This window comes from Pongo pygmaeus, chromosome 7 (genome assembly GCF_028885625.2).
Source record: "Pongo pygmaeus isolate AG05252 chromosome 7, NHGRI_mPonPyg2-v2.0_pri, whole genome shotgun sequence".
NCBI classification, from domain to species: domain Eukaryota; kingdom Metazoa; phylum Chordata; class Mammalia; order Primates; family Hominidae; genus Pongo; species Pongo pygmaeus.
In genome coordinates this window covers 7236057-7307592 of record NC_072380.2, presented here as the reverse complement: position 1 = coordinate 7307592, position 71536 = coordinate 7236057, and the positions used below count along the sequence as shown (strand labels likewise).

The window sequence follows — 71536 nt, the reverse complement described above, 5'->3', positions numbered from 1 at the left end:
GAACTTTCCACGAAATTGTGGAACTTCATTAGGGTTAAGATGGTAAATAAATGGAGAATGTAAGATCTCTGAGTGGAGAAGTAAGTGAAAATGAAAGTGTATAAAATTCTAGAAAAAAATATAATAATAAGGAACAACTCCTGCTTAAAATATGTCTGGGGGAGACAGACTTTGAAACAAAGTGTTTAAATATAACCGGACCCAGGTTTTAACCACTGAATGGGCAGCGGAGTAAAAGAGCATTGTAGAGCCATGTAATTAATTCTTCTGAGAAGAGGTGAGGAGTTTTGGTACCTTCAGTTCTTAGGAGAGTGCCTAGAGAGTACTTTATAAAAATGCATTTGGAATAGATGGATAAAAAAGTTTTTGTTGAGAAACCACAAAAATCATTGAGAATCTTATTTTGAAATGTTCATTTTAGAAAATACCCCAATATTTTTTTTTTGTATTTTTATTTTCTTTTAGTGTGGCTCTAGTGACACTACTTGCCTATGAATTTTGGGGCAAGTTCCTTCTTATTCCTGGAGCTTAACTTCCTCATCTGGAAAATAACAACCCTGGATTAGATGATCTCTAAGATCCCTCCAACTCTGAGATGCTAAGCATTTAAGTCCAGTACTTACTCCTGGGGAAACTAAGCACTGATGAATGAGTTCTCAGCAGAAAGCTACCTTCAATACTAAATAAAAGCCAAATTATCTACTTCCAAAAGCAATTTTCTTTTTTACCCTCCTGCTAATAACAGGAAGTAAACTATTCAAAATGTAGAATTATCTGCCTTAATTTGGGGTGGACACAAATCTAACATCCTGGCCAGGAAAATAATTTAAAAGAAGAGTAGTGAGATTTTCCTTAATGAATTTTAAAATGGTAGCTATAGTACAAAAGTTAAACAGTGAGGAATAAGCAGAATAAATAGACATATTACTTACAATGAGAAAAAAAGAAATATAACTATGTATGTGAGAGTTTAGCATTTTAAATAATGGAAAAATTTTGGATATTTTAATCACTAGTATAAGGAAACCAAGCATTTGGCAGACAAAAACAAAACTTGATTCCTAACTTATTGCTTGCATCAAAAGACACTAATAATAGCAAAAGTTTAAATGTAAAAATAACTTGTCAATTAAAATATCTTTATAATCTTGATATAGGGCAGATAAGAATGTCAAATATCCACAAAAGACTGATGACTTAGACAACATAAAACTTTGCAAACTTCTTTATAAAACATACACACACACAAATTAGCATTGCAAATGAAACTGAGAAAAGGAAATTTGCAATTTATAGGTCAGAAAGAGGTTGATATCACTTGTTCTTATATCAGTAGGAAATTACAAATCCATAAGAAAAAGGAAGATGACAAAAGTAGACAGAGAAATGCATAGACACGGCAGGCCTAATAGGCTCATGTGCAAATTGCACACTGCCGCCCATCTCTTTCTCTCCTTTCCCTGACCTGCTTGAGAAGGCAAAACAGACTGCTCTCAAAAACTCTCTGGTAGCTAGGCACGGTGGCTCACGCCTGTAATCTCAGCATTTTGGGAGGCTGAGGTGGGCGGATTGCCTGAGCTCAGGAGTTCACGACCAGCCTGGGCAACATGGTGAAACCCCATCTGTACTAAAATACAAAAAATTAGCCCAGTGTGGCAGCGTGCGCCCATAGTCCCAGATACTCTTGAGGCCGAAGCAGGAGAATTACTTGAACCCGGGAGACGGAGGTTACAGTGAGTTGAGATCATGCCGCTGCACTTCTGCCTGGATGACAGAGTGAGACTCCATCTCAAAAGAAAGAAAAAAAAAACTCTCTGATGTGAAGCAGCCAGATTATCACTATGTGTTTTGGAGATACATAAAAACATGAATAAATGACAAAGCCAGCCAACCATCTTCAAGGTACTTTCTCACAGCTTAGGTCGGTCAACCAAAATGCCTGGCACTGGCTTTCCCTGAAAGCCTTCCAGCATGAACATGGTCCAGAGAGCTCAGATTTCTATTTGCTGTCAGATCTCAGGCAAGTCACCTCAGCTCCCTGAACTTGTTTCCTCCTCTGTACAAGGGGAAAAACATCTGTTACTGGTGTTTTTCAATGATTACAGGAAATAAGAGATATGATCATGCTTTATAACATCTCCAGGTGTTTCATGTGGAATATGGTGCAGGTGACTGGAAAGGCATAGAAGAAGAACAAGCTGGTAAATGCATGCGCCAGCTCGGCCTACAGAGGCCTAAAAATGGCCTTAACAATAATTTTAAGATGTATATTAATCTTCTCAATTCAGATTTTCAGTAACAGTCTTAAGGAGGTGTTCATCTGTTCTCCTTGAGGCAGGTGAAGTTTACAAGCCTGATTATGAGGAAAGAAATAGAAAAAAAATGCAGAACAGATGTAGGAGTTCAAAAAGATAAACCTTATGAGACTATTTAAAAATATATAGCACTGTGTATCAATAGAACAATCACTTAAAATTATGAAGAATTATTTAATTGTGCAAGAAAAAGTTGAATTCATTTGTAATGGCATCTGTTACGGGGGTGTACACCATGTGATATTGTTCCCAATATTGTAGGGTGATGTTACTCCTAGTATCACAGGGTGTGTACACCTTTTGATATTATTTGTAATCTTATAGAGAGATATTACTTTAAATATCACAGTGGGTGTACACACATGGGGTACACCCACTGGGATATTATTTGTAATATATTCAAGGGATATCTCTCCTAATATCACAGTGGGTGTACCCCATATGTGTACACCCTGTGATATTATTTGTAATATCCATGGTAAACATTACTTCTAGTAACCCACAGAGGGTACACCCAGGGATAGTTTTCATAATATCATAGGGCACCATGTGTTTAGCACCATGTGTGTACAGCCCTTGTGATGTTATTTGTAATGTTCTCTAGGGATGCTAATCCTCATATTCCATATGCTGTTAACCATGTGTGGACACCTTTGTGGTATTCTTCCTAACATACTAGAAGGATGTAACTCCTAATATCACATGGGGTATATGCCATGTTTGTACACATTCTGTGATATTATTCATAACATCGTAGGGAGATGCTACTCCTAATTTTACAAGGTGCATACATTATGTGTTTTCTCCCCCCTCTGATGTTATTCATAATATTCTAGGGGGGTGTTACTCCTAATGTCACAGGGATGTACACCCTGTGATATTATTCATAGCGTACTAGAGGGATATTAGTACTAATGTCACAATGCATGTACACCTTCTGGTATTATTCATAATATCCTAATGTCACAGGCGGTGTGTTCCATGTGATATTCTTCCTAATATCCTAGACGGATATTGCTCCTTATGTCACAGGGTGTGTACACCTTGTCACATCATTCATAATATCCTAAAACTACGTTATTCCTCAGGTCACAGGGGGTGCTCAGCCTGTGATATTATTCGTCATAGTTTGGGGGATGTTACTCCTAAAGTCACACGGGGTATACACAGGGTACACACAGTCATATGAGTTGTAATATTCTATAGAAATGTTCCTCGTCAACCACAGGGGCTGTACCTCCTGTGATATTATTCATAATATCCTAGGGGGATATTGCTACTATTGTTATGGGGGTGTACACCCTGTGATATGACTCATCATATCCTAGCGGGATGTTACTACTAATGTCACAATGCGTGTACACCCTGTGATATTATTTGTAATATCCTAAAGAGATGTGACTACTAAGGTCACAATGCATGTACACCCTCTGATATTATTCTGTATATCCTCGGGGGATGTTACTCCTAATGTCACACGGGGTGTACTCCCTGTCATATTATTCATCATATCCAAGGGGGATGTTATTTTTAATGTCACCGGGGATGTGTATCATGCCTATTCAATGCCTGTGATACTATTCTTAATATCCTAGGGGCATGCTCTTCCGCATGTCACATGGGATGTACACCATGTGTGTACACCTGCTGTGATATTATTCGTAATATCCTAGGGGAATGTTACTCCTGATGACACAGGCGGTGTACACCATGTGTGTACACCGCCGTTATTATTCATAATATCCTAGGGAGATGTTTCTTTTAATGTCACAAAGAGTGTACAAAATGTCACAGAAGGTGTACACCTTGTGACGTTACCTGTAATACCCTAGAAGGATGTTACTCCTAATATGTCACAGGGGTGTACACCCTTTGATATTATTTGTAATCTCATAGAGAGATATTACTTCAAAGATCACAGTGGATGTACACACATAGTGTACACCCCGTGATATGATTCGTAATATCCTAGGGAGATACAACTCCTGATATCACAGTGCATGTACCCCTTGTGTGTACACCCTTGATATTAGTCGTAATATCCAGGGTAACTCTTACTCCTCGTATCACACAGTGTGCCCACCCTGTGATATTTTTCATCATACTTTAGGGAGATATTGCTTGTAATATCACAGTGGGTGTACCCCATGTGTGTATACTCTGTGGCAGTATATTTTATAACCTAGGGAGGTATCACTCCTAATATCACAGTGGGTGTTCACCCTGTGATATCATTCTTATTTGACCTTGCAGCCTTTTTTAACCCACAGTACAGAAGGAATGGAACAGATAAGGAGATATTGAGATTAGACTGTGCTGCCGTGCGGCCGCCGCAGGACACTTTTAATAGCCCTGTTTCTCAGGCTGTAGATGAAGGGTTTCAGCATGGGGGTGACCACCGTATACATCACTGAGGCCACTGCAGCCTTTCTCGGGGAAGATGACACATCTGAGACCCTTGTGGCACACAGGCAGGCCCTCATAAAACAATGAGTACTGAAAGTTCCAGCCTTCTTGGTGGGTTCTCAGCACCCTGTCGTGAGCCACACCCTGCCCCAGGGAAATCAGGGTCACCCTGTTGCTACCCCTAGGCCAGTGCCCCTTCTGAAGTGCCCCATGCTGACACCCCTATACTTAGATCTCTTCAGCCTCCTCATGAAAACCTTCTTGTCCATCACCCCAGCATTCCCCGAACTGTGCTAAATAAGCAGCTGACCACATGTCAAATCAATTTTCAGAGTTTGCCTTTGGTTTAATATTCATGGCTTACCCAAAAGATCTTGTCACTATAGCTAGATGAAAAAAATGACAAGGCTCAGGAGAAGCAGAGCCACAAGATGGAAGATACCTGGGTCCCAGGTTCGTGAGGAGAGGAGCTGCCTGCTCCACAGACTGTCACATGAGTGGGAATGAAACTTTGCAGCGTTTAGACCACTACCTTTATTCACTCTGTCACATGGTCTATCTCCGCTAAACAGGACTTGACCTCCGCCAGCCCATTTACATCAAGACTTGTATGTGCAGTGCAGTGGCCTGAGCCTCCAATCCATGCCCCACCTATCCAACCGGCCTTGCCATATTCTTACTCTGAGAGTGGTATTCTGGGGACAGAAGCTCAGTGGATACAATTAACTAATGCCAGATCCTTCAGGCGCTTTGCACTTTGAAGTCTATCCGTCCTAGCACATTCCAAGTACAAAGAAGACACTTCAGCAGTACAACCTGCCGTACACTCAGTTCAATTCCTTCTTCAAAAACCTAGGCCCGGCCAGGCGTGGTGGCTCACACCTGTAATCCCAGCACTTTGGGAGGCTGAGGCAGGTGGATCACCTGAGCTCAGGAGTTCGAGAGCAGCCTGGCCAACATGGTGAAATCCCATCTCTACTAAAAATATGACAATTAGTCAGGCACGGTGGTGCATGCCTGTAATCCCAGCTACTTGGGAGGCTGAGGCAGGAGAATCACTTGAACCCGGGAGGTGGAGGTTGCAGTGAACCGAGATTGCACCATTGCACTCCAGCCTGGGCAACAAGAGAAAGACTCCATCTCAATAAAAAAGGAGGAAGGCAAGAGAGTCAGAGTCAGAGAGTCAGAAAAAGGAGTTGTGACAACAGAACCAGTAGTTGGAACGATGAAGCCATGAGTCCAAGAATGTAGGCAGTCTTTAGAAACGGGAAAAGGCAAGGAAAAAGATTTTGCCTTGAAACCTCCAAAAGGAATGCAGCCATGCAGAAATCTTCATTGCAAACATCTGACAACTAGAACTGTAAGAGAATAAATGTGTGCTGTTTTAAGCCGCTGAGTTTGTGGCAATTTGTTACAGAAGCAATAGGAATACTAATACAGTTTGTATAGATGACTGTGGCAACAGTGTGGTGAAGATGAGAGAAACAGAGCTGTGCCGGGTGCAGTGGCTCACGCCTGTAATCCCAACACTTTGGGAGGCTGAGGTGGGCAGATCACAAGGTCAGGAGATCGAGACCATACTGGCTAACATGGTGAAACCCCATCTCTACTAAAAATACAAAAAATTAGCTGGGCTTGGTGGCGGACGCCGGGAGGCTGCGGCAGGAGAAGGTGTGAACCTGGGAGGTGGAGTTGCAGTGAGCTGAGATCACACCACTGCACTCCAGCCTAGGCGAAAGAGCAAGACTCCATCTCAAAAAAAAAAAAAAGAGAGAGAGAAACATAGCTGTAAGAAGTGATGTTCAGGGAGAGATTTTTAAATAATTGTGATTGAGTTAAAGTTGAAAGAGGCTTGTGTATATATGTATGTGTATAGATAAATACGTATGCAGATGACCCTTAGATCATAAGTATTTGATTTCTTTCCTTTTTTTTCTTCCCCAAGATGGAGTCTCCCTTTGTCACCCAGGCTGGAGTGCTGTGGCACGATTTCAGTTGACTGCAACCTCCACCTTCCTGGTTCAAGCAGTTCTCCTGCCTCAGCCTCCGGAGTAGCTGGGATTACAGGTGCCCGCACCATGCCCGGCTAATTTTTGTTTTTGGCCAGCTGGTCTGGAACTCCTGACCTCAAGTAATCCACCCACCTCAGCCTCCCAAAGTGCTGGGATTACAGGTGTGAGCCACTGTGCCCGGCTCATATGTATTAGATTTCTTACTGTGGGTTATGGTCCGACAAGTTTGAAGGGGGATATTGTCGAGAGACTGCTCAAAATGATGAACCGTGGGCTCCAAGCTAATTGTAAGAAAGGAAATGAGCACAGAAGAGGGGAGGGGCCCAAGGGATCAGAGATCCTGATGAGGACCAGCAAGGTCAGAGTGAGGGAATCACACAGCGGCTGGAAAGGCAGGAGGCTGTGCCCACAAGTTGTTTGAAAAGTGATTTCAAGGTGGATTTGCAGGTTATGGAAACGTCCAGGAGTGGCCATGGAAGGAGCTAGAAGTGGTTGGTGGAGAAGGTTGCTGGAAACAAGGATGCCAGGACTGAGAGTGAAGATGCCCTGTGGACCAGGCGTCTCCCAGGATGAAGGTAGGAAGTGGGGTGGAGCAGGAGCCAGCTGCCAAGGTTGTCGTTAAACAAAAGGCAGATGACAGATGAGCTGCTCCCAATCTCATGCCCCTTCTGGCATACTTCTTTCCCAGTAGGCAAGCTCATGCATTCCAGTGTGCTGGGCAGAGTCATGCCACTGAACTTCCCACACCTTGGTTTCTTGGCTGGTTGAAGAGAGATCCTTTTTAAAGAACAACTACTAATGCAGCTGTTTATTAATGATTCCCTCCGGGTCAAATTAGCCATCATGTTGGATCAGTCAAAACTGCTTTATTTCTTAATCATTTCAGCTAGAGCTTGTACAGTCTAACTCTATTTGTGGGCAAGTATTTGCTATCCTGGAAGATGGCAGTTGTGCACACTCTGTTAAGAAATCAGTCCTGGAATCCAGTAGAGCCTGGAGATGCTCTGTTGATCCTTGTTAAACTGGTGAGGAGAGGAAATGGGAGGATGTAGGTTTTTTTTTTTTTCCTATCACCCAGTCTGGAGTGCAATGGCACGATCTCGGCTCACTGCAACCTCTGCCTCCCAGGTTCAAGCAATTCTCCTGCCTCAGCCTGCTGAGTGGCTGGGACTACAGGAGCATGCCACCATGCCTGGCTATTTTTTTATTTTTAGTGGAGACGGGGTTTCACCATATTGGCCAGGCTGGTCTCGAACTCCTGACCTCAGGTGATCCTTCTGCCTCAGCCTCCCAACATGCTCGGATTACAGGCATGAGCCACCATGACCAGCTGGGTGTAGACTCTTTTTTCTCAGCTTCACATCACTCAGGGATCTTGGTACACCTCATGTGTAACTCCAAGATACTCTTCCCTGTTGAATCCTCCCACTGTGTATCAGCAGAAACTCTTACAGCTACTGCCATGGCTAAAACCTTCCTCAAAGGAGTATCCTAAAAGGCTTGGGTGGAGCAAATATTAGAAAAGCTTAGACTAAAGTTCTTAGGTTTTCATTTTTTGAATACAGATGAGGAGTTCACGACATGAATCCCTAAGTGTGGAGGGAGCTCTCCTCTGTCTTCTGAAAGACACAGGGAAATCCTTCTTGGGATTGTCATCCTCATCACATTTACAATGAAAATCCATTAATATTCAAATAATCCAGTGACTATAGAAAGACCAGTGTGAGAGGAAAATAAATCTTGGGGCCCCATACTTACCAAGCCAAAGTGAACTGTCAAGCTGGGAACTGGGTCACGCAAACCTGCCTCCCATTTGGTTCCTAACTAAGATGGCTACAAAGATAAAAAGCTACATACATCGCTCACCTTTTGCCCACAAGGAGATTCCTTGCAGGCCCCAAGATCTTTACTTGAAAACAGTTCTGTTGAATTTCACCCTGGCAATATCACTTGATAGCTTATCCACAGATGTGGGACAGGACAGGACAGAACTCAAAGTCATCCTTCTGCTCACCTGAGGGCAATCAGAAATGTATATCTGATTTCTGATTGCTTCCTCTGCCCTATTGTTTACATTATCTTATGTAAAATTGCAGATTCCCTTAGCCAGACGAAGTGACAGCATGAATGACTATTTCCTCTTCTCACCCTCATATGAAACTTGTATATTCCTCCAATATCCATCCTTTCCCCTTTAAATATTGAAGCCCTTAAAATTATCTTTGGAGAAAGGCATAGACCTGTCTCCCTGGTGGGTATCCTTAACTTTGGCAAAATGATTACAACTTGCCGCGGTCACCATAATGTTTGTTTACCCTGAGAAGGGGGACTGTCCAACTCCACCTATAAATGCCAAGTGGAGTGCTCCAGATGATGCAGCTGACATGCTTTGTATGCAAGCCACATGGGACTGGCTTTATGGTGACTGGGATATCCACCCACTACATTGCCTGTTACCCAGGTCATGGGAAATGCTGTGATTAAGGGGCCCCATTTGCATGGACACCTCAAGCAATCTCACTGCTGTAAAATCAAGCTATGGTCGGAGAAGCCTTATTGAATTTGCTATCTCAGCTTCAGCTCATGGGTCTTATAAATGCTAATAAAAACATTAGGGCAATTAATAAAATAATGCAGAAAAGCAGAGGATAGATTCAAAGGACTCATCCCATGAAGGTGGATGTATTTAAGCAGTTATTAAGAAACAAAGAGATTAAAGAAAACATTAATAAAGCTAAAACTAAGAGGAAAAAGGGAAGCACCATGGGACTCATCGCAGGAGGCTGAAAATCTTTAGTGGTGCTTAAGAAATGAGACGAATAGAATGGAAATTGATGGGGTGAAAACAAAGGTCTTAATGCAACACTATTGAAGATTGGGTGGACCAAAAAGAGCCCTTGCTGGCTGCCATCATTAAGGAGTTCCAAATGGGTTTGCTGTATTCACCTTAGTTTGGAGAAATTTTAAAGGTCATTAAGCAGAGATTACAATGCGAAAGCTGATCAGCAATCACCTGGGCCAAGGTTGAGGCAGGTTATTTGAGATAAAGATTGACAAAAGGGCAAAGGTTCCTTGGCTCAACCCTCTGCTGGTGACTCAAAGCCTTTTGCACTGGCTGGTGGAGAAGAGAAGCTCCTGGATCTAGAACTTAAAAATGTAAGGGTTGGTAGAATTATGAAAGTTGGTATATTTGAACATGCTTCATATGAAATGGTTACATCTCTTTTACCTGATTGTATTAGGGAATGGACTTTGTATCTGACTTGTCCTTCAAGCAATATTAATGGGACATGAGATGGGAACCAGTAAGATTGCCCCCAGCCCACAAAGTGCAGAGTGGAAGCTGCTGAGCTGGGAGGGACATATTCTCCATTCGATAACCCCTCTATGGAGCCTCTAATGCAGCGTATGGCAAAAGCCTGTCACCGTCTCCCAGTGACAACTCCCAGCCCATAAAATGATCTTGACACCTGAAATACCCATGCTGTCTCAGGTGACGTCATAGAAACACTCTAATGAGGCTGGGCGCAGTGGCTCACACCTGTAATCCCAGCACTTTGGGAGACCGAGGTGGGTGGATCACCTGAGATGAGGAGTTCGAGACCAGCCTGGCCAACATGGTGAAACTCCGTCTCTACTAAAAGTACAAAAAATTAGCCAGGCATGATGGTGGATGCCTGTAATCCCAGCTACTTGGGAGGCTGAGGGAGGAGAATAGCTTGAACCTGGGAGGCAGAGGTTGCAGTGAGCCAAGATGGCACCATTGCACTGCAGCCTGGGCGACAAGAGCAAGACTCCATCTCAGAAAAAAAAAAAGAAATATAATAAAATGGAAATGGTTTATACAGCATCATGCTATGTGGGGAATGCAGGGAGGAGATATTCCCAAGGAGGGAGCCTCTTTTCTCCTACGACTGACTCTGGAACAGTGAGGAGCTGCTGGATTCTATCAACAGTTCGACAATGCCCTATATAACCAGCTCTCAACTCACTCACCCCCAGCTGTTTGGTCTATGGATGACAATTTCAAGGTGAACGAACAACATCCTGTTTGGAGGGCTGCTACTCTGGCTAAAGACAGTAAAAATCAGTCAGCTCAGTGAGTTGAATTTCATGCTGTTTTCCTAGCCACTGATTTATACTAGAATGATGTCAATAACTGATTTTCAAAGAATCATGGTATGTGTCCCAAAGTGCTCTACAGGAGTGTGGTATTGTGAAATATATATTTGATCAGTTGAACAGTGGTAGAAGCCCCGTGTTTGGGTTTTTACTGACTCCTGGGCAGCGACCAGTGTCTTGGCTGTACACTCAAGCAAGAGGGCAATAGCCACCTGGCTTACTAATGGGATATCCATATGGGGCACAGCCCTGTGGAGATGTGAAAAATGCCTTGAAGTAGAACAGGTTCACGGCCATCAGAAAAACTCCCTTCCAGGCTCAGGAGGTGGCTGGAGTCACCAAGTGGGTTTTTTCTGTGTGCTCCCGTGAGGTGGTCGCCTGGGTCCATGAAATGAGTGAACAAGGTGGTTCTGCAGCAGTGCAGAGGTGGGCTGAATCTAGCCATGACCCTCAGGCTCATAATGCCAATAACTATTCTGTCGCTGGCTGCGGTGGCTCAAGCCTGTAGTTCCAGCACTTTGGGAGGCCAAGGTGGGTGGATCACCTGAGGTTGGGAGTCCGAGACCAGCCTGACCAACATGGAGAAACCCCATCTCTACTAAAAATACAGAATTACCGGGGCATGGTGGTGCATGCCTATAATCCCAACTGAGGCAGAAGAATTGCTTGTACCCAGGAGGTGGAGGTTGCTGTGAGCCGAGATGATGCCATTGGACCCCGGCCTGGGCAACAAGAGTGGAACAATGTCTCAAAAAAAAAAAAAAAAAGAACTGTTCTGTCTGCCAGTAAGAGAATAGAGACTGCCCATGGCTGTGAGGCACATTCCCTGGTGGGAAAGCTCTTAGCATAACTGGCAAGTGAGATGGATGCTGGCAGCCGTGGGGGGCTACATCTAGGTCTTGACAGGAATAGACGCTGTCTCTGGACTGGGCTTTGTTTGCATGGTAGAAGATGCAAACACTCAGAGTGCCCTTAAAAAAAAAGGAAAAAGGCCAGGCATGATGGCTCATGCCTGTAATCCCAACACTTTGGGAGGCTGAGGTGGGCAGATCACCTGAGGTCAGGAGTTCAAGACCAGCCTGGCAAACATGGTGACAACCCGTCACTACAAAAATACAAAAAAATTAGCCAATCCCAGCTACTCGGGAGGCTGAGGCGGAAGAATCACCTGAACCCAGGAGGCGGAGGTTACAGTGAGCAGAGATCGTGCCATTGCCCTCCAGCCTGGGAGACAGAGGGAGACTCTGTCTCAAAAAAGAAAAAAAAAAAGAAAAGAAAAGGGGGAAAAAAAAAACAGAACAGGAGATACTGCATGAATCTTGATGGCCAACGTCATTGCTTCAGAAAAAGGAGCACTCTGTACAGCCCATAATGTCCAACAATGGGCAGAGAGGCATCCTCTTCAGAGTCATAATTTGGCACAGAAGTGGAACAGGCAATTCAAATCCTGGTTGTCTAAAACGGGGGAGGTGAGAGCAGAAGGGCTGGTGATAGAGTTTGGATCTGTATCTCCACGCAATTGTGTGTTGAATTGTAATCCCCAGAGTTGGAGCTGGGGCCTGGTGGGAGGCAATTGGATCATGGGGGCAGGTTTCCAATGGATGGTTTAGCACCATTCTCTTTGGTATTGTACTCATGATAGTGAGTGAGTTCTCATGACATCTGGTCATTTAAAAGTGTGTGGGGCCGGGCGTGGTGGCTCATGCCTGTAATCCCAGCACTTTGAAAGGCTGAGTTGGGTGGATCATCTGAGGTCAGGAGTTCAAGACCAGCCTGGCCAACATGGCAAAACCCTGTGTCTAGTAAAAATACGAAAAGTAGCCAGCATGGTGGTGGGCGCCTGTAATCCCAGGTACTTGGGAGGCTGAGGCAGGAGAATCACTTGAGCTCAGGAGGCAGAGGATGCAGTGAGCCAAGATCATGCCATTGCACTCCAGCTTGGGTGACAGAGCAAGACTCTGTCTCAAAAAAAAAAAAAGTGCACAGCACCTCCCCCAGTCATTGTCTGTGGCTACTGCTCCTGCCATGTAAGAGGACTGCTCCTCATTCATCTTCTGCCATGATTGAAAGCTTCCTGAGGCCTCACCAGAAGCAGAAGCTGCTATGCTTCCCGTACAGTCTGCAGAAGAGTGAGACAATTCAACCTCTTTCCTTATAAATTACCCAATCCCATTGCTTCTCAGCCTTTTCGCTAAGATCAAGTATAAATTACCAGTCTCAGATATTTCTTTATAGGAATGCAAGAATGAACTAATATAGCTGACTTGCATGCTTTGTGAGTGTGCACTCATACTTAGCATTAGTGGTCTAACAGAGCGGCCTTCTAGATTTTTCTCCATTTTTTGGTTGATCTGGGGAAGGGGGGATGGGGAGGATGCTGACATGACCATGCAATTTTTTTTTTTTTTTCCCGAGATGGAGTCTTGCTCCGTCACCCAGGCTGGAGTGCAGTGGCGCAATCTCAGTTCACTGCAACCTCTGTCTCCCAGGTGTTCAAGCAATTCTCCTGTCTCAGACTCCTGAGTAGCTGGGATTACAGGCACTTGCCATCAGGCCCAGCTAATTTTTGTATTTTTAGTAGAGGTGGGGTTTCACCATGTTGGCCAGGTTGGTCTCAAACTCCTGACCTCATGATCCTCCCGCCTCAGCCTCCCAAAGTGCTGGGATTACAGGTGTGAACCACTGCACCCAGCCCAATGAACAGTTCTTGAATGAATGACACAATGAAGAAGACTACCAGAACAAGAGCAGATCAAAGGTGAATAAGTGAGTAGTAGCTTCTGATTAATCCTCATCAGCAACCAACATAACCCAGGGCTTGTAGATTTCTCTATGTAATATGCTACACACTCATCTGTGGAAAGAGAGAGAGAGAGAAGCCCATCAGTCAACCAATTTTAAAAAGTTACTCTTAATGTGCTGTGTTTGTCTTGTATTACAATCTTTAGATTATACTACTATTTTATTTCAAACAGGACTGGTAGAAACTTCTTCATGCCTTTTCAACCTAAGGCCTTCAATATGGTGAAATCCAATCTCTACTAAAAATACAAAAAATTAGCCGGGTGTGGTGGTGGGCGCCTGTAGTCCCAGCTACTTGGGAGGCTGAGGCAGGAGAATGGCATGAACCTGAGAGGCGCAGCTTGCAGTAAGCCGAAATTGCACCACTGCACTCCGGCCTGGGCGACAGAGCGAGACTCCGTCTCAAAAAAAAAAAAAAAAAAATTAACACTTTGTTCTTTGACCAAGTACCAACCTTAGAAAGTTATGCAGCAAACACTATCTGACTTAGATTAATTGAAAAGTAACTGGATCAATCCCCCTTTACCCCAAGCATCTAAACGGAACAATTTTCTTTTCTTTTGTTGGGGATGCAGCATAATCCTCAAACTGCAGAGCCACTTGGTGATGAAGCCAGGATCACAGTGCATTTGATAACTTAATGCAACTTTTTACTAGCACTTAAAACTCAGATATGAAATCTATACTTGATCTTTTCTGCTTGGAATTGGCCAGATTAGTGGTTCTGCCCCAGCATACAACAAAAGGCTCTCAGAAACACTCAGGGTCGCTAACCAATCAGAAGGACCAACGGAGCTCGACAAACAGACAGGAGGGTGGAAGGGCACCGCCTTCCACCCCACCCGCTTAGACAGCCTTTCAACTCTGCCCACTTTGAGGATGTGTAGGATGATCAAGGTAAGCATGATACCTATCTTAACTTCAAGGTAGAAAGTAAGGCTTGAGGGCACTTATTTGGTGCCTTATTCAGTTAATTGGAAGATTATATGGTAATTTCACTGCTCATAATAATTAAACCTTTTTTTTCACTTTAAGGATGATAATGACATTTGGAGAGTAGCACCATAAACCTCAAAAATCTATTTTGAAGATGACTGGATTTAGGAGCAGGACAGGTTTGCTGTACACTTGACCTAACATGCTTTGTTCCCCAAAGCAGCAAAAAAGCCCGAGCCTGGAAGTTTCCAAAACTTGAAACAGATGTAAGTGGCAAATCCAAAAAGCCGTGCCTAGAGAACAGCTCAGTTGACTGGCTGTATCTATTCCAGCCTCCCCATTGGCTCGGTGGAGGATTTCGGACAGGTGTCTCAGTTTCCCCTTCTTTGGTTTCACCTTAGAGTGAGGGGAAGTCACAGCATTTCTTCCTTTGTATTTCACAGAAGCACAGGAGGCTGGATTGACAGTCAGCAAATGTGAAGAAATACAGGCGCCCACACGGCAATTATGCTGGCCTGGCCTCAAGCTTCATATTCATGCTTAATTGATTCCCTGGCACACTCGCCAGTGACCTGGCTCCACTTCACCGAATGGCCCCAAGAGCCCACAGTTTCTTAATTCTCCTGTAGACCCTTTATTCACTCCCCCTCATCCTTCCTTTGTTGACGGTGGTCGCTTCTGACTGCCCCAATCTTTTTTTTTTTTTTTTTTTTTTTTGAGATGTAGTCTTGCTCTGTTGCCCAGGCTGGAGTGCTATGGTGAGATCTCAGCTCACTGCAACCTCCGCCTCCCCAGTTCAAGCAATTCTCCTGCCACGGCCTCCTGAGTAGCTGGGATTACAGGCATGTGCCACCGCGCCTGGCTAATTTTTTTGTATTTTTAGTAGAGATGGAGTTTCACCATGTTGGCCAGGCTGGTCTCTAACTCCCGACCTCAGATGATCCACCTGCCTTGGCCTTCCAAAGTGCTGGGATTACAGGCATGAGCTACCGAGCCTGGCCTCAATTTTATGCTTACTATTTTTAATCTGTTGCCTCATTTTATAGCCACAGCTCAGGTGACAGCTGAGGGATTACATTCATCTGTCTCTGAGCCTCTGAGACTTCTATTTTCTTCACCACCCTCCAGGAATCCTTTTTTCTAGCTCTTGGTTGCTGGCCATCTCCTGGATGGTTAAGTTGAAAATCTGACCTCCAGTTCATTGGTGCATCTACAATCAATCCTCATTACCTGCAGATTCTGTAGCTGCAAATTCGTCTACTTGATAATGTTTACTTATAGCCCCTAAATCAATCCCAGCGGGGCTTTTCTGGATGTGCGCCGGGTGGAGAAGAGATTGAATGGATGATATGCACAGTCCCAGCAGAGCTCCATCGAGGAACCTCTGACTTTTGGTTTCCGCTCTTATACCATAAATGAATGTCATTTTCTTGGTCGTTTTGGGGTATTTTTTGAGACAGAGTCTCACTCTGTCACCCAAGCTGGAGTGCAGTGGTGTGATTGCAACCTCTGCCTCTCAGGTTCAAGTGATTCTCCTGCCTCAGCCTCCCAAGTAGCTGGGACTACAGGCATGTGCCACCACACACAGCTAATTTTTGTTTTTTAGTAGAGATGGGGTTTTGCCATATTGGCCACGCTGGTCTCAAACTCCTGACCTCAGATGATCCACCTGCTCTGGCCTCTCAAAGTGCTGGGATTACAGGTGTGAGCCACCATGCCCAGCCTGGGTTCTCTTAAATGTAATGGAAAGAGGAGAATTGTAATGGCAGAGAGAGAGAACTAGGACCCTGCATGAATGAATCAAGTTGACTTGTAGAGAAACTGTATTTATAGGAAAGTTAAAGCTCTGAGTTTGGAGGCCAAGCAGGGCGGAGGTGAGCAAAGCCGTGGGAAGGAAAGCAGGGCTTCAAAAAACAGCTGCTACTTCTTGATAGATGCAGGGAGGAAACAGGAAAGACCGGGGGCCATGCGGTGTTATTTGTAGCACTTGAATAGCTTGGCTCTTAGAGCCCCAAGGCCTCCAGCTAGTGATCCACAGATGCCATTAGAGGGCAAAAGTACTCGCTGCTCCCTCATTTGTCACCAAGAAGACCCGGTATGGCCCTGGCCTTAAGGACAAGTTAGTCAATTGCTTATTGTACATCACGAGATGAACGCTGAGAGAGAGGAAACGCAGGGTGTGTAGGGAGAGGGCAAAAACGGCTACATCTGACCCACCCCAGAGATGAGGAAGGCTTCCAGGTGGGAGGTGACACCAGGAGGTAACCAGGTGGAAATCACCCTCAAGTAGCAGAGACAGGTGTGCAAAGGCTCAGAGGGAGCTTCTCCAGGATCAGCAGAGCTCGATTGTAGGGTGTGAGGCTGTCATAGAGGCTGGAGAAATAAGCAGTGCCTTGCTAAGGAGTCTGAATTTTAACCTGAAGGGACATGGGAGCTACTGCAGGCTGGTAAGCAGGTGGGTGATGCTGGTTGGATTGCAATGCAGAGAAACCCTGGGTTGGCCTGCGTCTGATAGACTGGAGAGCCCCTTGAAGAAATCAGGTTACGGGCAGTCCTCCGGAGTAGAAATGAGGAAGGTGCCAACTGAGACCACAGCAGTGGGTAAGAGTGTGAGAGGGATGGAAATTGAGATGAATTCATGGGTGTTTGGCCTGTGCAGTCACACAAGACCCCATACTGAGAGGGACCCCGAGCTTGGCTTAATGCTCTGCTGTCACTGTCTTAAAATTCCTCCTCATTTTATGTTTGAATCTATGTTTTGTTTTGAGAAAAAATCTCGCTCTGTCACCCAGGCTGGAGTGCACTGGCACCATCTTTGCTCACTGCGACCTCCACCTCCCAGGCTCAAGTGATTCTCCTGCCTCAGCCTACCAAGTAGCTGGAACTACAGCCACCTGCCACCACACCTGGCTAATTTTTGTATTTTTAGTAGAGAGTGGGATTCACCATATTGGCCAGGCTGATCTTGAACTCCTGGCCTCAAGTGATCTGCCCACCTCAGCCTCCCAAAGTGCTGGGATTACAGGCATGAGCCACTGCACCCAGTCTGAACCTATGTTTTATCAGTGAAATCCAACGGGGCAATAGAACATGTGTGTGGGCAGACAAGACACCAACAATATGAGTTACCCCCGTCCCTTGCCACCGCACTCCCCATGGCGTGTCTGCCATGCCCTGAGCATAGTATCTTGGGGGGTCTGCAGTGCATGGGAGCCCAGCAAGTCTCCAAGTGAGCATAAGGGAAGCCTACTATGTCCACAACGGAGTCTGCGAGAGATGCTGACAGCACCAAGAGGTTACACTTTCTCTTATTATAGAATCAGAATTGAAAACCAAGTCAATGGCATTCTAAGAAACAGGAACAAACAAGGAACTCTCTCCCAGCCTTTTCTATTCATCTGATTCCCTGTAGTAGCCAGCCACTTCCACTGGAAATGATGACATAGGAGAGGCAAAGAGAGCAGAGTCATAGTTATTTTTCCTTTCAATTCTTCCTTACATATCAGTAAGCCAAAGGTAGAGAGTGGTGGTAGATTGTATAGGTGTGAAAAAGTGAAATAAAAACAGCTGATTGGCAGGGTGTGGTGGTTCCTGTCTGTAATCCCAGCATTTTGGGGGGCCAAGGTGGGTGGATCACAAGATCAGGAGTTCGAGACCAGCCTGGCCAACATGGTGAAACCCCGTCTCTATTAAAAATACAAAAATTAGGCGGGTGTGGTGGCAGGCTCCTGTAATCCCAGCTACTCAGGAGGCTAAGGCAGGAGAATGGCCTGAACCTGGGAGGCAGAGGTTGCAGTGAGCTGAGATCTCACCACTGCACTCCAGCCTGGGCAAGAGAGCAAGACTCTGTGTCAGGGAAAAAAACAAAACAAACAAACAAACAAAAACAGCTGAATTAGTTTCCTGCAATGTCTCACTGTTTCTGTGAGGCAAAAAATCCCACATGCAAAGTACAAATTATGTCATTTCTGTGATTCCACATTTGAGTCCAATGTTCCTATTTAAATCTGGCATTGCACAATGTAAAGAGGAACGGTATAATCCATACTAGTAACTTAAAATGATAATTGTTTTTTTACTTAGAAGGACATTAAATAACAAATGAAAGCATCATGAGAAATTGAAACACAGAGACCACAGAAGAAAGAAAATGCTTTTTATGTTAATACTTCAGCAGTGTTTTCCTCTGATTTTTGAATAAGGGGGCCCATGTTTTCATCTTGCACTGGGCCTTGCAAATTCTGCAGCTGGTCCTGACTGTCAAGAAAGGGATTTAGCCATAAAATCAGCAAGGGTTGGTCGTGGGGATGTGGGGTACAGGAAGATAGAGGATTTAGGCATGGCTGCAGGGTTTTAAGCTGGTGGTACTATTTGCAGGGAAATCTAGGAAATCCAGCATTGAAGGACAGGCTTTGTGAATCTGTTGTGGATGGGCTGAGCCTGCAGTGGCCATGGGGCATCCTGCCTGAGAGGAGGGCGAGCAGCAATTCATCAGCACAGGTGGTGACTGAGGCTCAGGAGGGGCTACTGAGGCAGGAACTTTGGGCAGGGATGCTGGGGAATGCAGACATTTAGGAGATGGGACAACAACTGGGTATGGTGGCTCACACCTGTAATCCCAGCTACTCAGGCTGAGACAGTAGGATAGCTCAAGGCCAGGAGTTCAAGATCAGCCTGAACAACATAGCGAGACCCCATTTCCACCACCCACAAAAAAATTAATAAAAAGTAAAAACACAAAGAAGAGATGGGACAGCAAAGAAGGCCTCATAAAGGAGATGGAGAGGAAGGGGACAGGAGGAAAGGGGAGAGGGAAGGTGACAGCCAGAAGCAGGCATGAGAGGTTCCCTAGAGTGGGGTTTTATTATCTCAAGTGACCATGAGCAAATTACTGAACCTCTCTGTGCTGCAGACATCATGGATAAAAAGAAGATAAAATGAAGACAATAACAACAGCACTTATGGGTGGGGCTGTTGTAGTGAAGATTAAATGAAGAGTTTATATGGGAAGAGCTCAGAATGCTGCTGTATTAAATGCCTCAGGCTGCTATAACAAGGTACCACAAGCTGAATGGCTTAGAACTACAGAAATGCATCGGCTCACACCTGCAGGCCAGCAGGCTGAGATGAAGGCATTGTCAGGGCCACGCTCCCTCTGAGGATGCTAGGGGAAGGATCTCCCTCCCAGCTTCCACCAACTCCTTAGCTTGTGGCAGCTGAAGTCCAGTCTTCACGTGGCCTTCTCCCTGTGTGCATCTGTGTCCAAATTTTCCCCTTTCCATATATCTATATCTATATCTATATCTATGTCTACATCTACACACACAAATACACATATATGTAGTGTGTGTATATATATATATAGATATATATAATTTTATTTATTTATTTATTTAGAGACAGAATCCTGCTCTGTCACCCAGGCTGGAGTGCAGTGGTGCAATCTTGGCTCACTGCCACTTCCGCCTCCCGGGTTCAAGCAATTATCCTGCCACAGCCTCCTGAGTAGCTGGGATTACAGGTGGCCACCACTGTGCCCAGCTAATGTTATTGTACTTTTAGTAGAGACAGATTTCACCATGTTGGCCAGGGTGGTCTTGAACTCCTGACCTCAAGTGATCCACTCACCTCGGCCTCCCAAACTGCTAAGATTACAGGCGTGAGCCACCGTGCCTGGCCTATTTTATTATTTTTTAATAGAGATGGGGGTCTTGCTATGTTGGCCAGGTTGGTCTTGAAACTTGGCCTCAAGTGATCCTCCTGCCTCAGCCTCCCAAAGTGCTAGGATTACAGGCATGAGTCACTTTGCCCGGCCTATTTTATTAATTATCTTTTTAATAGAGACAGGAGTCTCCCTATGTTGGTCAGGTTGTTCTTGAACCTTGGCCTCAAGTGATCCTCTTGCCTCAGCCTCCCAAAGTGCTAGGATTACAGGCATGAGCCACTGCACCTGGCCAATTTCCCCTTTCCATAAGGACACCCATTATACTGGATAAAGCCCACTCTATCAACCTGATTTTAACTTGACTACCTTTGTAATGAGTATCTCCAAATATGTCACATTTTGAGGTACTGGGGGTCAGGACTCCAAGAAGTCTTTTGTGGGAGAGGGGATGCAATTCAACCCACAACAGTGCCCTGCTCTGTGAAATGTTCACCTTTACGAATAAGACGACCTCCACGAGTTGTTTTCTTCAAAGGTATGAGGAAGAGACTAGTGAGGGACAACCTGAGGGTGGGGAACCTAAATTTGTTGTGGCCACAATCTCCACAACAACCCGATGTTTCTCCCACAGCACTTAGCAGCCCAGGTGAAGGTAAATACAAGAAGGAGAGGGAACAAAGATGAGGGAGTGACATATCCTGATAACGTGCCAAAGACAACCACAGGCAGAAATACTGATGGCAGCGAGGCAGACGGGGAACACTGCTCATTGCTCTGCCTGCCTCACTTTTGTTCAGGGGCCACCAGGAGGCCTGAGGTCCCAGGTGGACAGAAATCACCACAATCAGCTCTTGGCCCCAACCAACATACGCACAGGAGGCAAACCAACTTTTGATCATTTATTAAAACAAATAAGATGTTAATCTGTGGGTAAAAAGGCCTTGTTTGCCAGCAGCTCAGGGGATGCCTTCAAGCTGACAGGCGCTAGTGCACTTTGAAGTAGGAAGCATCAAATGGGTTCTGGAGATAAGCAAAAGATAAACAACGGGAGTTACCAGAAGTGTCAAGCCAGGCATGACCTTAACAGAAATTATTCCTGGAGCTAATGTGGAAGTCATTAATCCCAAGAGAAAAGACAGAGGTGGGAGTGGTGGCTCATGCCTGTCATCTCAACACTTTGGGAGGCCGAGCCGGGAGGATCCTTTGAAGCCAAGAGTCCAAGATCAGCCTGGGCAACAAAGTGAGACCTCGTCTCTACAATAACTAAACTAAATATAATAAATTAGCCAGGTGCAGTGGTGCACACCTGTAGTCCCAGCTACTCAGGAGGCTAAGGCAGGAGGATTGCTTAAGCCCAGGAGGTCAAGGCTGCAGTGACCTATGATCACATCACTGTGCTCCAGCCTGGGCAACAGAGCAAGGCCCTGTCTCTAAAAATAAGAGAAGAGAAGACAGATGAAGCAAAGTGGGCCAAAACTTAGAAAAACGGAATTGCTCCGTTTTAGATGAAGGATTGCGAAACAAAATTTTCAAGAGCAGCAATGAAAGACCTGTCTACCACAGTGTATCCCTCAGCAAAACCACAAGTGGGCAGACTCTGACTCTCCCACACCCCTCTGGCTAACCCCAAACCCCTTCTAGATAGAATGTTCTCCTTCCTCTTCATCCTAATGCCAGGAGGAACTTTGGTGGTGCGTTCCCGACACCTGCCCCCTTTGCCAAAGCTCCAGGTTCTAGAGCCTTACTTTCTTTCTTCTCCTCTGCTTTAAGGCTTGCTTACCCTGAGTTCAAGACCCTTACAGCATTGTTAGATAAATGGCTACGTAAGATGATCGGTTAATCAGAGCGAGTATGGCTGATGATGGCTTCTGCAATATAATGCAATGAACCTGTGCCCACCTTCACTGAACGATCAACATTCACTTTGGTGTAATGGGGTAAACCATGAGCATGTCCCTCCTGATGCGATGCACAGAGAACATGACACCATTGCTGTGATAGTCCCACCCCAAATGCATAAGAATATCACCACAAAGAAACATCAGCCAAATCCAAAGTAAGGGACAGTCTACCAAATAACCGTCTTGCGTTCTTCAAGAATGCCAATACCATGAAAGATAAAGAAAAACTGAGGAGCTGTTCCACGCTAAAAGGGACCTACAGAGACACAACTGAAAATAATGCATGAACTGGGATGATCGTTTGCTCCAATGTACATTATTTTGTTAACTGGCGAAATCTGAATGAGGTCCACATATTAGAAAACCGTATTGTAGCAGGGTTAGTTTCCTGATTTTGATCATTGCCTTGGTTATATAAGAGAAAGTCCTTGTTATTAAGGAATACACAGGAATATTTAGGGGTAAAGGATAACTCATCTGCCACTTAGAAAATAATAAAGCAAATGGGGTAAAATGGTAGTGCTGGGGAATCTCAGCAAAGGGTATAAAGAATGTCTTTGTACTATTCTTGCAAAGCTTCTGTGTCTGGAAAAATAATAATAAATATTACATATTTAATAACTAAATGAATGAAAAAGTGTGCAATGTTTCCTCAGGTGTCGATCTTGGCAATGCAATAGGATAATCTCAGAAGCTCTGCATGAATATCAGCCTCCAGGCCCCAACCCAGAGATTCATAGTCAGTTAGCTGGAGGTGAAACTCCAGACATCAGCATGTGTGAAACACACCCCAAGGTCACTCTAGTGTGAATCCAGAATAATAAGCAGCCAGCTTAGCCTTTAGTGTCATTGGGTTGACAGGAAAATTCTAGGCTGGGGACTTTCTGAGCCTCCATGTCTGCTTGTTTTGAGATCTGATCTTGGGGGCAGCATGGTGACTCAAAACAGGAGCACAGTTGTGGATCCAGTCTTGGTCCTTCCACTAATAAGATGGGAGACGTTGGGTCAGATCCCTTGCCTGTGCCAAGCCTGGGTTTTCTCAGCTGTGGAATGAGGTTAACCAGGAAGTGCCTCAGAGGGCAGTATGCATTCAAGGAAGAAGATGCCCAGCTCAGTAACTGATATGGTGTGGCTGTGTCCCCACCCAAATCTCTAATTGTAGTTCCCATAATCACCACATGCTGTGGGAAGGACCTAGTGGGAGGTAACTAAATCATGGGGTGGGTCTTTTCCCTGCTGTTCCCATGACATTGAATAAGTCTCACAATATCTAATTCTTTTTTTCTGTTTTTGAGACTAAGTCTCACTCTGTTGCCCAGGCTGGAGTGCAGTGGCGTGATCTCAGATCACTGCAACCTCTGCCTCCTGGATTTAAGCAATTTTCGTGCCTCAGCCTCCTGAGAATCTGGGACAACAGGCATGAGCCATCACACCTGGCTAATTTTTGTATTTTTATTAGAGATGGGGTTTCAACATGTTGGCCAGGCTGGTCTCAAACTCCTGATCTCAGGTGATCCACCCACCTTGGCTTCTCAAAGTGCTGTGATTAGAGATGTGAGTCACTGTGCCCTTCCTGATCTAATGGTTTTATAAAGGGGAGCTCCCCTGCACAACTCTCTTGCCTGCTGCCATGTAAGATGTGACTTTGCTCCTCCTCCACCTTCTGTCATAATCATGAGGCCTCCCCAGTCATGTAGATCTGTGAATCCATTAAACCTCTTTTTCTTTACAAATTACCCAGTCTCAGGTATGTCTTTATTAGCAGAGTGAGAATGGACAAATACAGTAACCCTTACATCCCCAGACCCCAAAATGGAGTTGCCACAGGATGGCAGTCTGAAATCCTTGTGATGTCCAGCTGGCAGAAAAGAATTTGGATGAGTAGGGCTGGCCAACTTCTGGTACCGCTGGTGGGTCCTGTCATTGTGTGGGTGACTCCTTGCACCCCTGGCCCTTCATAGGACTAAATTCTGGGAGAGTTCTTGGGAAAGGGGTTAGAGAAGGCAAGAGGACACCAATCTTCTTCCAGGCAGTAGGAAGGCAAGCTGGAGAGGCCAAGCTCCCAAGCAAACTGAGGCACCTCCACTGGCCCCTTTGTGAGGCACGCTTGACCTGGGTTTTATGGAAAGAAAGTGCCCTCACCAAAGGGTGCTAAACAAGGCCCCAGGCTCCACACCTGATCCCAAGTGCCCCCCCTGCCCTGCCCTAGACTCACCTAAAGCTGTACTGTCCAGAGTCGTGGTCTCAGGCCACATGTGGCTACTGGGCACTTGAGATGTGGCCATCTCAATTGAGATATGCTGTTAGTGTAAAATATACACTAGATTTCCAAGCCTTCATAAGCAAAAAAAAAAAAAAAAAAAAAAAGAACATAAAATATCCATTAAGAATTTTTAAGTATTCTTTAATGTTGAAATAATAATATTTTGAATATATTGGTTAAAGTTTACTAGGAGAATTCATTTCACCCCTTTTATTTTTTCTAATGTGGTGACTAAATTATTTAATATTACACATGTGGATTACATTATATTTCTATTGGACAGCTCTGTTCTAAACTTTGCACATTGTCCTTTTGTGGCTTATTTCCTTGATAATTTTATTAAAATTAAATTGAAGGGTCAGGTGCAGTGACTCACACCTGTAATCTCAGCATTTTGGGAGGCCGAGGCGGGTGGATCACCTGAGGTCAGGAGTTCGAGACCAGCCCGGCCAACATGGTGAAACCCTGTCTCTACTTAAAAATACAAAAATTAGCCAGGCTTAGGGGTGCGTGACTATAATCCCAGCTACGCGGGAGGCTGAGGTAGGAGAATCGCTTGAATCCTGGAGGCAGAAGTAGCAGTGAGCCGAGATCACGCCACTGCACTCCAGCCTGGGGGAGAAGAGTGAAAATCCATCTCTAAATAAATAAATAAATAAACAAATAAATAGAAAAATAAAATTGAGGGTCGGGCACAGTGGCTCATGCCTGTAATCCCAGCATTTTGGGAGGCCGAGGCAGGAGGATTACCTGAGGTCAGGAGTTCGAGACCAGCCTGGCCAACATGGTGAAATCCCATCTCTACTAAAAATACAAAAATTAGCTGGGCTTCGTGGTGGATGCCTGAAACCCCAGCTACTCTGGAGTCTGAGGCAGGAGAATCACTTGAACCTGGGAGGCAAGGTTGCAGTGAGCTGAGATTGCACCAAGGCACTCCAGCCTGGGCGACAGAGTGAGACCCTGTCTCAAAAAATAAATAAATAAATAAAAATAAATTGAGGAAGGATTGAGCATGCAAAATAGAATCAGCTTTGGACCCTGAATACCCTGCAGTGAGAATTCCCCTATGGTTCTCAGGCTTCTGTAATTCCAGCAAATACACTCTTCCTTCAGTTTCACTAAAATGCAGATATTGTGAGATAATGCTTATTTCTCACAGCTTGCTTGTATAATAATGATCATCATAGTAATTTACAACTTAATAGTCAACACTGTCTTTTTAACACAGTCTGTGAGACTAAATCGTAAACGTGACATTCTTTGAAGTAAAGCTCTCAATTAATATACCAGACTGCATAAACTCTAATAACTTACCTTTCCATGGAAAGAGAATATGTGGGTATTCTCTTTGAAGACAAATGGTGGAGAGTAGACTCTCATCAAAGACCCTCTGGCAGTAATGAGTTACATTCCAGAAGGTTCCAGAAGGTTCTGTGGAAGGCTGCAGTTTGGGATTGGTTCTCAGGTGTCTGTCTAATTGCTTTCTAAGGATGAAGACTCCTGGTTCGTGCTTTAGCTACACCCACAGGAGCAACAGACTAAGGCATTCCTCCACACAATAACAGACCCAGGCAGTGCAGAGCCATGTGGGTCTTATCTGTCCTGTTGTCCACAGTCTGGTTTTATCTTAGACCTAGCCTGGCGCAATCCATGTTGTGTATTGGCACTCCACTTAAGTTTCCTGTTTGTAAATCCCCTTTCATTCGGTGATTCCTCAAGGCTTCAGGGGAACTTTATGGAAACCAGGAAGAAGGAAATAAAGGTTGTTTTGCTGAGGATGGGTGACGTTGGGAGCGGGACCCAAATGAGTGGTTTGAGCAGAAAGTAGCCTCCACACTGGACTAATGCAATAGCCCTGCCATGATTTCATTGCAGGGCTGTGACCTTCTATGACAAGCCGGCATCTTTCTTTAAAGAGGCACCTCTGGACCTGCAGCACCGGCTCTTCATGAAGCTGGGTGGCACGCACTCTCCGTTCAGGGCCCGGTAGGCCTCCCATCCTCAGCTGCCTTCTCTCCTGCTCCCCACTGCCCTGGCCTCTCCCCTTCTCACTGCAGACCTGGGAACCCACTCATCCAGGGGTTGGCAAACTAAGGCTACAGGCCAGTCTCCTGCTTTTGTAAATCAAGTTTCATTGGGACACAACACACTCATTAACTTCTGAGTTGTCTATAGCCGCCTTTGAGCTACAATAGCAGAATAGCGGTTTGCAACAGAGAACCTGTGGCCCGCAAAGCCTGAAGTATTTACTTTCTGGCCCTTTAAGAAATGTTGGTGGACCCCTGCACTGTCTTACTCTCCTGCCAATGGGTTCCCAGGCCTGTGGCAGGATCTGTGGACCTGTGTGTCCCCTGGGGTGTCTCATGGGGCTAAGGAAGGGACCTTTGTGCAGGTCCACATACCCTGAGGTGTGCCCCTGGGCAAGCTGGGTTGGTGTGGGAGGGCGTCCTAGCACCCTCATCTTGAGTCCAGGGGATGATAAGACAGTAAGTCCCGTGGAGAAAAGGAATGAGTCAGTCTTGTTTGCTGTTGTAACCTTAGCACCCAGCAACAATATTAGAGAAAGCAAGCCCAGTCCTCGGATGGCAGGGGTGGCCTGGTGATGCTGATGCGGCTGGGCACCCCAACCGTTGGGAGCCTGCGGCCTTACCATGACAGGAGATGCCCGTTCTGGGTCCTGGGCCTGCTCTGTGGCCTCTCACAGGGTTTTTTTCTGCTCTTTCAGCTCAGAACCTGAGGAATTAGCCACGGAGCAGTTGGCCTTCACGGAGCGGGATGCTGGGAGCGGGCTGTTGACGCGTCTCCGCGAGCGGCCAGCCCTGCTGGTCAGCAGCACAAGCTGGACAGGTCTGCATGACCCCTGGGGCACTTGGGGTTGGTGTGACGGGCACCTGGCCAACCTGTGTTCTCCTCACACCTGCCAGTCCTGCATGCCCCCACCCTGCCACGGTCTCAATGAGAAGGGGAGGGCGTGTGAGCTGGAAGAGTGGTGTCTAGAAACAGGCCCCTGACATTCAATTCTCTTCTCATAGAGGAGGAAGACTTCTCTATCCTGCTGACAGCTTTAGAAATTAGGTGTGTGGCTGCGGTGAGGAGCTCTGGTCTTGTCGGGGCCACTGAGCTGTGAGCTGCTTGCCTGGCCTGCAGCATGTTCCTGTCCCGGGCTACTGGGTAGGGCAGCCTGGGGACAGTAGGGGTGGTGGAGGTGGGCCGCACTGAATCCCCAGTTGGGTCATTGAGTGACCAGGCCCTGAGGCTGAAATGCCCCCTCCAGGAGAGTATCTCACAGAGGCTGGTGGCCTCCCTGCCAGAGCAGTGCACTTTCTCCACCTGACCAGGTGACTCTGGCTATTGTTTATTTAAAAAATTTTTCTGAATGGGCATGGTGGCTCACACCTGTAATCCTAGAACTCTGGGAGGCCGAGGCAGACAGATCACCTGAGGTCAGGAGTTTGAGACCAACCTGGCCAACATGGCGAAATCTGTCTCTACTAAAAATACAAAAATTAGCTAGGTATGGTGGTGGGTGCCTATAATCCCAGCTACTTGGGAGGCTGATGCACGAGAATTACTTGAACTTGGGAGGCAGAGGTTGCAGTGAGCTGAGATCATGCCATTGCATTCCAGCCTGGGTGTCAGAGCGAGAGTCTGTCAGTAAAAAAAAAAAAAAAAACTCTATCAGAAATTCCATGTAGAATTGTTTCTTTTTTTAAACACAGAGTTTGAACAACTGACTCTTGATGGACACAACCTTCCTTCTGTCGTCTGTGTGATAACAGGTACCGCCTGGGACCCTGGGTGTCTGTTTGGTTGGGGGATGGCAGAGGGGGAGGGGCACGCAGCCTTTACCCTGTGCTTCCCACCATCTTGTCTCCTTAATCCTCACTGCAGCTCTCTGCCATAGGGTCTTATACTGCTTGGCATGTGGGAAACTGAGGCTCAGAGGGTTTCATAGCAGGGCAGGGAGCCCAGATTTGAATCTGTAGATACCAAGCTTTCTACTTTTTCAGTAGTTTCCAGGCATCTTTTCTTTGTTGTTACGTCATTGGTGTCTTTATTTATTTTTTTTTTTTGAGACAAAGTCTCTGTCGCCCAGGCTGGGGTGCAGTGGTGCGATCTCAGCTCACTGCAACCTCCGCCTCTCACATCCAAGCAATTCTCATGCCTCAGCCTCCCGAGTAGCTGGGACTACAGGTGCCCACCACACCCAGCTTATTTTTGTATTTTTAGTGGAAACAGGGTTTCACCATGTTGGCCAGGCTGGTCTTGAACTCCTGACCTCAAGTGATCCACCCACCTTGGCCTCCCAATATGCTGGAATTATAGATATGAACCACTGTGCCCGGCCATGTCATTGGTGCCTTAACCAAACCTCTTTTAATTTTTCAAACGGAAGAGCCCCTGTCCCACAGTTACTGCTGCTAAGCTCTTTCAAGACGACTCAGGGAGGAGGGAGAAAAGCGGAAGTGGTTTGGGAAGAGGCGGGGTCTGGGCCAGCTGCTGGTCCTGCTCTCCTCCCTCCTCTGGCCTCTAGGCTCCCAGGAGTGGTTTGGAACCTGTGCCACGTGCTCTGGAGGCAGTGGCAGGGCAGGGGCGTCTTGGAACCCGCCTCATGTGCTCTGGGGGCTGTGGCAGGGCAGGGCGGCTTGGAACCTGGGCCATGTGCTCTGCGCTAGGGCAGTGGGAGTCCTCGTGTCCCCTGTGCACAACACAGACAGAAGGCTGGGTACACCTAGTGGGTGGTCAGGTGCCAGGCCAGTGCTTACCCCGCCATGTTTGCAGCCTGAGGCCAGCTGGCTGCAGGTGCAGGGCTATGCGTCAGGGGTCAGGGTGCACACACCTCTGCAGGTCTCGGGGCTCCTGGGTTGCTTCTGGAAGGGCCCAGATGGGGCCTGACTGGAGCTGCTGAGGGGTGGAGCTTCTGGGAAAAGGATCCCTCCTAGCGGGGAGTGTCTTGGGCTTGGGGCCATGTGGCAGGGACAGAGATGGGTCCATGGCAGTGTCTGCTCTTCTCTGTGAAGGCAAAGGGCCTCTGAGGGAGTATTACAGCCACCTCATCCACCAGAAGCATTTCCAGCACATCCAGGTCTGCACCCCCTGGCTAGAGGGCCGAGGACTACCCCCGCTTCTAGGTGAGAGGCCAGCAGGAGGCTCAGGGAGGAGGCAGGGCGTTAGGCAGGGCGTTAAGCAGGGGGAACAGGGGTGGGCAGGATATACTTTTTATGAAAAGGTGGCTCTGGAGGCCACTTGGGGACAGGACCTGGGCTCTGGCTGAACTCCCTGGAGGAGGCTACTTTCTGGTGTGCCAGCCCCTCCCTGCCAGATGGCCCCAGAGGCCCTTTATCAAGGGGTTTGAGGAGGCCACGTCCTTTCAGCCTGCCACACCCTCCATTCAGTCCTCTTCCTTCCTGCAGGAGGGCTGGGCCTGGGGTTGGGGCCACTGTTGCCCAGGTGTGGGAGGGCAGTGGCTTTGGGAGGTACAGGGACGATATGTCAAACGGCTTCACCTCTCCCAGTGAGATGGTTCTCCTTTGCCTCCGTCTCTTTCCCCGTTGATTTCTCCAAGTGGGGAGTCGTGGCTTGGTCCTGATGCATCTCTAGAGCTGCATCTTCCAGCTTCGAGTGAGCAGAGCTGTTGGAGGCTGAGGACCTTTTCCTGGCAGGATTCTCCAACTAGTCTTTGTTTTAGACAGTCTTGCTCCGTTGCCTAGGCTGGAGTGCATGATCTCAGTTCATGCAACCTGTGCCTCCTGGGTTCAAGCGATTCTCCCACCTCAGCCTCCCGAGTAGATTACAGGATTACAGGAGTGCGCCACAACACCTGGCTTATTTTTGTATTTTTAGTAGAGACGGTTTCACCATGTTGGCCAGGCTGTTCTTGAACCCCTGACCTCAAGTGATCCTCTCGTCTTGGCCTCCATAAGTGCTGGGATTCCAGGCATGACCCATCATGCCTGGCCCCAGCTAGTCTTTAGAAATGTTAAGCTATTTGGCTTTATTTTCACACTGACAGCTGGTTTGTGGTGGGTGTGCTGTGGTTCATTATTATTATTATTATTATTATTATTATTATTATTATTATTATTTTGAGACGGAGTTTCGCTCTTGTAGCCCAGGCTGGAGTGCAATGGCACGATCTTGGCTCACTGCAACCTCTGCCTTCCTGGGTTCCAGCGATTCTCCTGCCTCAGCCTCCTGAGTAGCTGGAATTACAGGCACCTGCCACGACGCTTCGCTAATTTTGTATTTTTTTTTAATAGAGATGGGGTTTCACCATGTTGGCCAGGCTGGTCTTAAACTCCTGACCTCAGGTGATCCGCCCACCTTGGCCTCCCAAAATGCTGGGATTACAGGCGGGAGGTGACCCTGGGAGGTGGAGGTTGCAGTGAGCTGAGATTATGCCACTGCACTCCAGCCTGGGTGACAGAGTGAGACTCTGTCTCAAAACAAAACGAAACAAAACAAAACAACAGCAAAAAAAACCAAATTGTGGTTACATAGAGAAAGTGTCAACTTACATTTTCAGACGTCCCAGCCAGGCCCTGTGGCTTCTTGGCCAGCTTAAGCCACTTGTGCTTGGGGCTGTCGGGGGCCTTATCCAATTTTCACTCCCCTCGGGGGATGTTGGCCTCACTGTGCTGGGAGGATTTGTGTTCCCAGGGCAGAGACCAGTGCTCTGACCCACCCCTCTTGCCTAGTGGGGTCGGTGGACCTGGGTGTCTGTTTGGACACGTCCTCCAGTGGCCTGGACCTGCCCATGAAGCTGGTGGACATGTTCGGGTGCTGTTTGCCTGCGTGTGCCGTGAACTTCAAGTGGTAGGAGCAGAACCCGAATCTTTCTGGGGATAGCTTCCCAGATCCACCGCTGAGGGGAAAGCAGTGTGGAGCGAGCTGCCCACAGTGAAGCCCTGCCCCTTGGTCAGTCCAGCACACACTGGAGGCCAGGAGGAGGAGCCCTGCGGTTACTGTGGCTGGGCTGAGCCTCGCTGAAGTAGTTGCTTCCATTTAGAGCTCATGTTATATTTAGGTTCGTACAAAAGTAATCACGGTTTTTGCCATTAAAAAATGGCAATTACTTTTGCACCAACCTAATATGAAAAAAAAAGCACCTTAAATACTAGAACTCCACTCGGGGCTTTTGCTCCTGGAGTAGAATTGGTGGGAATTGCCTGCAGGCTTACATGGTTTTCTTTGTTTCTTTCTCTCCCACCATGTCCCTTTTGGCCAAGCTCACATGGTGGGTTTGAATCAGTTAAATGAGTGTCATGCTGTGGCTCACTCCACCCAGCATAGACGGGTGTTTGAAAGGGCGACATTAGAGGAGATTCTAGAAGCAGTAGCCCCAGCACAAGTTAAGCCCTTGGCACCTGCTCAGGAGCCGGCCCCTGGATGGGATTCAGGGATGCGAGCCCCTCGTGTGAGCTGAGCTCAGGGAATGTCGGGATAAAATCTGGTGCCCTAGAAAAGTCATCTTTTATGTGCTGAGCCCGTCCCCAGGGGCTTGCCTTCACTTGTTCCATGGCCATGGAACTAAGAAAAACATGCAAAAATAATTCTTCAGTCCTTGAAGAGCATCCAGCACAGAAGGTACAAACCCTCCTTAAGGCTCCCTCCTCAAATCAGTTTGGCCATTTTGATGTGCACCCCCCCAGGCCTTTAAACCCTTCAGATGCCAAATCTAAGAACCAGCACCCAGAAACCACACCCCCTGTTCCAACCCCCAGCCTGGCTTGAGCTTGGGGTGGATGGGAGCCCAGCTGGGCATTCCAGGGTTCTTGTGTCTTCTCCAGGCAGCTCTCAGGCTCCCTTGGTTCTCTTTGCAGTTTACATGAGCTGGTGAAACATGAAGAAAATGGCCTGGTCTTTGAGGACTCAGAGGAACTGGCAGCTCAGCTGCAGGTAGCCATGTCTGCCACCACGCCAGGGTGGGCAGGGTTCTGGAGACTGGCACCGAGCCATGCTCCCTGATCCCTGCTTCCCACAGCCAGGGTGGGACCATGCGGGGTCTGGTGGAAAAGCTAGGGAGGGAGCAGAAGTCACAGAGGCTGGCCTACTCTGCTGTCCCATTTCGGTACAGTAGGCTTGGGAAAGTTAGGACACACCCCCACTTGCCCTCTGGATTTATGGAGCTGACACTCCACAAATGATGCTGGAGCCGGGTGAGCCAGGCTGCAGTTTAGGAAGTGATCAGGATCAGGTAGGTAAGCGGGCAAAGGGAACTTCTGGGACCAGCCTTGAAAGATGGGTGGAATTCTGCAAAGGTTACTTGTTTCTTATTGCAAAAAGTAATACATCATTCTTGTCAACAGAATGATTGGGAGGATTTTCAGTAAAGGTCCAGGTCGGAAGTCATTTAGACTAGGTCCCCCAGTCTCTGTCAGAACCATGGTACTCTGTTGTGGTGTGAAAGTAGCCACAGCTCATCTGTAGATTAAGGGGTGTGGCTTTGTTCCAATAAAACTATTTAGAAACACAGGCTGTGGGCTGGATTTGGCCTGCAGGCTGTAGTTTGTGATCCTTGATTCAGACAGTTTAGCAAGGCTGAAAAGAACACCGACACCCCCTTGTTACCCACAGATGGGTGGGACTGTGTTGGCCAGAGGCCGAGAGGAGGGTGCTCACAGGGGAACGTACAGCATGTAGAGGTCGGAAGGTGCTCCAGGGCACCAAGTGTGGGAAAGTGGGACATAGGGGGAAGTTTCCAGAAAGCATAATGTCAAGTTGTAGGCGGAGCGCTGCTGGAGTGTGAAGGGTTTCAAGTCCAAGTGAGGGAGTTAGGGACTTGGGAGGGGTTGTTGTTGGGTCGGGGACCTGGGGTCAGCCAGGTGGTGACCTGGCATGTGGTGGGGACAGGCAATGAGGTAAGCTCTGCTCTTTAGTATTTTGCAGATGCTTTTCTCAAACTTTCCTGATCCTGCAGGCAAGCTAAACCAGTTCCGGAAGAACCTGCGTGAGTCGCAGTAGCTCTGATGGGATGAGAGCTGGGTGCAGACTGTGCTCCCTTTGGTTATGGACACATAACTCCTGGGCCAGAGGCTAAAACCCCAGGACCCCTGCTGTCCTTCCTGCAGCTTCTTCTTGCAGTCTCAGGGCAAACCCTTTCGAGCAGCGCCTCCCAGTGGCCAGAAACTGAAATGACGGCAGTGGTGCCGCCTGGTGAATGAATTGGTTCTGTGACCCGGGAAGCTGTGGTTGGCCCAGATTTCTTCTTTGGAGGCTCGGAAACGCTTCGTATCTTCTTCTGTTCTTCATGCCTCATGCCCCTGCTAGCGTATTACTGTTCTGTGACTTCCCTGTGACCTCTGCAGTACTCCTCATCCTGTATTTGGTCTCCAGGTGTCACCTTTCTGCCGTGTTCCTAACACTTTGATTCCTGTCTTCAAAAAAGCACCTGCTGCACCATAAGCCCAGGGATGTGGCAGCTGCAGCGGGCTTGGCTTTGTGAGGAACAGAGTGTGTCCAGGGATGTGACAGCTACGGCGGGCTTGGCTTTGTGAGGAACCGAGTGTGTCCAGGGATGTGGCAGCTGTGGTGGGCTTGGCATTGTGAGGAACCGAGTGTGTCTAGGGATGTGGCAGCTGTGGCGGGCTTGGCTTTCTGAGGAACCGAGTGTGTCCAGGGATGTGGCAGCTGCGGCGGGCTTGGCTTTCTGAGGAACCGAGTGTGTCCAGGGATGTGGCAGCTGCAGCGGGCTTGGCTTTCTGAGGAACCGAGTGTGTCCACGTTGGGGGAACGTCATACTTGATACACACGTTTTTAGTTGCACAAAGAAAATGCCGTTTTTGGAGCCAGAATTTTCATGTCTGATTTATGGTGATTTTCTTAAGAACCAGAACTGCTGGCAGAAAGGGGGCACCCACATGCTTAGATAGCCGATGTCTTATTAGAGGGCAGTTTGTGGTTCCTGACTTGGAATTTAACATTCTTCAAACATTCTAGTCCAATGAAACTTTTATCCGCTTTCCCATATAAAAATTCTTCCCACGAGAGTGACTTGATTCTCACAATCACATTGGAGCCGTGTGTGAGTCCTACAGTGTGAGGTTCAGCATTGCCATCTCTAAGTGCTCTCCATAGGGAAACAGTTTCTGGTCATGATGAGCTTCTGCTTCCCATCTGATCCCGGCCCGGCCTGGCCTGGGAACAGAGCACGTGTTTGAGGATGGCGGTGTTTGGGGACAGGACATGAGCATATTGTGTGGGGCTGCTAAGACAGGCCTGGCAGGGTGGGGGGGTGTCCAAGTCAGTTTACTTGGTTCACAGGTTCCCAGGCCCACCCATGTACCTAGAATTGGCCTCCAGGATGGGACCAGAAATCTGGTTTTTCATAGAAATGGCTAGCAGCAGGCACCATGCCGCTGTCCACTCTCTGCCCACGTCTGCCCCAGCACTTGGCACAGCGAGACAGAAGCAGAGATCTGAACCCACATCTACCTGGCTGCTCAGTCAACCCACTCTTCACAAATCTTAGAAAGCAGCCGGGCACAGTGGCTCACGCCTGTAATCCCAACATTTTGGGAGGCCAACGCGGGTGGATCACTTGAGGTCAGGAGTTCGAGACCAGCCTGGCCAACATGGTGAAACCCCATCTCTACAAAAATACAAAAATTAGCCAGGTATGATGGCGGGTACCTGTAATCCCAGCTACTTGGGAGGCTGAGGCGGGAGAATTGCTTGAACCCAGGAGGCGGAGGTCGCAGTGAGCCGAGATTGTGCCACTGCACTGCAGCCTGAGTGACAGAGTGAGACTCCATCTCAAAAAAAAAAAAAAAAAAGCCACACACACACACACACACACAAAGCTTAGAAGGGGCTGGTGTTCTCATAAGCACAGATGTCTGAAGAGCCATTAGCCAGAATGATTCTTTTTTTTTTTTTTTTTTTTTGAGACAGGATCTTGTTCTGTCATCCAGGCTGGAGTGCAGTGGCACGGTCATTGCTCACCACAGCCTCGACTCCTGGGCTCTAGCATTCCTCCCACTTCCTGAGTAGCTGGGATGACAGGTGCATGCCACCATGCCAGTAATTTTTTTATTTTGTAGAGATGGGGTCCTGAACACATGGCCTCAAGTGATGCTCCTGCCTCAGCTTCTTTTATTATTATTTTTTAGACGGAGTTTTACTCTGTTCCCCAGGCTGGAGTGCAGTGGTGCAATCTCAGCTCACTGCAACGCCTCCCTGGTTCAAGTGATTCTCCTGCCTCAGCCTCCCGAGTAGCTGGGATTATAGGTGTGCACCACCATGCCTGGCTAATTTTTGTGTTTTTAGTACAGATGGGGTTTCACCGTGTTGGCCAGGCTGGTCTTGAACTCTTGACCTCAAGTGATCTGCTCACCTCAGCCTCCCAAAGCCTCAGCCTCTTACAGTGTTGGGATTACAGGCGTGAGACACTGTGACCCGGGATGATTTTCAATTAGTTTTTTGTTACAAGTGGAAAATGCGTATTTACAAAAATGAAGTAGTACAGACATGAACATGTAGAAGTCTCTATAATCCTGACACCCAAAGATGGCACCTGTTACCGTGTATATGAGGGATTTCCAATCTTTTGGCCTCCCTGGGCCACACTGGAAGAAGAAGAATCGCCTTGGGCCACACAAAAAATACACTAACACTAGCAATAGCTGATGACCTAAAAGAAAAAAAATCACACAAACTCCTCGTACTGTTTTAAGAAAGTTTACAGATTTGTATTGGGCCGCAGGTCGGACAAGCCTGCTATGTACATATTCTAGGTTTTCCCCTATAGGTTTACTTATGTGAAAATGATTATTGTGATCATTGTTTTTGAGATGAAGTCTTGCTATGTTGCTCAAGGTGGCCACAAACTCCTGGGCTTAAGCCATCCTCCTGCCTCAGCCTCCTGAGTAGTTGGGAATATAGGCACTCATAACCATGTGTGGGTGATTATTATTAGTTTTTAAACAAAAATGGGCTGGGCGCAGTAGCTCATGCCTGTAATCCTAACACTTTGGGAGGCTGAGGCAGCAGATCACTTGAGGACAGGAGTTCAAGACCAGCCTGGCCAACATGGCGAAACCTCGACTCTACAAAAAATACAAAAATTAGCCAGGCTCGGTAGCACGCGCCTGTAGTCCCAGCTACTCAGGAGGCTGAGATGGGAGGATAGCTTGAACCTGGGAGGTGGGAGGTTGCAGTGGGCCGAGATGGCACCACTGCACTCCAGCCTGGGCAATACAAAGCCAGACTCTGTCTCAAAAAAAAAAAAAAAAAAAAAAAGGTTGGTGGGGGCTTATACTATTTTTGCTGTTTGGCACTTTTTTCACTTAAAAGATATTGCAGGTATTTTTTCACGTAAGTATCTGAAGGAAGACTTCCTTTTTTTTTTTTGCCTTTTTGAGACAGGGTCTTGCTCTGTTGCCTAGGCTGGAGTGCAGTGGCGAGATCAGAGTTCCCTGCAGCCTCCACCTCCTGGGCTCAAGCCATCCTCCCACCTCAGCCTCCCGAGTAGCTGGGACTACAGGTGTGTGCAACCACGCCCGGCTAGTTTCTGTATGTTTTGTGGAGATGGGGTCCCACTATGTTGCCCAGGTTGGTCTTGAATTCCTGGCGTCAAGGAGTCCTCCTGCCTTAGCCTCCTAAAGTGCTGGGATGACAGGCCTGAGCCCCGTGCCCAGCCAGACTCCTGTGCGAGGTTGTATGGGACTCTGTCGTGGAACCCAGTATGCTTTCGTTTGCTGGCTTGTTTGTTGGATCTGTAGTTAACGGGCTGCCTCATGTGGACAGACATTGGGTCGTCCGTATCTCTGTGTGCAGGCAGAGGCTGCTGCGGGTGCATCTGTGCACATGGCTGTCAGGAGGGGCTGTGCTCAGGGCGAGCTGGGGCAGAGGCTGGTGGCATTGGGGGGCTTGAGTGTGTCGTGTGGAGGCACGAGAGCCAGGTGGCCGGGCTGCAGTCTGCGGGAGCTCAGGGGTCGCTTGGCCTCTGTGTGTCCTAGTGTCTTTGTTGGTGAGATGGGACAATGACAGCACACCCTCACAGGTGCTGGGGGCTGACAAATGTCAGGTCTGAGGACAGTGGCTGGCCCACTACGGGGCCAGTTCCCCTTCTCTACAGTCACCGTGCTCGTCTTCCATCGACTGGGTGTTCAGGACAGTGTCCTGGTGGATCCGCCTGTACAGCCTGTGCTCCAGCGTCCTGCAGGCCACAGCTGTGTCCAGCCCTGACCCCGACTGCCTCTCCTGCCACCTCCATTTTATAGATGGGGAAACCGGGGCCCAAGGGCTTAGGGAACCCTGCTCTGAAGAACACAGTAGGGCTGCTGGGCTCAGACCCTCCCTCCCTGTGCTGAGCTGCCCTCCTCCTGCCGCAAGCCCCCCATGCCCCAAGCCCACCCTGCTCACTGGCCTCTGCACGAGTTCCCCGCATGGTATGGGAGTGTGGGGCATCCTAGCCTTTCCCCGGTGCCCAGTTCTTTCACTTCCACTGGAGTCCTGCAGGGACAGCTCGGGGACCATGCAGGCCCGGGTGGGCATGGGGGCTCACCTAGCTCCGTGGTGAACAGCCGGTCCGTCTCTGGGTTGTGGACAGTGAAGACCACTTAGACCGCAGGAGCCTGCTGGTGCTCCCGGCAGGCAGCCAGCCTCCGCAGGACCCCGACAAGCGACACAATGGCTTCTGGGCAATATAGCACGTCTATGGTGAAAGCTTCAGGTTACTGAAAGGGAGCAGCGGACAGTTCCAGGTCATGCTGACCTCAGCAGCAGGGCGAGGCCAGAGAGGCAGCGCTCATATGAGACTATTAGATGCCATTTGACCATTTGGGCCATTAGATGGAAAGGCAATTACTTGGGTGAAAAAGGAGAACCCTTAGTAGAGAAAGCTGCAAAAGACCAAAGCAAAAGAAAAAAATCTCCAGACTCACTGGTGTTCCTTAAAAAACCAGCTCTGGTTCTCGGCCTATCTAGAGGGCTTCGAATGACACAAAGCCTGACCCTGCCATGAACTTCGCGTTTCAGGCATCTGTTGATTACTCTGCTGGCTTGCAGGGGTGGGCCTGTGTCCCCTGTCCACTGCTGGACCTGTGGTTTTCAGGGCTGGGACCCAGGACCACAGGCAGAGCTCTGTTCGACCAGAGAGGGGACTGAGTGTGCTGGCAGGGGCGAGGGGTTTTTGGTGGCCCAGCCAAACACCACCTTCTCTCAAGGACCCTGTCCTTGTCCCAGAAGTAGTTGTTTTCCTCTTGTGGTCTCTGAAGGACACAGGGCATGGCTCTGGGACTGAGCCATGTGGTGATAACTGTAACGGGAGTATGCCTGTCTCCAACAAGAGGGCTGTGGCTTGAAGGTCACCTTAAGAGGCACCCCTGTCCGTTGATGTCACCCTGGAGGCCCAGAGTAACTCTTCTGGAAGCCCCATCATGTCCATGCCCGACAGCGTCCATTGTTCCCTTTTCCCAGAGCCAAGAGCTGAGTAGAGCTGCAAGGACACCGCCTGCATAGGGTGCCCATGGCTGGGCATTACCTGCTGCAATGACAACATCTAGCTGGAAGGCAGAGAGCTGATGGACCATCACGACATCCCAGTCCAGCTGGGCCATTGTCACCCTAGGGCTGTCTTAAGTTGGCAGTGATGTCTGCCTCTAATGAGAGGCCATTGAGAAGGACTTTCCCTAGGAGCTGCTTGAAGACCCAGCTGTGACAATCGCTGAAGATATATGCCCGAGGGCGGCATATCTTGCAGATGTCCAGGCCTGTGAGGCTGGCACCACTGCCAAGCTCTAAGACAGTCCTGGCACGAAGAAAGGGGAACGTTTCTGCGACTGCACCAGGGTAAGCCTGCCTCGGTGCCCTGCCCTGCACCCCGAGGTCACCTGTGAGTGAAGGCTGCCGGGTTCTCGATGGTCCATTCTGCAAGGTAGAGGGCAGCATCCCATGTGACCAGGCCCGTGGTGCCATGGGAGATGATGGCCGTGCTCTCGGAGAGTATGACCGAGCCCACTGAGGCCTGCACCAAGAGAGGACGAGACAGTTAGTCCAGCAATCAGAAGACAAGTGGCTTAGGAGACAAGTAGCCATCCACCACATGGCTGAGTAAACGATGACAGGACCAATTTCCACTCAGCAATGAGAAGCAGCTAACTGTTGACATGCCAACAGCTTGCACGGGCCTCAAGGGTGTCATGCAGCGTGAAAGACACTCATCTCAGGCCATACAGGATTCCACTCATCCAACATTCCTGAGACGATGGAATTCTGGTGATGGAGCACAGTTCAGCCATGGTCAGGGGCCGGGTGTGGCTGTGAAGGGGTGGCTGCCTTGTGATGTTTCAATATGCTATGTTTTTCCTTTGTGATTTTCTGTATCTATGTTTTATCTTATTTTTTTTTGAGCTGTGTCACCCAGGCTGGAATCAGTGGCACGATCTTGGCTCACTGCAACCTCCACCTACTGGGTTCAAGGAATTCTCCTGCCTCCGCTGCCCAAGTAGCTGCGACTACAGGCATGTGCCATCATGTCTGGTTAATTTTTGTAGTTTTTTTTGAGACAGAGTTTTGTTCTTGTTGCCCAGGCCAGAGTGCAATGGTGCAATCTTGGCTCACTGCAACCTCCACCTCCTGGGTTCAAGAGATTCTCCTGCCTCAGCTTCCCGAGTAGCTTGGATTACAGGCACCCACTGCCACACCCCGCTGATTTTTGTATTTTTAGTAAAGATGGAGTTTCACCATGTTGGCCAGGCTGGTCTTGAACTCCTGACCTCAGGTGATCCACCCACCTCAGCCTCCCAAAGTGCTGGGATTACAGGCATGAGCCACCACGCCCAGCCTAATTTTTGTATTTTTAGTAGAGACACATTTCACCATATTGGCCAGGCTGGTCTCGAACTCCTGAACTCGGATCCACCCGCCTCAGCCTCCCAAAATGCTGGGATTACAGGCGTGAGCCACCGCACCTGGCCCTGTCAAGTATTCTTTGAGGACTGGGCACCAGGTCCTTGTGCAGCAGGTAGTGTGTGTTACCTATTGGACAAATGCCCAACAACCCCACGAGACATGCTATTGTTGTTGAAGTGCTTGATTTACAGACAGGGAAACTGAGGCTAAAGAAGGTTAATGGACCTCATGTCTAAGACTACAGAATGGGTGAGTCAGGATTTAAACCCACACCCACGTTTTCACTTTGTCTGTGCAGGAAGGGTATCTGGGCTCTGAGGGGGAGGATGGTGCCCTTCTCATACCAGCAAACAGCTCCGGTGGCCCTGGGTGGACTCCTTGGCCATCAGGGTCTCCGCCAGCTCCTCGTACAGCTCATCCAAGGTCTCCGTGTGGACAGCCTCGTGCTGGGGGCAGACAGAGTGAGAGCTTGTTGGCTTTTGTTCTAATCTGTAAAAATGGCCAGATGATTTTCACCAAGTTTGGAGGGGAGATTTGGGATGGAATGTGTAATACTGGCCAGCTGGCATATAAAATATTCACTTCATTGGGCGTGATGGTGTGTGCTGAATAGTCCCAGCTACTCTAGGGGCTGACATGGGAGGACTGCTTGAGCCCAGGAGTTCGAGGACAGCCTGGGCAACAGAGATCTTGTCTCTAAAAAAAAAATAATTCCATTTGGTAGGGAAACCTGGACGGGAGGACCTTCAACAAGAGGTGTTGAGAGGGTAGGGTTAGGTGTAGTCTAGGGCAGGAGACAAGGGTTCTGTGAGAGCTGCCACGTGACCATGATAGAGAGCTCTGTGTTTGGATCGAACACAGAGAGGAGGAAAACAAAAAGTGCTTTGAAGTGAGCCCAGGCAGAACTGTGAGGGCAGCCTATGCTGCAGGCTGTGGCTGTCAGCAGGCTGCTTCTCCACGGCTGGCCTCATCCTAAGATTCACAGGGCAGCAGCAGAGTACACTGGGTGACTGCTGCCCTCTCCTGGTGGCACAGGGCAGACCTGCTGGTGACCACAGATGCGCCCTTTTGGGGAGGACTAGGGAGAAAGCAGGTATTGGAGAAGCAGGGGATTGTTTATTTGCTAAAAGTGTGGCCCTTTCACTCAGCAGGTCTGCTACTGCCTACTAAGGAATGGCCTCTCGACATCCTCATGTCAAACCCTGCAGTTCGGGCCCTTCTTTAAAATCCATCCTAGGCCAGGTGCGGTGGCTCATGCCTGTAATCCCAGCACTTTGGGAGGCCGAGGAAGGCGGATCACCTGAGGTCAGGAGTTCGAGACCAGCCTGGCCAACATGGTGAAACTCTGTCTCTACTAAAAATACAAAAACTAGCCAGGCATGGTGGCGTATGCCTGTAGTCTCAGCTTCTCAGGAGGCTAGGCAAGAGAATTGCTTGAACCCAGGAGGCAGAGGTTTCAGTGAGCCGAGATTGTGCCACGGTAATCCAGCCTGGGCAACACAGTGAGACTCTGTCTCAAAAAAATAAATAAATAAGTAAAAAATAAAATCCATCCTATATCAGTCAGGAAAGAGATCATTCCAGCAGGATCAATGCAGAGAATTCACCAGAGTAACTAGTTCCAAAGGTATGGCAAGAGCTAAAATTTCTAACAGGGGCCCGTGGGGCAACCCAGAGACGGACAAGAGCAGGAAACTACAAACCCTTCGGGGGGCAGGACAGAGGGTGTTGGTGAGGGTTCCAGTGCTGTGGGCTGGGCCAGCTTGGTAGGAATGAGAATCCACATGCTAGGAGCTGGGGCCCCAGAGAAGCAGCTGCTGTGGAAACCCCAGGAGGCAGTGAGGGAGAGACACTGGCCCCCTCTTCTTCCCGCCCTGCACTGTCTCCCATGGGTCACATGCAGCTGCAGCCAGTTGCCTGGAGAGGATCCTGCCATGCTGGGGTTTGAAAAGCAGGCCCAGGGCCTGGGAAGGACGGGGGCTCCAGCACGCAGGTGGCTATGCTGTCTGGCTACTGGGCGGACACTGCCCATAACTGACATTTTTGATGAGTTCTGAGAGAAAGCACCGGGCCTACTTGACTGACGGCGGGTGCTTCACACACACAGGATGCTTCACAGTCTATGGCAAAGGACAGAAAGTTGGTTGCTCGAGAGCCCATCTTAGGTCTCCTATGAGCTTCAAGCCAACACAGCAGAGGGCAAACTCCAGGCTACCTGATCCCTCAGCAAAGATGTAGATGGACACAGCGTTCTGGACCCATGCATCTGAAGTTTGTCTTAAGATATAAGCCGTTTCCTAAAAATGCTTCCACTGAAGCGGCACAGGCTATGGAGGCATCTCTAACACCCATTCTGAGCAGGAACACAGGGCATGTGGGCCCAAACCACCTCCCTCCCAGAGGAGCCAGTGTGAACCAGGGTTTGCAGTAAGGACAGCCGCCAACTGTCTGGCTCTATGAAAGAGGCGGGAAGGCCCACTCGGCAACTGCTCTCTTGGAGCGTGTGTCCCTGGGGAGAGGATGGAGGGGAGGGGATGCTCAAGGTGACACTCCAGCTGAAGCCAAGGGAAGCCAAGTGCAGTACGAGCAAGTTCCAGGCAGTGGGAACAGCCGGTGCAAGCTCTGAGGTGGCCACAGCCTGGCACTGGGAAAGGAGGGCAGAGGGAATGGTGCAGCAGGAGTGGGAACGGTGCGAAAACAGGAGCCTGGAGGGAGAGGGAGGAGATGGTCCGCAGTGCCTGCTGGCTGGGAGGGATGCAGATTCTGCCCAAGGGCAGGAAAGTACCCCATGCAATACACAGGCTCTTCAGGCTGGGGCTGGTTTTTCATTTTTTCTGACACAGAGTCTTGCTCTGTTGCCCAGGCTGGAGTGCAGTGGCCCGATCTTGGCTCACTGCAGCCTCAGCCTCCCAGGTTCAAGCGATTCTCCTGCCTCAGCCTCCCGAGTAACTGGGACTATAGGCGTGCACCACCACGCCCAGCTAATTTTTGTATTTTTAGTAGAGATGGGTTTTTGCCATGTTGGCTAGGCCGGCCTTGAACTCCTGACCTTAGGTGATCCGTCCACATCAGCTTCCCAAAGTCCTGAGATTACAGATGTGAGCCAGTGCACCCAGCCTTGTGCTGGATTTTAAAGCAGCCCTCCCTACATTTCATGCTTCACCACCTATGAGAGTGAGGCTCAGGGTGAAACTCAGAGCAGGGTGCGAGATAACTTCAGGTATCTCCATGCTCGAAGCCCTGACCTACTGTATTGCCCCGAAAGTCTTCCCTGCTGTGGCTGCATCTTTTCCACGTGGATAGTCTTGGTTCACCTCTAGCACAGGAATTCTTAACTGGGGCTCCTAGCATGGGCTTGGTGGGTGGGGGTGGAGGATGTCTGCCTCCCCTGAGTTTGTATGGAAAACGCATTCTTCTGGTGCACTTCTTTCTGGGAGGGAGTCTGTTGCTTTGTCTTTTCTGAAGGGCTCATGGCCCTTCGAAAGTGAAGACCCAGGATGCAGGGTGATCTGCACTTCGCCCTCAAGGCCAAGGTCAGGCTGTGGCTGGACCGGGTGGTGATCCTGATACTGCCTCTCACCTGCATGCAGATACACTTGAGTCCAAACCCCACCCTGGGCAAAGCAAGGGCCCATTTAGGTCTAGAATAGACAGGAGTGGGCAGGACAGGCCTCATGAATGCAAAAAAGAAAGTCTCTGAGCATCTACAAAATGCCAGAAGCTGTTTGCACCCGTCATCTCTGTTTTTGCTGTGGATGGTTTAAAAAACATTCCCTAGATTCCCCCCTCTCATGCAGATTTTTGTATATTCTGATGTCTTTGTCTAAGTCTTAGATAGAAAACGAAAGGGCTGGAGCTCTCGGAGGTGCTGACACCCACCTGCAGTGCTGATTCAATGGTTTTTTTCTTTGAACAGGGGTGTTTTTAAAGAGTAAAAGCACACCTGTGGTTCTTCTCTCACGTCTTCCGGAGAGATTCAGGAGGCAGGGTCATGAGTCCTAGGGACTCTGGGATTCTTACCTTCTGCAAAATATCCCGCAGCAGCTCAGAATCTGATGAGTGTCTTAACTTTGCTTCTAAGCTCTGTGTGGAGGGGAGACAGAAATCTCAAGGGCGCATTCACAGGAACATGAAACGCGCAATAGAATGTGTGGGCAAAGCCCTATGTGATCCCTCCCTGGGGACGTGGAGCCAGTTGGAAGTGGAAGCCACAGCAGCTGAAAGCCTGACCTTCAGATATCGCAGGGTGCACCTGGATGAGTGACAGGAAGAAGGCTAGAAGACTGACTCTTGGACACATTAGTCCTGGCTACTTAGCTGCCACCCAGGTTATGGGCCAGCTACCTGGTTGCACTGGTCAGCCAGGAATTACCAGGGCAGCCATGGCACCAAGGTTTGATGGGCTTGCCATCTGAGTTTAAGTGGAAATGCAGAATGTGCCCGTACCAGCCTGGGTAATATTGACCTCTTACAGGGGCCTCAAGCCCAGCAGCGAGCTTTGGCTCCCGAGTTAGGCAGACTGTCTCGGCTGGTATGTGACACAAGGCAAGGTACTTCATTGCTTCAGAGCTCCTTCCATGCTGTAAAAGGCTCTACAACACCTGGTCCTAATCCCTCTCTCTGGCCTGTTCTCCCTCACCCCTTGCCCACCCTGCTCAATCCACTCCAGCCACACTGGCTGCCTTGCTGTTGTTCCTCAACCACAGCTGGCTTGTTTCCACCACAGGCCTTTGCATATCCTGTTCCTCAAGCCCTTCCCATGGCTAGCTGCTTCACCCCTCAGGCCCCAGTTCAAATGCCACCTCTTTGGGGAAGGCTTCTGTAGGGACCAGCCCCACAGGGTCGGTGGGTCTCTCCCTGTGTGCAGCGATGAGAGAGTGTAGAAATAAAGACACAAGACAAAGAGATAAGAGAAAAGGCAGCTGGGCCTGGGGGACAACTACCACCAATGCGCAGAGACCGGTAGTGTCCCCGAATGTCTGGCTGCGCTGTTATTTATTGGGTACAAGGCAGAAGGGGCAGGGTAAAGAATGTGAGTCACCTCCAATGATAGGTAAGGTCACGTGGGTCATGTGTCCACTGGACAGGGGGCACTTCCCTGCCTGGCAGCCGAGGCAGAGAGGGAGAGGAGACAGAAAGACAGCTTATGTCATTATTTCTGCATATCAGGGACTATTAGTACTTTCACTAATTTACTACTGCTATCTAGAAGGCAGAGCCAGGTGTACACGATGGAACATGAAGGCGGACTAGGAGTGTGACCACTGAAACACAGCATCACGGGGAGACAGTTAGGCCTCCAGATAACTGTGGGCGAGCCTGACTGATGTCAGGGCCTCCACAAGAGGTGGAGGAGCAGAGTCTTCTCTAAACTCCCCCAGGGAAAGGAAGACCCCCCCCCCCACCTTTCCCGGTCTGCTAAGTAGAGGGTGTTTTCCCTTGACACTTACGCTACTGCTGGACCACAGTCCACCTGGCAATGGGCATCTTCCCAGATGCTGGCATTATCGCTAGACCAAGGAGCCCTCTGGTGGCCCTGTCCGGGCATAACAGAAGGCTCGCACTCTTGTCTTCTGGTCACACCTCACTATGTCCCCTCAGCTCCTATTTCTGTATGGCCTGGTTTTTCCTAGGCTATGATTATAGAGCGAGGATTATTATAATATTGGAATAAAAAGTAATTGCTAAAAACTAATGATTAATGATATTTATATATAATCATATCTAAGATCTATATCTGGTATAAATTCTTGTTTTATGTTTTATTATACTGGAACAGCTCATGTCCTCTGTCTCTTGCCTCGGCGCCTGGGTGGCTTGCCGCCCACAGGCTTCCCTGATTCCCCGACTTTGGTGACTCTTCTCCCCAGTTGCTCCATTCACCATTTCCCTGTTTTCTTGGCTTTAAAGCCACTCTCATCTGGTCTTTTCTTGTTTATTCATTTATTTGTTTATTCTCTGGCTCTCCCATGCAAGCAGAGCCTCATCTGTCATGGGTACTGCTGATCCATGGTGCCTGGCTCACGGAAGGCATTTATTAAACATTTTGAGACCGAATAAAAACAGTAGCTAACACCGACATGCATTTACCATGAGCCAGGCACTGATCCACAGGCTTTTGGACTCAACTCTGACAACAACCCTAAGAGGTAGGTATCATTATATCCCCAATTTTATTAATAAGAAAACAATAGCACAGAGAGATGCAGTCACTTGCCCAAGGTCCCACAGGGCCAGGGGTTGGGCCAGGATTCGAAGCAGGCAGGCTATCTCCTGGGTCTGAACTCTCAACTACTTCACCCTAATCAAACAATCCCTCTGGTCAAATGTGAGTGATAATAGTACCCACCTCGTGGGTGTTGAGGGTGAGCCCAAGTTAGCATTCAGCGTGGACATGTGAACAATTATAGTCAATATTGAATGGAGACCTATGATGCTTTTATGACAGTTTCTATTTTGGGTTAAAAATGCACAAATTTCTCCTGACCAGGAATGATCTCTGAGTGCTAAATATTTTATGTCAATGGAATAACGCAAATGATTAAGCAACACCCCATAAAATGGGGCAGACTCAGGGAGGAATACATATCCAAACTGACTCATCCCAGTGAGCTCACCGCACATGAATTACAAATGGGGCGGGGTGCATTAAGCCCCTGTGCTGGCATAAGGGAGGCTGCTGCCTGCCATGCGCCTGTGCTGAGAATGGCAGGTCCCCAGGGAGATGACAGGCCACCCCCTTCTCTGTCTCTTCCATCACAGGCGTGAGAGCCTCAGCGCATGAGCTGATTCTGTGCAGTGCTGGACATACAGATGAGAACACTGAGGCCCGAGGGACAGCCGGTGACCTGGTCACTGCGCTCAGGAGGACATGGTTACCCACGCTCCTGAGGGCGCTGACTTTTTAGAATGGGTGAGGGCAGCTGTAGCCCAGTGACCAGAACGATTACTGCCTTTAAAATGTCGTGAAAATGATCGTGAACTGTACCCCACACTGAGCGCGCATCTGCCCCCCAAGACGGCGGAGACGCCCCCAGCTTCCGCCGCCAGCCCGCGGGGCAGGATGGGTGCGAGAGACTCTGGCCAGGCCCCAGGGATGGGGACGGGGTCGCGCGGCACTGACCGGCGGGAGCCCAGGCACTCACGTGGCGGGAGCGCGGGGGGCTTCAGCACAGAGACCCATCCCGTCTGCCCCTGGACTCCAGCGAGCCCCGCGGGCCTCTCCGCTCGCCCCGCCGCCCACCTGCCAGGGGAAGGAGCGCAGTGTGCGCGCAGCCAGGAAGCGGCGCTCGAAACTCTGCATCAAGAGTTCGGTCCCCGCGTTCTCCTCGGGCGCCATGACGTGGGCAGGGCCGCAGCGTTGCCGGGAAACCGGGCAGAAGCCAGGCCTAGACTGAAGAGGGGGCGGGCCCATGGCAGTGCTTGGGGGCAGAGAGGGGGCGGGGACCGGGGATAGGATCAGGAGGAGCGTCGTGGGGGCGGACTCTAGGGCGGGGCCAGGATGAGCGTTATGAGGGCGGGGCCTGGGGTGGGGCCAGAATGAGCGACATGAGGGCAAGGCCTGGGGTAGGGCCAGGATAAGCGTCATTGGGGCAGGTCCTGGGGAGAGTCCAGGTTGGCGGGTCCTGGGGCGGGGCCAGGATAGGGCGATCCTGGAAGCGGGGCTTCGGAAGCGTCCAGGTTGGTGGCGTCCTGGAGGCGGGGCCTTGCGTGGGGGCAGGATAAGAGTCCTGGAGGCGGGCATTAGGGCGGGGATAAACGATGATTGGGTTCAGGAGGCGGGACTCCGAGCAGAGCCCAGGAGACGGATCTTAGGGCGGGGCTAAGGCCAACCCAGAGAAGGGCTCAGGAGGCGGGGCCGGGGTGGGGCGTTGACTATGTCATTGCACATGACCAGGCGGTGCTCGAACTCTGGGAGGCGGAGCTTAGGGCGGGCCGACGTGGGGAGGGGCCCAGGATCCGGGAGGCGGGGCCGAGTCCGGGCTGCGGGCTACGCTCAGGAGGCGGGCCCTGGGGTATGGCCAGGCGCTGCTCGGGCCCTGGGAGGCGGAGCTTAAGGAGGGGCCAGTGTCGGGAGGGACTCAGGGACTGGGAGGTGGGTCGGGGCTGGGCTCAGGGGCCGAGACGGAGCTGGGCTTGGGGCGGGGCCGGGACGGAGCGAGGGGTCCAGGGTGTGGGAAACGGGGAGGTGTTTGAGGAGAGGATCGGAGTGTGGCTCACGTTCGGGAGGCGTTACCTGCGGAGGGTTTGAGGCAGGCCCAGGAGCGAGGCCACGGTCGGCCGAGGCGGGGCCAGGGGCGGGCCCTAGGAGCCGGAGCTTTGGGCTGGGCCGAGTCCGGGTTTGGGGCCCGGGAGGCGGGGCCGTTACGGCAAGGGTCCCTGGGATCCTCGGGTCAGGCCTTGGGCCAAAGTAGGCACTCTCGCAGTTCTTCCGCCTTCAGGAAGGTCTTTTTGGCAGGGGCCTTACGGGTGGGCGCTTAGGTCCTGGAGGCCTTATCCTAGCCGCCTCTCCATCAGCGCCACCCGTCTGGGGCCCGACAGGAGGGAGCTTTCCCTCTGTCCCCCTGTCCCTCCAGGGGCTCAGGGGCTCAGGGGCTCGTGGAAGAAGTGGACATTGAAGTACTTATCACACAAATGAGTATAAAAGTACAATAGCGATATCTGCCACGAAGGCGAGCAGACAGAGCTAGCGGGGCTTCCAGGAGGAGTTTTGATCTTGCAGGGACAGGAAGGAGGAGTTAGCTCCTGCGGGGTGGGATTAGGGGTGGTGGTGATATAGACTTGGGGACAGAGTGGAAAACAATAAAAATATAATTATTTTAGTTCAAAGTTATTTTGTCTTGAGTTGAAAGGCAGGGCAGTTAGCAACACAGTTCAGATTTCAGTACTTCCCCTGAAATCTGAACTGTGTTCAAAGTCTAAAACGTTTACCTTAGCAAATGCCTCATAAAACTCCGTTTAGAAGAGTCCCAAGAGCTAATTTTTTAAGTATACTTGCAGAAGGTAGATGAGGAGACAGATTAAATCTTATTACTTCTTTCAGATGAGAGGCACTTGAGCCCTGCTCAGCTATGAGAATAAGAGAGGGGCATTAATTCTAATTGAATACACTTGTTCTCTCATAGCTGTTGTTCCCCACCGGAACCAAATGAGCGCAAGATCTGACAAAGAAAAAAAAGTTCATCTTTTATTCTCCCAAACACTTTCATTTAAATCAAGAGGGTGGGATGTGGTTATTGCTGTGTTTTTAGACAGAATCAACGGTTTCTGGGTCTGAGATGTTGCATACCCCCTCTCAGTTCCTCTATCCTGAGATGGAGTCACCTGAGGATCCACAGCAAGTCCTAACCAGGGATGGGTCTGAGTGGTTAAGGAAGTTTGGCTTCAGAACTGGGCCAGGGGCACTGCTTTGCTTTTGCTGTTTTGATCGGCTCTCTGCCTGCGGGAGACAAGGAAAACCAATGGGAACAGGTTAGTTACACTCATAAATTCTGGTCTTATTTTATTAACTCACATAATAGCTATTAATTGCCTTTCCTCCAAGGAGCAAAAGGGCGTATATGGTCAATGCCATCGTAAGTAACACTGTATTATGTTATACTAAAATATTAATAAATCTGGGTTGGTTCAGTCTTTCCTGAGTCCATAGATTGGAAGCAGATTGAGGATGGACGCTAGCGGACCACAGAGCTGAGCCATGCACACAGAAGAAATCTTTTTTTTTTTTTTTTTTTTTGAGACGGAGTTTCGCTCTCTTGTTCCCCAGGCTGGAGTGCAATGGTGAGATCTCGGTTCACTGCAACCTCCACCTCCCGGGTTCAAGCGATTCTCCTGCCTCAGCCTCCCGAGTAACTGGGATTACAGGCGTGAGCCACCATGCTGGGCCATTTTTGTATTTTTAGTAGAGACAGGGTTTTAACATGTTGGCCAGGCTGGTCTCAAATTCCTGACCTCAGCTGATCCGCCCGCCTCTGTCTCCCAAAGTGCTGGGATTACAGGTGTGAGCCCCTGCACCCAGCTAGAGTCTACCTTTCTTTGAATTCACTGCAGTGCAAAGACTGGGACATGTGTAACTCCAGGTGTCTATGGGTTATCTAGAGATGCTAGGGGCTGATTAAGGAAGGAAATATATGAGAAGCTGGCAGAGCATGCTTTCCCAGACTGTATGGGCCCCGGGAAAGGAGAAGTGGACAGAAAGGGAACGCTGGGTGCCCTGGAAGAGAGGATTCATCCAAGTCATCAGGGAAGTTACTAATGCAGGGGAAAAAACGCAGAGACAGGGCCAAACACGCTTCTTCCAAGTCCTTTCTGTCTGCTCAGTCACCTCTATGCTTATTTTTCTTCTTTCCTCTAAGTAGTGTCATGCATTTTCTTCCCATTCCTAGTCACTCCTAGTCAACTAATTCCTCTCTTCACCATCTTTTCATCAGAACTTGAAACCTCCTCTCCTTCATGTATTAGTGATCATGTTTCTCCATAATACTGCTAGAAACAAGAATTGAAACCTGGAAAACCTGCATTTGAGAACCAGATCTGCCTCTGCTAGCTATTTGAGAAGTTATTTTGTTCCATTCTTTTTGTTGTTGTCAAAACAGGGTATCACTCTGTCACCCAGGCTGGAGTGCAGCGGTTCAATCTTGGCTCACTGCAGCCTCAACCTCCTGGGCTCAAGCAATTTTTCCACATCAGCCTCCTGAGTATCTGAGACTACAGGTGTGTGCCACCACAGCTGGCTAATTTTTAATGTTTATTTTTTTGTTTACTTATTTTTTTTGTAGAGATGGGGTCTTGCTATGTTGTGCAGGCTGGTCTCAAACTCATTGGCTCAAGCGACCCTCCTGCCTTGGTCTCTCAGATGAAATGGGAAAAGTTCTGTTGTCCCCCTTGAAGGGCATGCAATGTGGGTGTGATTCGCTTCTTCAGTGCCCCACCGCTCAAACCTCTAGGAGAGCATACAGACAGGCAGGGAGTCCCATGGCAGTGTCCAGGGGTGAATGTTTATAGTTGAAGCCCCAGTGGGCCTGTGTTACAGGTTGCTCTTTTAGTTTAGCCATCTGTAGGTAGCTTGTGTTAGTCGGCTCAATTAGACCCCTGCCTTATTGCAAGGACAGAGGGCTCTCTTTGTCCCGGAGTTCTTGCCTTGTTGTACCGGAAGTGGTGTGATCTCAGCTCACTGCAAGCTCCGCCTCCCAGGTTCACGCCATTCTCCTGCCTCAGCCTCCCGAGTAGCTGGGACTACAGGCGCCTACCACCATGCCCGGCTAATTTTTTTGTATTTTTAGTAGAGATGGGGTTTCACTGTGTTAGCCAGGATGGTCTGGATCTCCTGACCTCGTGATCTGCCCGCCTCGGCCTCCCAAAGTGCTGGGATTACAGGCGTGAGAGTGCAAGGTTTTATTGAGTGGAAGTATCTTTCAGCAGATGGGGGAGCCAGAAGGGAGATGGTTTACCCCTGGAGTCGGGCGAGTGGCCTGACTCTTCTCCAACTGTCCCAGCCAAACTCTGTGTTTTTCTGCCAGTCAGTGGCCTGTGGTGTGCCGGTGCCCATTGGTGCATTCGTCTTGATGTCCAGCACCCTTGTGTTCCTCCGCTGATGTGCTCCTCTCTAAGTCCAGCTGCCTGTGTGTCTGCCTGCTAGGGTCTCAGGGTTTTTATAGGCACAGAATGGGGGTGTGGCAGCCAGGGTGGTCTTGGGAAATGCAACACTTGGGCAGAAAAAAAAAAATGCCTGTCCTCACCTAGGTCTGTAGGCACAAGCCCTGGGATGGAGCCTTAGCCAGGGACCACACCCTCCTCTACCCAGTACTTCCCTTCCTCACTTCCATATCATTTAAAGGGACCACATTCTTCCCTTCTGAGCACTTCCCTTCTGTATCACAAAGTGTTGGGATTATAGGCATGAGCCACTGGTCCCAGTCAATTCCGTTCTTTTAATGCAAACTAGAAAATAGGTGTTCAGAAAGGCCTGCCCTATCCACCTCAGGGAGTTGCTATGAAGATCAAATTAGATCATGTGCAACAAAAGTTTAGAAAAGATTCCAAATGCACTGTGTAATGGGAATGTATTTTTAATCTCCACTGAGTGGACTTAAAAGTACTTTTTTTTCTCTCTTTCTTTTTTTTGTTTGAGACAGAGTTTCACTCTTGTTGCCTAGGCTGGAGTGCAATGATGCCATCTTGGCTTACAGCAACCTCTGCCTCCCAGGTTCAACTGACTCTCTGCCTCAGCCACCCGAGTAGCTGGGATTACAGGCGCTCGCCACCATGCCTGGCTAATTTCTTTCTTTCTTTTATTTTTGTCTTTTTAGTAGAGATGGGGTTTCACAGTGTTGGTCAGGCTGGTCTCGAACTCCTGACCTTAGCTGATCCACCCACCTTGGCCTCCCAGAGTGCTGGGATTAAGTCTTGAGCCACCGCACCCAACCTGTGTTTCTTTTTTAAGCAAGAAAACAAATGCCTCTCCGTAGCGCTCACTAAACAAATCCCTCTGTTTTTTCCATAGAATTCTTATCCTTCTTGCCCTAGTGCAAACGATCTATTTTCTTTTGGCCCTTCCATCCGTCTGTGAAAGGGTCAGGCTTTCTTGCTAACCCTTAATCAGATATTTTTGATGACCATTGTCAAGACAGTACTTATTATATTTTTTGAGATGGAGTTTCGCTCTTGTTGCCCAAGCTGGAGTGCAATGGCACAATCTCGGCTCATTGCAACCTCTGCCTCCAGGGTTCAAGTGATTCTCTTGCCTCAGCCTCCCAAGTAGCTGGGATTACAGGTGCACAACACCACGCCCAGCTAATTTTTGTATTTTTAGTAGAGATGGGGTTTCTCCATGTTGGTCAGGCTGGTCTCGAACTCCTGACCTCAGGTGATCTACCCACCTCAGCCTCCCAAAGTTCTTGGATTACAAGGATCAGCCACCCTGACTGGCCAAGACAGTGCTTATTAATGCCTGAGATGCATTCAGGAGCACATGACCTGGCTGTGACTGTTCTAACAAAGTTCCCCAAATGGGTGGCTCAGGACAACAAAAAGTCATTCTCTCCAGTTCCAGAAGCTTAATGTCTGAAACGGGCAGGGCCGTGCTCCCTCTGAAGGCTCTAGGAATGAATTCTTCCTTGCCTCTTCTGGCTTCTGGTGGTTGCTGGCAATCCTTGGCTTGTGGCCACATCATTCCATTCTCTTCCTTCATTCTCATGTGGCCTTCTCCCCTGTGTGTCTCTGTCTCTTCTTCTCTTCCCATGGGGATGCCATTATTACTCGATTTAAGGTCCACGCTATTCCAATATGACCTCTTTGTAATTAGATCTGCAGTGACCCTATTTTCTTTTCTTTTTTTTGAGATGGAGTCTAGCTCTGTTGCCCAGGCTGGAGTTCAGTGACAAAATCTTAGCTCACTGGAACTCTACCTCCTGGGTTCAAGTAATTCTTCAGCCTCAGCCTCCGAAGTAGCTGGGATTACAGGTGCACGCCACCTTGCCTAGCTAATTTTTGTGTTTTTAGTAGAGACAGGGTTTTGCCATGCTAGCCAGGCTGGTCTCGAACTCCAGACCTCAAGTGATCATCCTGCCTCAGCCTCCCAAAGTGCTAAGATTACAAGCATGAGCCACCATGCCCTGCCCCTATTTTCTAATAAGGTCTCATTCTGAGATTCCTGGTGAATGTGAATTTTTGTAGGACGGTATTCAGTCTAGCAAAAGGCAGAACATCCTCATTTTCTTCCCTACCTCAGAAATAAAGAAGTTAACTTCGACCCCTCTGAGAGAGAGAGGCTTCCTGAGCTTCCAACAATCAATTATCCAAATATTAGTCACAGAAGAGCACTAAGGGTTGTGCACAGCACGTGGCCAGCCCATTCTCAGAGTCTGTCAACTTTGAAGTGAACGCTAATCCTGAATGAGTTTTAAAGTGTATTTGGCATATCCTCGTGATTGTAAAATGTTCTCACATTGTGATGGCTGGGGCTTCCCTCTCAGGTGTAATCTGTGAAGTCAGATGTGACACAGCCTGGGTGAGGTGGGCCAAGCTGGGAACTGGGTTAGGAGGGAAGCTGGGGAATGATCTCCAAGGTCTCAGATCCAAAATTGGCTTTAGCCTGATTCACCCAGAGGGATCTCATAAAAAATGCACATTCCGGGGCCCACCCCAGACCTAATGAATCAGAATTACCTGGGAAGGAGCCTGGGAGCTCCGTTTTCAGAAGCAGTCCAGCAGAATACTACAGTCAGACAGGGCTAGGAAACCGAGCTCAGTCTAGGGCGGTAGTTCCCAAACTCGTCTGTGCTTCAAAAAATACAGATGCTGATGTCCAGGCATGACGGCTCATGCCTTTAATCCCAGCAGTTTGGGAGGCTGAGGCGGGAGTATCGCTTGAGCCCAGGAGTTTGAGACCAGCCTGGAGAACATAGGGAGATACTGTCTCTATAAATAATTTAAAAATATGCCAGGCGTGGTGGTGCCCGCCTGTGATCCCAGCTACCGTGGAGGTTGAAATTGGAGGGTTTCTTGAGCCCGAGAGTTGGAGGCTGTAATAATCTATGATTGTGCCCCTGCACTCCAGCCTGGGTAACAGAGCGAGGCCCTGTCTCAAAAACAAACAAAACAAAAAACGGATGCTATGTCCCATTCCAGAAGTTGAGGTTTAATTGTTCTTGGGTGTGGCCTGGGTTTTGGAAGATTTAAAGAAAATCACAGGTGACCCTAAAGTGTAGATGAGTTTGGAAACCACACATCTAAGGCACACTTGAACGGGGGAGCAATGAGGTGGCATGGGCTAGCCGGCCAGAACCCAGGGGTGGGGCAGTAGGAACCAGCATTGCAGAGGCCATTAAGGCTGGGAAGCGTAGTGTCTGGGGCCCATAAAAATGCTTCTACATGAATGCTTTAGACCTAAGACAATTGGCTCCTAAATGTGAAAACTGCAAGGCTGAAATGAATGCATGTTTAATGCTTTACAACATTGTCAAGTGATCAGCTGCAACTCCGTTCTGAGGGCATGATGCCTGAGATATGCCTGTAATGGGGGTTGATTTTAATGAATTTAATATGGTGTGGAGTGGGGCCTTCAAAAGTAAAGATGTCAGCTCTAAGTTGGTTGCAGGGGTCTGGGCAAAGGTCTTAAAACCCCATGGTGAGCAGATGGCCAATCCTGAGCACCCCAATTTTAAAACAGGGCTTTTTTTCCAAGAGACTTTTTGAAAATAGCTGCTATTTTGAGGGGAAGAACCCTGGCAGGAAAGAGCCAGAGTTAAGCCCAGCTGAGAGGGGGTTGGCAGGCAGGGGTATGCCTGGTCCTCACTGAAGCTTGATACTCAGCGTGAGCTTCCTAAACCAATGCAGATTTGCTGGCCCACTGAGCCTCCCAGATGAGAACCTGCATTTAAACCATGTCCACGGTGCAGCAAAGTTTGAGATATACTGGGCTAGAACACCCAGGGGACACAAAGGTTCTCTGAAAACTAAGGAAAATAGGCAGGGTGTGGTGGCTAATGCCTGTAATCCTTGCATTTTGGGATGCCAAGGCAGTCGGATCACCTGAGGTCAGGGGTTCGAGACCAGCCTGGATCAACATGGTGAAACACCATCTCTACAAAAAATACAAGAATTAGCTGGGTGCGGCCGGGCACAGTGGCTCGTGCCTGTAATCTCAGTACTTTGGGAGGCTGAGGCGGGCAGATTACGAGGTCAAGAGATCGAGACCATCCTGGCTAACACGGTGAAACGCTGTCTCTACTAAAAATACAAAAAAATTAGCGGGAGGTGGTGACAGGTGACTGTAGTCCCAACTACTCGGGAGGCTGAGGGAGGAGAATGGCATGAACCTGGGAGGTGGAGCTTGCAGTGAGCCGAGATTGCACCACTGCACTCCAGCCTGGGCAACAGAGCCAGACTCTGTCTCAAAAAAAAAAAAAAATATAAATATTATCTGGGTGAAGTGGCAGGTAACTGTAGTCCCAGCTGCTTGGGGGACTGAGAGAGGAGAATAGATTGAACCTGGGAGGCAGAAGTTGCAGTGTCCCAAGATCACACCACTGCACTCCAGTCTGGTGGCAGAGTGAGACTCCACCTAAAAAAATAAAAAATAACTAAATAAATAAAAATAAAAATAAGTACTGGGCTAGAAGACCCAGGAGACCTGAAGATTCTCTCAAAACTAAGGAAAATAATCTAGGTCACAAATGTATTCTCTTTCTCCTTCTCCCCATTGTTCCCCTCCACCAGCAATCTTTATAGACTCAAATCGAGTTGATGCTCTGTAATCAATTCTAGTCACTTTAATTTATATTTATTTATTTTAGAGATGGGGGTTTCACTATGTTGCTCAGGCTTGTCTCAAATTCCTTGACTCAAGTGATCCACCCACCTCGGTCTCCCAAAGTGCTGGGATTACAGGCATCAGCCACTGCACCTGGCCATCACTTTTATTTTTGATGTTCAAATTATAAGCTAATGCCTGCGAGACCATAGATTCTTTTTATGCACTCAATACATTTTCGTGTTTACCTTACATTTTTATTATGGAAATATTCTGGTTTTTCCACTTGTTTCTATTTGATAATGAAGCCCTCTGTGCCTATCACCAGCCTCAGCCACCATCATCTCATTACCAAGCTGGGTTATTTTGAAGCAAATATCTTCTAATATGTAGCCAGTGTTCAAATTTCCATAACCATCCTAAATGAATGTTTAGAATAGTTGTTTCATTGGAAACAAGGTGAAAACAAGTACATTTTACATTTTTAGGTCAGTCTTGAAAGTAAGTGTAAAACCATATGTGGGGTAGGAAGTGGGACAAGCCTCTCAAGGTGGGGCCTGGATACCAGACCCGATTGAGGACTGGCTAAGACAGATTCCACAATGAATAACACCAGGAGGTGGGAATATTAAGGTCCATTGTGAAGGATGGCTACCACAATTATTTGATCAACTAGTTATCAACTCTGACTGCAGCTGGAAGAGATTTGTTTTTGCTTTTTTTTTCTTCAGAGACACGGTGTTGCTATGTTGTCCAGGTTGGACTCAAACTCCTGGGCTCAAGTGATTCTTCTGCCTCAGCCTCCTGAGTAGCTGAGACTACAGGTATGTGCCACTGTGCCCAGCAAGATTTTAAAAAATACGTATGCCCGGACACCACGCTAAACCAACTAAATCAGAATCAGATATAGTGAAGTCATTAATCATTTTGTTCCTGGGTCTTTATGCTAGTTTTGCTCCTGGGAAAATCCTGGGAATGTGGTAGAGAGAGAGAAAGAGATGGGAAAATAAGATTTTAAGAAGTGTTGCCATGCATTTTGAAAATAATTTTTCTTTGGTGTTTGTCTTGAGGGACGGCAGTAAACATTTCAGTTGTCTTTAAGTATGCTTGGATGCTGGAATGATGGTTCTTTGAATGCAGCATCAAACTGGCACTGGGCCATATGGCAGCCAGTGTGAACTTTTATGCCACATTTATAAAACATGAATGTCATGAGCCCACTCTCAGGAACCTTACAATTTGGAGGGTTAAGTCAGATCCACAAATCTCTTCTATCTCATGTTAAAGGGAACCTGGCATGTAGCAGGAGATGGCGTGATAACCATAACATATTGCATGATCAATATTTGTATTCTTCTTAGCAATATTAAACTTTTTGACCCCCTCCATTGTGTCATCAATTTGCTTAATACAGTTTCTGCCTCAGCGTAGGTTTTTAGGACTGGCATAAACTGTTTGAAACCCAGGCACGTACCCCACCCATCATCTTTGGCCTAGTTAACACCGCCCCTCCCTGCGTGGTGGTTTGGAGAACCTGCTTGTTCCTCATCCCACTGATCCGAAACCCAGGACACCCCACAGCTGCTGACCATGATTAAACCTAACGGAGATTTAATGTCTTTCTTCTGATTCTCAGGGACTGACATTCATTCACTTAAATACTTGCAGAGTCAGCCAGGTGTGGTGGCTCACACCTGTAATCCCAGCACTTTGGGAAGCCGAGGTAGGTGGATCACGAGGTCAAGAGTTCGAGACCAGCCTGACCAACATGGTGAAACCCCGTCTCTACTAAAAATACAAAAATTAACTGGTGTAGCTGTGCGTGCCTGTAATCTCAGCTACTCAGGAGGCTGAGGCAGGGGATTTGCTTGAACCTGGGAGGTGGAGTTTGCAGTGAGCCAAGATTATGCCATTGCACTCCAGCCTGGGCAGCAGAGCGAGACTCTGTCTCAAAAAACAAGAAACCCAAACACTTACAGAGTGAATTTAGGAAACCACGAAGTCCACAGTTGGATCCAATGCCTTCCTTTTTCTCCTTCTCAAATATTTTGAGCCAGGTACTATCCTAGATTGTCTTGTGACATTTACAATCTAGGAGAAGGCAGGAGAGAGAACTAAGAACAGAGAGCATGTTCTGAGATGTCTGCTGTGTTTGCAGGTACCTTCCCTCAATTTCCCTACTCACTGGCCATGCTGGAAAGCAGGTCTTGGTGCCATATTTGTACCATGGTACTTCCCCTCCCTATACTCAATTGGTTGGCCAGAAGCCCAATTGTCATTCTCTCTCTCTCCCTCCCTCCCTCCCTCCCTCTCCAAGATATCCAGTAACTGACTGATCAGCTGGTGGTGGGCTCTGCTGGCTGCCATGACGGGCCACCAGCAAAAAGGGAAAATTGGTTGTGAGTGAGAGAAGCAGAGATAAGAAAGTCCACAGGGCTGATAAGAAAGACCATGGGCTGCCGGACGCGGTGGTTCTCGCATGTAATCCCAGCACTTTGGGAGTCCAGGATGGTCGGATCACGAGGTCAGGAGATCGAGATCATCCTGGCTCACACGGTGAAACCCCATCTTTACTAAAAATACAAAAATTAGCTGGGTGTGGTGGTGGGTGCCTGTAGCCCCAGCTAATTGGGAGGCTGAGGTGGGAGAATGGCGTGAACCCCGGGAGGTGGAGCTTGCAGTGAGCTGAGATCTCACCACGGCACTCCAGCCTGGGCGACAAAGCGAGACTGCATCTCAAAAAAAAAAAAAAAAAAAAAAAGAGACCATTGGCTTCTGAAAGCGGGAAAGAGGAATTTTGGTTTCTGTAACTGCAGTTTCCATTCTCTCACGGCCTCTCATTTGTTTCTCGTGCCCATGAGTTCGCCTGTTAGAGATAAGGTGTGCTCCTTTCCCTCCAGCTCATGCAAATGGGTTTCTGTTTCTTACAATCATTGTTCCCAGATACGGATGGTGACTGATGCTCTACTAAATGCTGGAAAAAAGCAGAGTGGAAGAACGGAAAAGCGGGCTTCTCTGAGGAGGTGACGTTAGAGCCCAGTTGGAAGGCAGGAGTAAATGTGCACCATGATTTTTAAGATTAAAACGAAGTATCTCACTGCTTGGGGACATGTAAATAGAGGTGATTTAACAGTAAACCGTCCCAGTTATACTCACTGTCAGTTACCTCACCACAGGGATTATGTAGCCCTGAGTTTACTTAGTGCTTATTTATTTTAGGTTGTTCTTTATTCAAACCTCTTAAATGATACGTGTTTGGAACAAGTGACAGCATCGTTCATTGACGTTGTGGACAAATCACTATTTTATTACTCAAGACTGGGTAATTTATAAAGAAAAAGAGGTTTAATGGGCTCACAGTTCCATGTGGCTGAAGAAGTCTTGAAATCATGGTGGAAGGCAAAAGGCACGTCTTACCTGGTGACAGACAAGAGTGATGAGAGCTATTTTGGTCTTTGTTCACCAGCCATAGAATTTACTTCTATATTTTGAACTAAGATGAGAGCCAGGCACACAAGACGGTAACAAGTCTGTCTTTTGTTTTTGATGACGATGATGATGATGATGATGATGATGATGAAATGGCTGACATGGTTGATGACTTGTTTTTCTCATCGTCTCAGACCTAGATTTTTGGCTGGAATATTGGCTTGGGATAGATGAAAATCATTCCTTGTATCCCCTGATCTTAAAGTCAAGACTGAACCAGCCTCCAGACTCAAGCCTTCATGGAACTTCAGATACCATGAGGAATGGGTGTCCCTGCAGTATTGTCATGGCTGTCAAAAGTGTTATTGGAGCTGGGCAAGTGGGTGCTCTCCTGCCATTCCATCCTGCTTAGATTTCCCATTCAACACCAATCTTATTTCCCTTTTTTTATTGACAGAGTCTCGCTCTGTCTTCTAGGCTGGAGTGCAGTGGGGTGGCATCTCGGCTCACTACAGTCTCCAACTCCTGGGTTTAAGTGATTCTTGTGCCTCAGCCTCCCAAGTAGCTGGGATTGCAGGTGCACACCATCAAGCCTGGCTAATTTTTTTTTGTTTGTTTGTATTTTTAGTAGAGACAGGGTTTCGCCATGTTGGCCAGGCTGGTCTTGAACTCCTGACCTCAAGTGATCCACCTACTTCGGCCTCCCAAAGTGCTGGGATTACAGGTGTGAGTCACCGTACCTGGCTCCATTTCCTCTTATACCATACGTCGTTGCCTGCAGATGTGTTTTCTCCATTAGTTTGCAAAAGCTTCCTGAGAGTAGGTCTGTGCCTCATTTATTCTGGAGTCTCCCTGGCACAAAGCACAGGGCTTTATCTTCAGTAGGCATTCAACAAATGTTTAATTTCGTTCAACAGCTCCTCTTACCACTGTCCCTACCTTATTTGCAGGTGGCTAAGTACAATCGGATCAAGTAGGTATCATAAGATTTAGTCCAGAGTCAATTTGGGAAGAAATTACTTTAGTGATATGAAAAGAAACCATGCTATTTAGTCAGAATACTTCTGAGAGTATCCCCTGTCCAAGCATTTGCTGAATTTCTATCTACTAATTTTCAGGTGGAACAGTATGGTTGCAGAGAGTCCATTTGGACATAGATACACTTTCATGCATTCATGTCTTTAACAATAATTTGTGGCCCTACTGTGTTTGTTCACTAACTCCTTTGAACCTACCATGCAAGCTATATCTTTATTTTCCTTGTAATTTGGGAGGTCCAATGCTTCATTAAGCTCGCATGCCTGAAACTAATGAAGAAAATAGCTCGTTAACCAGCTAGTATAAAAGTAGCCACCAAATCAAGTCAATCACCTGCCTTAAATCAGCCCAGTAGTCCCATCTTGAGCGGAGAAGCCCATTCTGAATCACAGTGAAGACATTGATGGAAAAACAGCTCCCTCTGGGGATCAAAACCACGCTCGCTCCAAATCCTCCTCCCCAGAGTTCTACTCATTGCTCACCCACTGAACCCAGAACAAACCAGAAGTGCTTGAAATGAGGACGGGTAGCTCCGTGTACCAATCGGAATTTAAAACTGTATCAATTCCTGCTATAGAAATGAGGCTTCTTCCCAGGACCAGCATTCCACGAAGGCAGCCCTTTTCTAGATGGAGAAAACAGAACCTGAAGGCACCCGTTTCTCTAAACTGCTGTTGCTCATGTGTAAGTACAAATGAAAAATGCTGACGCTGCTTCTGTTGGCATTGCTTTTTAATTACGGCCATCAATAAATCATTTTACCCTTGAACAAGACTTGAGAATGACCCGAAGGCAGAGGCACGATTCCTTAGGAATTAGGCCAACAGAGAATGGGCTATCTCTCTTCCCACCTCTTCTCTTACTCTGCTGTCAGAAACAAAAACATTCTCTGTGAGTAACTGGGAGTAGATGGCCACACTTGAGTTCTATCTGGGGTTACAGTTAACACAATTTTAGCCCAGCCTGCCTTGATGGCCACTGCTACACAAGCTGCATCTGTTCTTTCTTCTGCGCCTTTTGTTGCTTCATTGTTTTTCCTCTTTCTAGTGTAGTGAGCTGAATGGTAGCTTTGCACAAGATATATCCAGATCCTTGTGCCTAGAATCTGTGGAGGTGGCATTATTTGGAAAAAGGGTCTTTGCACATGTAATTAAGTTAAGGATCTTGAGATTATCCTGGAGTATTTTAGGTAGGCTGTACATCTAAAGACAAGTGTCCTTATAAGAGGACACTTTTGTCCGGGTACAGTGGCACATGCCTGTAATCCCAGCACTTTGGGAGGCCGAGGTGAGTGGATCACCTCAGGTCAGGAATTCGAGACCAGCCTGACCAACATGGAAATCCCCATCTCTACTAAAAACACAAAATTAGCAGGGCATGGTGGCACATGTCTGCAATCCCAGCTACTGGGGAGGCTGAGGCAAGAGAGTTGCTTGAACCCAGGAGGAGGTGGCAGTGAGCTGAGATCATGCCATTGCACTCCAGCCTGGGTAACAAGTGTGAAACTCCGTCTCAAAAAAAAAAAAAAAAGGACACTCTTTTTCATGCGCGTCTGTGTGAAGAGACCACAAAACAGGCTTTGTGTGAACAACAAAGCTGTTTATTTCACCTGGGTGCAGGTGGGCTGAGTCCAAAAAGAGAGTCAGCAAAGGCAGATGGGGTGGGGCCATTTTATAGGATTTGGGTAGGTAAAGGAAGAAGTGTGTCCTCTGGCAGGCAGGAGTGGGGGTCACAAGGAGCTCAGTAGGGGAGCTTTTGAGCCAGGATGAGCAAGGAGAAGGAATTTCACAAGATAATGTCATCTGTTCAGGCAGGAACAGGCCATTTTCATTTATTTTGTGGTGGAGTGTCATCAGTTAAGGCAGGAACCGGCCATCTGGATGTATATGTGCAGGTCACAGGGGATATAATGGCTTAGCTTGGGCTCAGAGGCCTGATGTTCCTGTCTTCTTACATTAACAAGAAAAATAAAATGAAATAGTGGTAAAGTGTTGGGATGGTGAAAATTTTTTGGGGGTGATATGGAGAGATAATGGGTGATTTTTCTCAGGGCTGCTTCGAGCCGGATTAGGGGTGGCATGGGAACCTAGAGTAGGAGAGATTAAGCTGAAGGAAGATTTTGTGGTAAGGGGTGATATTGTGGGGTTGTTAGAAGAAACATTTGTCATTTAGAATTATTGGTGATGGCTTGGATACAGTTTTGTATGAATTGAAAAACTAAACGGAATAAGAGAAGGAGAAAAACAGGTATTAAAGGACTAAGAATTGAGAGGACCTAGATCATCTAATTAGAGAGTGCCTAAGGAGGTTCAGCATAGCCTTGCCAGCAAAGATTATTTATTTAAGAGTTAAGAGTGGTGGTTTGGGGATAGCACCAGGAGATATCAGCTGTGATGGCTTGGAGAAACAGTGTAAACTGCCAGTGTAAACAAGAGCAGGGCATATATGAGTAGTTGAGAACGGTGAATAGGAGTATGACTAGACAGAACATAGTAGGGATGAGATTTTTGGGGCACAGTCCAAGTTGGTCTAGTGTCTGGAATGAGACTGGGGCCTAATAAAAAAGAAGCATCTATACAGGAGCTCAAATGGGCTGTACCTTGTAACATTCCGAGGACAGGCCTGAATTCTGAAAAGGGAAAGTGGTAAAAGTATTGTCCAGTCCTTTTTAAGTTGGTGGCTGAGCTTGGTGAGGTGTATTTTTAAAAGACCATTAGTCTGTTCTACCTTTCCTGAAGACTGAGGACTGTAAGGGATATAAAAGTTTCACTGAATACTAAAAGCCTGAAAAAATGCTTGACTGACTTGATTAATAAAGGCCGGTCTGCTATCGGACTTTATAGAGGTAGGAAGGCCAAACTGAGGAATTATGTCTGATAGAAGGGAAGAAATGACTGTGGTAGCCTTCTTAGACCCTGTGGGAAAGGCCTCTACCTATCCAGTGAAAGTGTCTACCGAGACAAAGAGGTATTTTACTTTCCTGACTCAGGGCACGTTGAGTAAAGCTAATTTGCCAGTCCTGGGTGGGGGCAAATCCCTGAGCTTGATGTGTAGGGAAGGGAGGGGGCCTGAATAATCCCTGAGAAGTAGCAGAATAGCAAATTTGCCAGTCCTGGCTGGGGGCAAATCCCTGAGCTTGATGTGCAGGGAAGGGAGGGGGCCTGAAGAATCCCTGAGGAGTAGTAGAATAGCAGATGGAATACTGAGAAGTTATTTCCTTGAGGATAGATTTCCATGTTGGAAAGGAAATGGGAGGTTCTAAGAGGCGGGTTGGTGGCTTGTACTATGGCATAGCCTGCTTTTGCTGGTGCGTGGCGATTAGGCCTAGTGGAACTGCCATCAATAAACTAAGTGTGATCAGGGTGAGAAACAGGGAAGAAGGAAATGTGGGGAAATGGGGTGAACGTCAGGTGGATCAGAGAGATGCAGTCATGAGGGTCAGGTGTGGTATCAGGAATAATGTGGGAGGCTGGATTGAAGTCCGGGCCAGGAACAATGGGAATTGTGGGAGACTCAACAAAGAGTGAGTACAGCTGAAGGAGCCAGGGAGTAGAAAGTATATGTGGCAGGTGTGAGGAAGAAAATAGATTTTGGAATTATGAGAGCTATAGAGAATGAGTTGAACATAGTTTGTGATTTTAAGGGCCTTTAAATGTATTAGAGTGGCAGCAGCTGCTCCATGGAGACATAAAGGCCAACCTAAAACAGTAAGGTCAAGTTGTTTGGACAAAAAGGCTACAGAACGTGATCCTGGTCCTTGTGTAAGAATTTCAACTGCACAGTGCTGCACTTCGGCTGTGTGTAATGGAAAGGGTTGGGATGAGTCATGGAGAGCTAGTGTAGCAGGATGAGTTGCAGACAAAACTCAGACACCGGATTAAAGAAGGAGGAGGTTTTTTTATTCAGCCAGGAGGGTCAGCAGACTCGTGTCGAGCCGAGCTCCCTGAAAAAGAAATTCCTAGCCCTTTTAAGGGCTTACAACTCTAAGGGGTCTATGTGAAAAGTCATAAAGATCAAGTAAGCGTGAGGAACGTGACTGGGGGCTACATACCTCAGCTAACGGAACAAAAAGTTTTTAAAGTGCTTTCTCATACAATGTCTGGAATTTATAGATAACACCAGTAGTTTTTGTCAGGGGTTAATATTATTGTTATTTTAACCACCAGGGCCAGGTTGTGGCGCCAAGGTCGTCTAGCTATTTATTTAACTTCTGTTTTTTCCAACTTTTTGCTTTCTCCCTTTTTTCCTGTCTTATAAACTAGGGAAAAGGGGAGGTTGGGGAGAAACTGGGAAGGACAACAGAAGTGGTGGTCTCATACCATATTACCCGCTTTGAGAATTTTCACTTTTTAGTGGGAGTTCTCACTCTCATCTTTACTTTTTGAGTCTCTTTGTGAGATGGAGCGATAGTGATTTATATAATACACATGTGCTGAAGTTTTCTGATGAACCAAAGTAGCAAAAAAACCTTTTATCATTTGAAAAAGCAAGGGTAATACACAGGGGAGCAGCAAGCAAGTTCCTATTACTAGCAATACACCTACAATGAGGGTTTTAAATCCTCCTATAGCTGGAAACCAGTTTTCAAATAAAGACTCAGGATTAAACTCGTGCCAAACCTGTAAAAGCACACGTGCCACTTTTGTCATGTCCCTGACTGTGTTTTTAACCACCTGTCCTTGATCATTTATTTGTAGGCAGCAATTGGTTAAGTTAAATTTTCCACAAACTCCTCCTTCAGCTACTAGCAAGTAGTCTAAGGCCAGTCTATTCTGATAGATAGCATTCCTCATTTGGGTTTCTTGTCAAGCTAAAACAGTCAAAGCTCTGCCAGTTTCATTAGTAATTATTTCTAGGATGGCCTGCCACCGTATGATCCGATTGAGCATGTAGATGGGGGTTCGGTATCCCCATGAGCTGTCTTGTGCCCATGTGGCAGGCACATAATACTGTATGATCCTTTCAGGAGGCCACTCATTATCTTTCCAGTTTCCTATAACTATGCCTTTCTTTTCTCGGGAGGCATGGACAGGGAAACCTAGGAGCTCACCCGTTTTTATGGGTAATAAGAAAAAGGACGTCTTAATAGCGCCAATAACACAACTACCTGCCCATTTATTAGGTAACAGAATGTAGGTTCTGTGCCTACATATCTAGCATAGTCCAGCGGGAACCGTCCAGTCCTGATGAGATTCTGGATGAGCCTAAGCAGTTTTTAATTTAGAAAATTTACTAAGTGGATTCTTTTCAGTGTGGTTTAGGCCCCACTAAGTAATTGTCTTTGTTGTGCTGTTACACAACTTCTGTCCTATACAATTAAGCTTTCCTACATTGATGATAAAGTGTTTCCCTTCTCTAGCTATACAGTATTGTCTAATAATTGAGGTTTCTGGGACCTAGAAGTTGCTAGCTTGGGCCTTCTGAACTGGAATTATATCAGGAGCTGGATCAGTAGGCACCAACTCTTGGGCTTCCCAAGGCCATCTGTCTCCGATAGTGGTTCCTCCGCATCCATAACAAGAAGTAACATTAAGGGAATGAGCTACATTTTCTGCTAATTGGAGAAACAATTTTTTTCTCTTTTTCAGAAGTTCTGCTGCTAGCAGATTCAGCTCCTCATAAAAGGTTTGAAATACTGGTTTAGGAGAGCACTTGTGGACCTCCCCTCTAATTAAAATGGCAACTTGAGGGTTTAACCCTGTCCTATTGATCCCCAGGGTTACATGTTCTCCCTTTTTCCAGTGGGGATCTAGGGGATTGATAATTATTAGTTCTAGTGGATTACAGTGACCGGCAGCACAGGAGGGGTTGGCCTCCCCCTTCTGAAGATAAACCGGGTCCTTTTTGTTTTTTTTTTAAGTAGCCTAAATAACACATGGCCAGTAGGCACAATTTTTTACAAACCCCTGACTCATGACAAACATATTTATTTTCTACTCTTTAGCTCCTTTCTCAATTAAGAGAACTACATCCTATTTCTAGCTTTTTACTATTAATGGTTGCACAAGCATCAAATCTTAAAGTTATTTGCTTGGGAATTTCTTTTTCTTCTGTTCTAGTTATTATTTTACTTGTATCACCGAAGAAAAGGCCAGTTCTTATTTCAAAAACGGTGGTTGCAGGGGGCTCAGATGGGTTATAACACACATCAGGTCTGTCATTTCTCGGGCTACATACCTTGTACTGAGTGGCATTATACAAACTAGTTTCTTTTAATGTTTCCATACATTCATAATAACTATAGAACAGAAAGATTGTTTTAATTTGCTGTTCTACTTTGGTGACCTGATGAATACACTGGGAAGAGTCCCCAGTTTGAGTAAGGTCAGTTGAAGCCCTTACTGTATAAGTCCAAAATTTAAGAAAAATGAATCTCATGATGAGCTTCCTCATGCTTTGGCCGTGCGTGGACCAGTCAGCTTCCAGGTGTGACTGGAGCAGAGCTTGTCGTCTTCTTCAGGGTCACTCTGCAAGGGTTGTCTGGGCTTGGTCTTGCCTCCCAGGTTTCAGGCGCTGCAGGTTTTACATGGCTGTAGTGGATCCAGGCTGGGATTCCTTCTACCTTCACAGCGGTGGGAGTGGTCAGGACGACAGTCTGGGGTCCTTTCCACCATGGACACAAACAGGCTACGTTCCAGTCCTTGATCCACACTCGATCACCTGGGGAGAAAGGGTGAACTGGGGAGAATAAGCTAACAGGGCATCTCTCATTTACCCAGGCGGAGATTGTTTGTGTAATTTTTCCTAAAGCCTGTAGCTGTCGCTGTAACTCAATTTCACCTAACTCAGGGAGTGCCTGGAAGTCCCCGCAATATAGGAGGGGCCTATGATATATTTCATAAGGGGGATATCCTGTTCTTTTAGAAGGGGTACATCTAATTTTAAATAATACCATGGGGAGAGCCTGTATCCATTTTAATCCTGTTTCCTGACATACTTTCCCTAAACTATTTTTGATAGTTCGATTCATTCGCTCCACCTTTCTGGAACTCTGAGGCCAGTAGGCAGCATGCAGTTTCCATGTGATCCCTAATATCTTTGCCGCATTCTGTACTAAGTCAGTCAGAAATGCCGGCCGTTATCTGAGCCGATCGGCAAGGGCAGTCCAAATCTAGGAATAAGATCTCGAAGAAGCACACGAGTTACTTCACGAGTTTTCTCAGTTCGTGTTGGATAAGCCTCCACCTACCCAGAGTAGGTACGCCCAAGAACTAGTAAATACTTCTTACTTCTACACTTTGGCATCTCTGTGAAGTCCACCTGGAGATCTTCAAAGGGGGCTGCTCCATAAGCTTGTATGCTGGGTGGAACGGCTGGACCTTACCTCGCATTATGCTGTCGGCAGGTAACACACAACTGCGTCACCGTTTTGGCAAGAGGTGATGAATGTGAGATGTAGAAATACCAGCCTAACAACTTTTCAAGTGATTCCTGACATAGATGGGTGGTTTCATGCACAGCCAGTACAACTGCTGCTCTTAGCAACAGTGGCACAGCTACTCTCCCATCGGGTAACCGAATTCATCCTTCCTCCATCCCTTGTCCTCCCTCTGCCTGGAGAAAGTCCTTTTCTTCTTTATAATAAGTAGGTACAAGATCAGGTGCTTGAGGGAGGAGAGGGGCTATGACTGATGCCCGGAAGGGGGCAGATGCTGCTTTTCGAGCCTCCAAGTAAGCGCTGGAATTCCCCAAACCCATCAAGGTGGAAGCTCGCTGGTGTCCTCTGCAATGCATAACTGCCACCTTGTGGGGTTTCCATACTGCTTCAAATCATTGCAAGATTTCTGGTTGATATTTTATGTCTTTTCCCCTGGAGTTCAATAGGCCCTTTTCTTTATATAATGCTCCATGCACTTGAAGGGTTAAAAGGGCATATTGAGAGTCAGTGTAAATGTTGACATTCTTAGCTTCACTGAGTTCTAAGGCCTGAATTAAAGCAATGAGTTCAGCTTTCTGAGCTGAAGTGCCCTGGGGAAATGATCTAGCTTCAACAACAGTGTCCAGAGTTACCACTGCATATCTTGCACATCTCTCTCCTTGTGGGTTGATGAAGCTGCTCCCATCCACGTATAGTTCCTAGTCTACTGATGCCTAAGGCTGGTCCTGGAGGTTAGGTCTGCTAGAGTAAACTGAGTCCAACACTTCTACACAGTCATGCTCGACAGGGCTGTTATTGGGAGCAAGGTAGTGGGGTACAGGGTGTTACAGACTTGAATGGTTATACGGGAATTTTCACAGAGCAAACTTTGGTGCTTAGGGAGTCCAGCATTCATTAGCCAATGATGTCCTTTAGTATTCATTAAAGTCACAACAGCATGGGGTGCCTTTATGTTCAGGTTTTTTCCAAGAGTCAGCTTATCTGCTTCTTGTACTAGCAGGGCAGTTGCTGCCAAGGCCCTCAAACACGGGGGCCATCCTTTAGAAACCCCATCTAGTTGTTTAGAGAGGTAGTCCACCGGCCTCGGCCAGGGCCCCACAGTTTGGGTTAAAACTCCAACTGCCATCTTTTCTCTCTCTGACGCATACAATGGAAAAGCCTTTGTTAGATCAGGTAGCCCCAGGGCTGGGGCTGACATAACTCTTTCCTTTAACTCATGAAAGGCTTGCTGTTGCTGGGATCCCCATTCAAAATGTTCCTGGACACCCCCCCTCCCCCAGCTTTGTGACCTCATGCAAAGGCTTGGCTAATACTGCAAAGTTTGGGATCTACAGTCTGCAAAACCCCACAGCCCTTAAGAATTCTCTCACCTGCCTTCTGGTCTTAGGCTCCGGTAGATTGCAAATGACCTGCTTTCTTTCTGATCCTAGGCTGCGCTCCCCCTGTCGGATAGTAAATCCTAAGTAACGTACCTGCTGACGGCAGATCTGAGCTTTTTTCTTGGACACCTTATATCCACAGTCCTCCAGGTGCCGGAGTAGAGCATCTGTTCCCTTGGCGCACCCAACTGCCGTGGGGTGTCCCAGCAAAAGGTCATCAACGTACTGGAGCAACACGCAGTCTAGGTCTCTGGTGGGAAACTTCTGGAGGTCTTGAGCCAATGCCTCCCCAAAGATGGTGGGGGAGTTCTTGAACCCTTGGGGAAGCCGGGTCCAAGTATACTGAGTAGCGACACCTGACTCCGGATCTTCCCACTGAAAGGCAAACAGCTTCTGGCTCTCAGGGGCTAATCTGATAGAAAAGAAAGCATCTTTCAGGTCCAAGCAGGTGAAGCAGCTCTCCTCAGCTGGCAGCAACCCCAGCAATGTGTACGGGTTAGGTACTGCTGGATGTAAACTCACTGTAGCCTGATTAACCAAGCGCAAATCCTGTACCGGCCTGTAGTCCTTGGTCCTAGGCTTGGGAACAGGCAGGAAGGGAGTGTTCCATGGAGACTGACAAGGAACTCTAATTCCAAAAGCTCTTAGGTGTTTAAGATGGACCTGGATACCTTCAAGAGCTTCTCTGGGGACCGGGTCCTGTTTTTGCCTAACCGGCTGGGCCCTAGGCTTAACTTCTATAAGTACGGGGGCTTGGTTGACTGCCAACCCTGGAGGGTTGTCTTCCGCCCACACTCTTGGACACCGCTTAGCCAGAGCTGGTCTTATCTCTTGGCCCAACTCAGTTAAGAAAAGTGTCCATTCCTCCTCTCAGAGGACCGAAAAGGTCATAATGACTCCCGTTCTAGGTAACTTAAGCAGCAAAGAGCCATGCTCTGTAAAAGAGATAGTGGCTCTCAGTTTGCTAAGCAAGTCCCTTCCCAACAAGGGCAAGGGACAGTCAGGCGTGTACAAAAACTCATGAATCACTTTATGTCCTCCTACAGTACAAGTCCAGGGCCAGCAGAAAGCTTGTTTTGCTGAAACTCCCGTGGGTTCGATGATGTCAATAATCTTTTTGGATAAAGTGGGTGACCGGGGCACTTACTACCGAATGTTTAGCACCGGTATCTACAACAAAATCAATGTCTTTACCCCTAACTGTCATCCTGACCATAGGCTCTTTGGGGGTCCTTGAGCCCGGTCCCCCTCAGTTCAATAACCCTTCTGCCAGATTGAGCAGGGCCCCTTTCTCCTTGTCTGGAACCTCTTGCTCCGAGTCACCTTGTTTTCTTTTTAGCTGAGGGCATTTGTTCTTCCAATGTCCTATTTCTTTACAATAAGCACACTGATTATGCTGCAAGCTCTGACATCCAGGCTGTGTTTCTTTCCCGGTGTCCCCCTTCCCTTGCCTCTTTGGTGGGACCCCTCTGATTGCTGCCGCTAACAGGTCGGCGTTTCACTGGGCCTGACGTCCATTCTCTCTGCGGTTTTCCTTATGGCTTACTGCATCCCTGGCTTACAATCACCTGGTTAGCTATTTCTAATAACTGTGAGGTGTTCATCCCTGCAAACTCAGCCTGTTTCTGCAGTTTTCTTCTAATGTCTTCTGCGCTTTGTTCTCTGGCAGGCAGGAGTGTTGGTCACAAGGTGCTCAGTAGGAGAGCTTTTGAGCCAGGATGAACAAGGAGAAGGAATTTCACAAGATAATGTCATCAGTTAAGGCAGGAACCAGCCATCTGGA

General features: G+C 48.0%; 1 protein-coding gene and 1 pseudogene across 1 annotated transcript; one reads left to right on the top strand and one right to left on the bottom strand.

The window, feature by feature from the left end:
- Positions 1–26292: 26292 nt before the first annotated feature.
- LOC129042265 (chitobiosyldiphosphodolichol beta-mannosyltransferase-like) lies at positions 26293–33479 on the top strand (the record flags this gene model as incomplete). The annotated part of the gene is given in 8 exon segments (XM_054498039.2): positions 26293–26408; positions 27148–27269; positions 27455–27493; positions 28142–28201; positions 29444–29554; positions 31121–31238; positions 32246–32321; positions 33312–33479. Coding segments are annotated over 8 exon segments (774 nt in total), but the record flags the coding sequence as incomplete, so codon positions are not given.
- Positions 33480–34066: 587 nt separating this feature from the next.
- On the bottom strand, positions 34067–47632 carry LOC129042264 (protein-lysine N-methyltransferase EEF2KMT-like; annotated as a pseudogene).
- Between the last annotated feature and the right edge of the window lie 23904 nt (positions 47633–71536).